This window comes from Agelaius phoeniceus, chromosome 5 (assembly GCF_051311805.1).
Source record: "Agelaius phoeniceus isolate bAgePho1 chromosome 5, bAgePho1.hap1, whole genome shotgun sequence".
Classification (NCBI taxonomy): domain Eukaryota; kingdom Metazoa; phylum Chordata; class Aves; order Passeriformes; family Icteridae; genus Agelaius; species Agelaius phoeniceus.
The window spans coordinates 14,454,468-14,524,502 of NC_135269.1; the positions used below are offsets into that span (position 1 = coordinate 14,454,468).

At 45.6% G+C, this 70,035-nt stretch overlaps 3 protein-coding genes across 3 annotated transcripts; 2 read left to right on the top strand and 1 right to left on the bottom strand.

Moving 5' to 3' along the window:
- Window positions 1–13,942: 13,942 nt before the first annotated feature.
- CCND2 (cyclin D2) lies at window positions 13,943–43,893 on the top strand. Its single transcript, XM_054631819.2, has 5 exons — window positions 13,943–14,419; window positions 15,874–16,089; window positions 18,579–18,738; window positions 29,721–29,851; window positions 39,544–43,893. Exons 1-5 carry the CDS (start codon window positions 14,225–14,227, stop codon window positions 39,697–39,699), a joined length of 858 nt encoding a protein of 285 aa, XP_054487794.1. The 5' UTR covers window positions 13,943–14,224; the 3' UTR covers window positions 39,700–43,893.
- Window positions 43,894–49,356: 5,463 nt separating this feature from the next.
- TIGAR (TP53 induced glycolysis regulatory phosphatase) lies at window positions 49,357–59,297 on the top strand. The gene is made up of 6 exons (XM_054631262.2): window positions 49,357–49,521; window positions 50,858–50,895; window positions 52,751–52,872; window positions 55,473–55,550; window positions 56,515–56,625; window positions 57,070–59,297. The coding sequence occupies exons 1-6, from the start codon at window positions 49,490–49,492 to the stop codon at window positions 57,526–57,528; spliced, it is 840 nt and encodes a 279-aa protein (XP_054487237.1). The 5' UTR covers window positions 49,357–49,489; the 3' UTR covers window positions 57,529–59,297.
- Window positions 59,298–64,878: 5,581 nt separating this feature from the next.
- On the bottom strand, window positions 64,879–68,447 carry FGF23 (fibroblast growth factor 23). The gene is made up of 3 exons (XM_054632360.2): window positions 68,219–68,447; window positions 65,888–65,991; window positions 64,879–65,316 (listed from the first exon to the last, which is right to left on the bottom strand). The coding sequence occupies exons 1-3, from the start codon at window positions 68,445–68,447 to the stop codon at window positions 64,879–64,881; spliced, it is 771 nt and encodes a 256-aa protein (XP_054488335.2).
- Window positions 68,448–70,035: the final 1,588 nt, after the last annotated feature.

A 70,035-nucleotide genomic window follows, 5' to 3' on the forward strand; every position in this document is an offset into this window, starting at 1 on the left:
TTGTCCAAATTGGCTTGAGAAAAAAACAAACCAAAACAACTAACATGTGGGCAGCAAACAGGCTGGAGGAACAGAAACAAAGGGAAATTACAAAAAACAATGAACCATATTGGAAAGGCTTTGTTCGTTCCATTCCTGAGGTGTGAAAATGATCAGTGTTAGTTCCGGTGCTATTAAATTGCATTCAAGAATGGATGAATGATCTGTGCATGAATGAAAGTTACAGCTGATAATAAATTTGGAATAAATACAAACACAAGTAGAATTAAAAAAAAAAAAAAAAAAGGGAAAAAAAGGCAGAGGTATTTGGGAGCTTCTGGCAGGACCTGGAAAATCTAGGAGAAGAATCAGGTGGGAATCTGGATTAGAGCAGAGAAACTGAGGAAGACAATGGTCTTGAAATGGTGAGTTAAAAGCAGACCTTATCCCAGGGTACAATTCAGAAAAATCCCTGAGCAGGTGCTTAACTTCAGGCAAGTAAATTGTTACTGAGTCACTGAGAATGAAACTAAACCCGTTAAAAGCTGGGCTGAACTGAGACCAGATTGCTCAGCACCTTGACTGAGCCCATCTATTCCCCACATCTCCCCACAACTTTCCCCCACCATGCATCCTTGATCTACTTTGGACTCGTGGATGTTCCAAGGGCTCTTAAGGAAACATATCCAGCAGCTGTCTGTGGATTTCACTCATACAAAAGTATTTTGGAAGCCCAAATTCAGCTCAGCTTCAAGCAGAAAGGAGACATAAAATTCCACACTTTTCCACAGACAAAAATTACATTAGCAAAGGTAAAGTTCTTCAGAACAGTCCTGAGTATTTAGTTTCTGCTCAGATTTTCTTTGACAGATGGGTCACACAAACTCAATATAAAGTCTCACTGAAAGAGTTTTTCAAAGAAAAAATGATAGAATTTTATTTTAAAAATGATACTGGGCCTTTTCTTGAGTTTTCCTATACAGGATCTCAGAGAAACTGAAACCACCTTACAAAAGAACTCAATATTTTAAAGGATTGCTATTTTCTAATTAAAACTGTCTGATCTGTCTTTCTCTCCTTGTATTCACTCTTTTATCTTTGTGATAAAAAATACTGATATGATATTACTGATATGATTGTCTGCATGCCTGGTACAAGAAAGTCTTATTTTTTATTCTTGTCAGCAATTCCTGTGCTACTTTATGTGACTTTAATGATCCTTGTGGGTCCTTTCTGGCTCAGAATATTCTGATACCCAATGCATACTATTCCTACTGCTGTCCAAGAGACTTGAAAACAGCCTTTCCCTTCCCATCTCATCAGAAACTTCCCCTCCAGCTCTGCTTGGCAGTGAAAACTCTTTATTCATCACCTTTTTCTGAATATTTCTGCTGGGTCAATTGTTTGGGAGAAAAAATAAACAAACAAAACACTACAAAACAACAAACATAACAAAACAAACAAACAAACAAATCAGAAACTTGGGAAGTTGTTGATGAAGAACCATTTTTAAGGAACAACAATGCAGTAAAACTCACTGTTAGGTCAGCAGGAGCTGATCATCTCAGCAAGGTCCTTGATCTATCCACTTTCCCATGACACAGTTCTCCCATGCCCTATTGGGTGGGTTTTCATGAAGGATTTTCTCATGGATTGCTGAAAAATCATCTGAGCTCTGATGGGTTGTTGGAAATAAATGGTGGATGAACCCCTTTGAGCTCAGTACCTTTGCTCAGTGGTCTGTGATTTGCAGAGAACTTGCCTTGGGGATGAGGGTGATCCTTTCTAATCCCATGCTAGTTTTCAAAGCAAAATGTTTGTTTCTATTATTTACAAAGTACTGTCTCCATTCATAAGTTTTTATAGATAGTAATAATTCCTCAGTGCAAAATATTACGCCACTGTGTGAGCAATCCCTCCAAGACATATTGTTTTCTTTAAGTCTTTAGATAAAAGCCTTTATAGCAGTTGGGTTGTCTCTGATACTGTGTTCCTTCACCTCAGCTCCTGGGTTTGCTCAGATTACTGCCAGATTTCTTAATTCCCCCTTGTGCCAGCAGAGATGGTGCAGTATCTCTGGGCCAGTACCACACTGCAGCCTGTCAAAATGTGATGGGAGATGGCCCTGAAGCCTCCCTGACTTAAACTGCAGCTGTCATTTTCCATCAGTCCCCACTGCTGGAGCTTAGCTCCTGCTGGCACAGCACCCTAGGCACAGTTTAAGCCCTGCTTTTCCCTGCAGGTCTCCACTTTTCACACAACTGACACATTTTACTCTCTCCCCCTTCTCCCCCTGCAAAATGCTTCCTCTTATTCCTCTGACTTTTCTTCTCTGGCCCTGCTCCTTCTGTGCCTGAAGTCCCATATGCTTCCTTCCCCTCATTCACACCCCATCCATGCTTCCACCACAATATTAAGCCATAATTAGTAGGAATAGAAAACAAAAAGCTTCTAAGGAAGCCTTTCCTCCATTCTCAGTGTCAGATAAAGCATATTTGCAATAAGGCTAGGGTAAGCAACATGTCCCCAGCATGAGACTCCACTCTTAGGATGACACTTCATCCACACTGCCTGGAGAGCTCTGTCCCCGAGGGACTGGAAACCACAGCCCAGGCTCCCATTGTGTGCCTGGCCACACAGGCAGCAGGACAATGAGGGGCAGCAGGTGGGGCTGCAGTGGAGGGCAGGGAGCCCAGGGAAAGGATGAGCTGGGACAATCCAGCATGCTGAGCAGCACTCACAGGACACCAGGGGCATTGCCACTGCCAAGTCTCTGGAGGGCCAGAGGGAGACAAGAGCAGCATGGAAAGGTTTGTGGGATGGTGAAGAGGCTCAGCACCTTTCTGTGCAAAGATCAGTACAGGGAAAAGTGCACATTTGTTGGGAAGTGCCAAAAGTGGACCAGTTGTATCCCAAATACCACTTACCCTTTCACATTTCCTTGGCCCACTCAGTTACAGGTGCTGAACTCACTGATGGGATGAAGACAGGGAATAACTTTTCCAGAGCAGAAACTGGCACTCTGGCTTTGTTGCAGTTCATACAAGAGATAACTCATCCAGACTACAGCATTTTTACCAGCTGCCCACAGGATAAACCTTCCACAAGCCTGACTCTCCTCTACCAGGCCATAGTGCCCAGAGGCCTGCCCCAACAGAGCAGTGTGTCTGGGCAGGCTGACATTTACCCAGGGCAGGCTGTGCTGTCTAAAGCTGCTAAAAATCATGTCATGCTTTCACTCTGCCCTTCTACCACCTGTAGGAGGAGAATGCCATGGAAGGCTTCACATATTTCACCACAGGTGTGTAACACTGGAGCTGCCCTAAGAGAAGTGGAGATGAGCCTGGGTCTCCTTGCTGGCACATGGACAGTGTTTCCTCAGGTGTCTGACTGTGCCCAAACACAAATCAGTGGCCCAAACTTTAACCTTGCAATCTCCCTTAGAACAAGAGAGAGATGAAGCAAAGTGGGAAAACAAATGGCCACAGCCAGTCCAGCCCAAGGATACACCTAACCCTGTATTTTGTCTTGCACTATTCTCAAATTTCCTTTATTGCTTTCTTTTTGTGTTCCAGTGAGAGGTCTGCGTTTGGTGCTTCCCTTCCCTCTCCCCATGTTCACCCCAGAGCCCACCCCTGGCAGTGTCCCAAGCAGCTGTGACACAGGGAGGCTGAGCAGAGCTGGCCATAACCCTTCTATCCTCCCTTGTCCATCTGTCTGTATTTGCCTCCCCCATCCTGAGCCCACACTCCACACACAAACATCCATGCTGGCAAAGCCCCTTGGCAGAGAGGGCAAAGGGTGGCCAGCTCTGTGCCAAAGCCATTGTTGAACACCCTGGCCTCTCATTTTCCTCCTCAAAACACCCTCCTGTAGTTTGCTTGGGGTGAGCTGGCCAGAGAATTCCCTGTGGTGCCCCTTCCCATTGCACCAGGATCTGTCTCTGTCCTTGTCCCACTGTGTGCAAGAGTGGACACTGGATGGTGGCAGCCAAATGGGTCAGTCACTGCTGATTTGAAAATATTTTTTTTTCATATAAGTGGAACAATTACTTCAAGAATGGAAAAAGAAGCTAAGGATACGGGAAAAACAAACAAATAAAGCTGCTGTCCCCAGGGTCCTCAGGCAGAACCCAAAGGAAATGTGAGAGAGCTGCAGGAATGGGACAAATGTACATCCAACTTCCCCACACACGCTCCCGCTCCCATCCCCTCGGGACACAATGGCAGCCACTGTGCCTGGCTGGGCCCAGCAGCTGAACAGCTGGCAAAGTGCACAGAGTCCAGCCTCAGAGCAGGGCTGAGATGGACATCCATCCAGAGAGGTGTATCTGCCTCCCTTGGAGGCACAGGGAAGCTCTGGGATTTGCACGTGCCCCATCTGGAACTCCTGGGAAAGCTCTGAACACAGGGGCTCCCCTCAGAGGGTCCAAGTCAAATGGAAATAGAAAGGCAAGCTTAGGCTGGGAGATAGCACTTCCCTTTCTGTCCCATGAAGGATGAGTCCGTTAGGGAACATCCTCTCTGGAGCCTGTAGGGAAAAGCTTGGAGGCTCCCAGATAAAACAGCTTGAGTTATGTCTTCCTTGGCTTTCAGTGAGGACAAGCACAAGGATTTCCATTGTCCGCACCGTTAGCAACATTGCATCGTCCAAAAGACCTTGTTCATTTATCAGCTTCCTTTAAAATCTTTTGTTCACAAGCTTGCTTGTGTGTGAACACAGAAAAAAAATCCAGCTCTATCTAGTATCAGCCTGCAGCTGTTCACTGACAGAAGGACTCAAAAGCTACAGATATGAACATGGGAAAATCCACCCAAAGCAGAAGGAAGACACAGTAAGCAACAGCTGCATGACAAGAATATGCTGTTTCTGTAGTGTGAGGGGGGGAAAAAAGCTACAGTTACAGTAAGCATAAGAAAGTTGTCTGCAAACATTATAATTACTATTCAGCTCAGAAGATAAACCAGATTACGTCTACTTCGAACTTTCTCTGGGTATCTGATGCTCTTCTGGACATATGCTCTGATTCCCAGCAGGGTTTGGAAATTTCAAGCCAACTTTGAACCATCTTTTAAGTGCTGAAGTCAGCAGATTTCAATCTGTCCCTGACTTTCATAGGAAAAAAGAAGAAAATTAAAAAAGAAACCCCCAAACCTCTGTCCCCAAAATCTGCTGAGTCCTCTCAAAACCCTATATATAATATTTTGATTATCCATAACAGGGTTGTGTGTGGGACATAGCAGATGGTTTTTATGCTGCTTTAAACCAAACAGATCCCAGGAACAGGAGTTTTCTAAGCGTGTTCTCAGGACATAGCTCCTCCCTGAGTCCTCCTTCCTGAGACCCCACAGCCAGAAACAGAGATTAGTACCAGCTCTCCAGGAGTTCCAACTTATATTTCTGTTTGCATCCCACCCTTGCAGGCCCTCTACTTTATAATCTACCACCTCAGGGATAAATAACGATTAAAATACATAGCAAAGCGATTGTGTAATGTTTGTAAAAATAATCACGCTTTACTTGAGATGTGCAAAAAAATCTATAGAGCCAAAGAATGCAACAGCCGAGCCTATTTGTACTTCCCTGCTTCTGGTTCTTCACTGTCCTTTGTCAGCCCTTTCCAAATCCTCTTAGGCCAGCCCTTTTTCACTTTCTCACCCTGAACAGGGTGTTGCAACATCAAATTTTAGCCTTTCTTCTGTAGCTCCCCTTCACAGGTACTTGACTCATTAAAAAGGGTTCTCCTCTACAGAGGTGTGTTCCCTTCTTGATTTTTTACCTTCACAAGCTTTCTTTGCAAATAGCTTCTTAGCCCTTCCTCTAAGGGAATTCTTGTCCCTCAGTTCCCAGAGAATCTGCATAACCTGACCTTCTCCAGGATGGAGCAATTCCTTTGTTATCTGAAGATAACATGCCAATTCAGGTGCCAACAGTCTCTAATAGTCCATCTATTCATAGACAGAGAAACCAGTTTCCCTCCCTTCTTTCCAGTGCAACATTTGTGAGATAGGGGCAGAAGAGAAGGTGGTGTTAGAACTCAAGTGTGAAAATGATCTGTAAAACGAACCTTCCTCTCTGGTGAGGGAGGTGTTTCTGGCCAGGAACTGCTGGGACACTGGAAAAGCAGTGCCACTCCATGATGTGCCACAGAGCTCATGTAAGAAGTTTCTCTGCAGCATAGAGCCTCAGATATTTGTAAAACAGAAATGGTGTTTTCCTGACCTGTGGGAAGCTTCCCTTCTGAGGATGGTGATTGGCAACAATGAGCCTTATTAATAAAAATCTGAAACCCCAAAACGAAACAGTTCATTTCTGGGCATGAGAACTCACTCAGGCAAAAGAGCTCCCAGGCCAGCCAGCAGACAGTACCTTGGGAAGAGCTACAGGACAGGATGAGGAGCTACCAACATCACTCCAGGAACCTGCTCCAAGAGGTTATTGCAATGTCAGGATGAGGTGAAAGCCCAGGGGAGAGTTTCAGCACACAGAGAAATAAGACAACAGCACAACAGTTTTGCTTGGGGCACCATGAGGGATGAAGAAGGACCAAGAACAGAGCCAAGGGAGGAGATGTTGCAGGAGATCTGGAGGTTTCAATGAAGGAGAGCAGTGTGGGACATGTTAGAGACTTTTTTAGTTACTAAGGCAGTTTAGTTCCAGTCAACAAAAGCCACAATACAGATCCTGTATGCTACACCCTGAGCTATGAATATGCAATTATGCCAGTGGCCAGCAAGCACCCACCACTGCTTCCTTCTGCTTTTCAGATATTCAGGAGACTTCAAGAGGATGAACAAGAATTACAGCCAGGCAAACTCTGACCAGGCACAAGGATTCTTAACAAAGAAACAGAAATTAAGTTCTTAAACTTTCTCAACAAAGGTTCTTAATGAGGTTCTTCCACCTGATGCTGGGGTAGCACTGAGGCATTACCCAGAGAGACTGGGGGATCCATCCTTGGGTGTTTTGGCTGCACAAGGCCCTGAGCAACCCAATCCAGCTTGGAAGGTGGCCTGCTGTGAGCAGTGGACTGGACTAGATGAATTCCAACCTAGCTCTTTATGGCAGCAATGCTTCCCTCAGACCTATGTCTATTTAGGTGCAGTAAAACATCAGGAAGGCAGCATAGGTTGTGCCTAGGAAGTTGTGTCTGCCTGTTAACTCCAGCTCCAGATTCAGGGAAAACAGCAGTGGAGCAAGAGGGGGTCTTAGCTGAGAATGAAAAGCCAAATGCTGCCAGGGTGAGGTAGCAGAGCTGCAGAGAGGGGAGGACATTTTCCTTGGACACCCCTGGGGAGATGCAGCCCTTGAGAAAGTGCTCACCATTGCCCAGCTGCTGCTGGAGTGATGGAGGAGCTTTGGGAGCTCTCCAGGGGCAGCAGCAGCAATGGATTTCACAGACACCTGTGAGAATATCTTTCCACTTCACCAGGAGGGCAGCTATCACTTCACCAGCCCTCTTGACTCTGCCCAAACGACCTTCTCACCCACGTCAGGAGCTGCGCCCAGACCAAACAAGAACCTCCTCAGACTTTGGATGGAACTCAGACAAAGCAGACATGACTTTCACCATGCCTAACAAGACCCCTCAGTCAGCCAAAACCTGACTGTGTGCAAATGCTGGGAGCTGAGGTCTGAAATGGCTGAGGGCTGAGCTTGGAACAAAGATGCTTGTCACCCTCCTCCACAGAGGGACGGTGCCTGAGCTCCTGGTTGCCCATTGCTCACTGAAATGCCCAGCAAAGCCTCACCGCGGGCAGCAGCGCTGAGCAGAAGGATTTGGGGAAGCCAGGGATGCTGAGGAGCTCATAGGTGACAGGGTTTTCTCACTGTCCACACTGTCTGAATTCTCAATAAAGCCATTTATTCAAAAGCCATGTGGCACCTGGCCAGTGACTGAGGGCTATGGCTGTAAGTGCCACTGTGAAAAAGGGCAAGACCTTTCAAAATGCTTCAATCTGACCACTATAAAATGCATAGTTTTGGGGCATACTGGTGCTGGAACATTCCCTAAAGAGAAGCAGAGAAAAAAGAAGCAAATGATAGCACTGTATTCAGGTGGTCATTAATATTATATGCAATGTAGTATTTTAGGCTATTAATATTTTAAAAGCAATTAATTTTCCCAGGTGTAGATGTAATCGACACAGAGCTGAGTAGAAAAATATCCTGATGTTTATCCATGGGAATAGCTTTTAATCCAGCAGTTTTGGAGGAGGAAATTACAAGTAAAATAGTTTACCTCAGCAGAGAGAATTTATTTACACCATTTTATTTTGTGATACAATTGTTTTGAGGGGTTTATGTGTTTGTCTCTTTGTCAGGCAATAAAAGTTTATTCTGTTTGTCTGATCATGTTAAGAAGGCAAAAATCAGCAGATCTATGAAGTATTTCATTGTCCTTGGAATGCAAAGAGGACATCCAAAATACTGGTTGAGAGCCTTATATTTCTTCATGGACAATTTTTGATACTTTCGCAGAGGTAACAAAATAAGCTGTTCTTCCTTTAAAAAATCCACCTTTTTTTCAGAATATGGATGTGCACTACACATCTGCACACAATGAGAGGTCCAGCTCATCTCCATCCCACAGTCATTCACAAGGCTTCCAAACCAAAATCCCACCCTGATGAAGGTCCATATAAAATATCTCACTCTTTAGCAGAAAATATCTGCCTCATATGTTTCAGCAAACTATTCAATGTGGGACCCTGTGTCGTGATAATTCTGTCACTGCAGATTAACAGAATCATTACACTTACCTTTCAAATACAGCTGCTCTCTTGGGAGTAAATACTGTGATTATATAGCAGTCCACTGTTAAAACAACTAAAATATGCCCTTTCCAATTCCCCATAAAAGGAGCAATTTTCTCTTAACACCTTGCTTTCCTATTCCTTGTTTTTATAGACCTGGGCATGCTACACATGTGTATGAAATATAAAATCTTTTCCTCAGTGTAGACAGAAAGCAAATAAAATGGAATTGAAGCTCCACATTTGTTTCAGTAAGAGCAGAACCACCTGAGAGACCACAGAGAACAGACTGAGCATTGCGAAGGAAGGAAGGAAGGAAGGAAGGAAGGAAGGAAGGAAGGAAGGAAGGAAGGAAGGAAGGAAGGAAGGAAGGAAGGAAGGAAGGAAGGAAGGAAGGAAGGAAGGAAGGAAGGAAGGAAGGAAGGAAGGAAGGAAGGAAGGAAGGAAGGAAGGAAGGAAGGAAGGAAGGAAGGAAGGAAGGAAGGAAGGAAGGAAGGAAGGAAGGAAGGAAGGAAGGAAGGAAGGAAGGAAGGAAGGAAGGAAGGAAGGAAGGAAGGAAGGAAGGAAGGAAGGAAGGAAGGAAGGAAGGAAGGAAGGAAGGAAGGTATGTCACAGCAAGATGCTCTAAAAATTGGAGATCAGCTGCAGGTTTGGGGACAGAAAGTCTTTTATTGATAAATCTCAACAGTCTAAAAAGAAAAAAAATCTTGCACATTTAATGTTGAAGCCATTCTTGAACTAAGGATTGATACAAACATGCCAGCAGGTAGGGAATGCAAGAGGTTAACAGCAAAGCCATTTTAAGCAGAAAAGGAAGCTGATTCATAGGCAGTGAGAAGAGAAAAAAAAAACGGGGGGGGTTGTCACCTTGAGATTCTATCATATTATTAATGATGAAATAGATATCAGTGGTTCATACCTGTAATTTACCAGCACCTTGCTTGCTCTTTCAAATATCTACACCAAAAGCAGGAAAACAAAAAACCCAAACCCAAGAAAAGAATCACAGCGTCTCTGTACAGTTCTGCATGCCAGGGTAAAAAATGTCACTTTCCACTGACTTCCTGGCACGTGGGAGGCACCTGTTCCCTGTTCCTTGTCCGAGTAAACGAGCGCAGCCTTATCACCCTGCCCCCCCTGGAGAGGAGTGCGGCGGCTGCAAAGGATAAGGCAGTAATGTCAGCCTGGGAATTCTTTGGGCTAAATGTGATGAATTTATCGAGTCTTCCAGCATAAAACATCAATCCCAGGTACATGGCCATCCTGGTAGGTTTTTTTTGGACTCCTTTCCCATCTCACCTAATAAAGGAATCTGACTGGAGTTGTGCACTCTTTGCACAAACACAGTTTCTAATTACTGCTCTGAAAAGTTTAAACTGGGGAATGAGAAAGGTTAAAGAAGAAACTTTGCACAAAACAGAAAGGAGCAATTAATTAAAAATATATAAACCAATCACACGGAATTAATTAGTTAATGCTGTTAACTGTTGAGCCTGCATAAAATCACCCTGTAAAGGTAAGAATAGTTTTATTACAAGGTATGTTTCACCTGCTCAATACTTATGTTGTCTAATACAGCTGTTAATCATAAAGTTGCCTCCACACAGTTATTTAGAGTTGAAAACTACCCTGTATAATTAAAAAACTCCTTGAAAATACATGGATGATACCCAGAAGATCCTTTTCCCAGTCTTTCATCAAAAACCAGAGGAAATAAAAGATAATTTTTATCATGTTTTTCCTGTTGAATGCACAGCCTGAAATGATGTGATTTACATTTGAATGGCTAAAACCCAGATAAATTAACAAAAAAGCCCAAACAAACCCAAACCACCAAACTAGACTCCTTCCAGTGACTGAAGTTGGAATAACTTTATTTCAAATCTATTGCGCATTTTATTATTCATGGTGTTTGTTTGCTTTTGGGGCTTTCCTCAGCTTGGACAGGGGAAACACGTTCATCTGTTTCTTTTTTGGCTTCCAGTCGGTTTCACTTTCAGATTCTCATGTTTCACACTCCAGCCTTCAGGTTTCAAGCACTGCAAAGGAATACTTATTCCATTTAAACAAACAAAAACCCCGCGGCCGCCGGGCGCACTCACGCCGTTGTCTACTGCTCTGCAAACCTGAGCCCATCCTGTCCCCTGAAGCATCTTCCTGATGGTTCTCTGAGGAAAATAAATTAAATAAATAGGAGTGATGACGAATTTAGGATTTATTTAAAAGCCCCAAGAGCTCTGCAGCGCTCTCCAACAGAGGCCAATAAAATATCATTACATATTATCGATTACACGATAATCGCGCGTCGGGTTGGTGATGAGGAGCCGCGACACCGGACTCGGTGCCCCGCACAAGTGTCCCAAGACGTAAATGATGCCGGCGGTGTTGCCACCCGGCGGCTGCGGTGGGGTTGGGAGCAGCACAGCCCCCTTCCCTCGGGGCTGCAGGGATGGGAAGGAGGAGCGGCTGTCCCGGGAGCGCGGCTCCCCCGCGGCTCCGCGGGAGCGCCCGCCCGGGGCCGGGCGCACATCCCGCGACGTTTGATTTAATCATTTATGCTTTTAAATGGGTGAGGCAGATCAGCAAAAGAAGGGGAGCGAGTGCGAAAAGGGTGGGTTTTGCTGTTGTACTGTTGCATTATTTTTTGTTATTATTTTTTTGCCCTTTTTTGGGGGGGGAGGTGTTGTTTTTTGGTGGTTTTGTTTTTGTTTTGGGGTTGGGGTTTTTTTTGTTTTGGTGGGTTTTTTTTTGGTTTTGGGTTTTTGGTTGTTTGTTTTTTTTGGTGTTTTTTTTTTCCGGAGGAAGGGTGGTATTTAACATATGGCACTCGGTAATCTCTACAAGGAGGCTGTTAAAACATCTGCTGCCTCCAAACGCATGCGGCAGCGCCCGTGGGCACGGGGACAAGGCGAAGGGGCAGCTCGGGCACGCTGGCTTCTGGCTTCCGCGGCCGCGGGTCCCTGGCTCTATGTCCCTGGTCCCCTGGCACCGTCCCTCCCTGCCGGCCGAGCTTCCCAGGGACAGTGTTTCCCGCTGGAAACGGGCACCGAGCGCATAAAAGCCGTCGCACCGGGAGAAAGTGTTTTGGTTGTTTTGGTAGGGTTTTTTCTTTTCTTTTCTTGTCTTTTTTTTTTTTTTTTTTTCACGACGTTGTTGCAGATCAGTGGCACCTCCGCGTGCAGAGCTGGCACGCTTCCATTTATTATTGATTTAGAGAGGTTTTTTTTTCCCCCTAACGGGACATCCCCACCACACGCCCAGCACCGTGGCCCGCCCGCGGTGCCCTCGGCCGCTCTCCCGGCTGCCGCCCCATCGCGGGGCGTGGGGGGCCCCGCATCCCTTCTCCGCCGTGCCCCAGACATCACCCCACTTCGGAAAGTCGCTGCCGGACAATCGGGACACCCGTTGGCCTCCCCCCCGAAACCCACATAAATCACAATCGCTGCATTGTCGGGCTACAAAGCCAGACGGGAGCGCTTATGAATTTAAGTTTGGAGAAGGAAAACGTGCACTGACACAACACGCTCCCTGTTCGCAGGAGCAGCCAGGAAGGGGAAATGAATGGTGGAAGTTAAAGAGCTTTTCATTGCGGAGCGCGCCGCAGCGGGTCCCGCTCGCCGCCCTCGCCGTGCGCCGGGGGCTGCCCCCTCCTCGCCGCCGCTCAAACGCGAGCTTTGCCTGGCACGGCTCTGCTCGGGTCCCGGTACCCCGCGGCTCGGCCGCCGGGGCCACACACGATGCCCGGCAGCTCCCCACGTCTCGGGAGGGAGAGACAATCTCTGCGCCCGGGGGCTGCGCGCTCCGCGGACGGGACGAGGGGTGCGCGGGGATGAGTCTGTGGGGAGATGCTGCTCTCGGCTGCCCCCGCTACAGGGGGATGGGGGCGGGCGACACTCCCGCGGGCTTTTGCAGCCCAAGTAACCCTTTGCTCCGACGGGTGGGTTCGCTGCGGGGCCGTGTCCCACCAGCTTTTGCCGGGGCAGCCTTGCCGCTGGACTCCGGCGAGAGTCGGCACAGCTGTTCCCACCCCTCCCATCCGCTCTCATGCAGAAGGGCGAGCGCTGGCGTGGGAGGGGGCGCCGGTGCCCACTCGCGGGCAACGACGGCCGCTCGCCCGCCTTGCCCCCGGTGCCGGCAGAGCCCGTGCGGCTGCCGGCTCCGGCGGTGCGCTCAGGTGAGAGGGCTCCTTCTCGCCCCATCCCTCCCGGATTGCTCTCGATGCCCGGGCATCATGCGCCCTTAAAATATAATCTGCCCGGTAACAATCAGCGCGCAGCGGCGAGAGCCCCAGAGCTATTGGCTATGCAAATAGCGGGAGGGGAAGCGGCGCCCCAAAGTCCCCGCTCGCACTTTTAAGGCGGTATTTCCGTGCCCGCCGCCCCCGGCCCACCCTCCGCGCCGGCCGCCGCCGGGGGGCTGAGGGGCGGCCGCTGCCGGGACCCCGCTCCCCGCGGGGCTGCGGCCGCTCCGCGCCCGCCCCGGTAGCGCCTTCCCCTTCGGGAGCCTCCGCTCTGCCGCAGCGGCAGAGACTTCGCAGAGTTGTCACATTTTGCAGGCGGGGAGCGACTACCGGCGAAGTGCGAGCCGGGTGGAAGTCACCCTGTGTGGGACATAACTCCTCTCACCTCCCCCCTCCTCCCCAGCCAACCTTTCTCCCTCCTCCCTCCCTCCCTCCTCCCTCCCTCCCTCCGCTGTGTTTCCTAGAAAGTTATATCAGTGTGGCCATGCAACGCTAAGACGGTTCGCCTGCTCGAACCACGAATGTGTGCCGGAGGAAGTAGCGTGGTGGTTGTCAGATTTCACCCCGAAGACGCCGCGGAACCCCCACCCCTCAAGGGCTTTTTGGGGGTGTGCTGTTAGCGGGGAGCTCTGTCCCCCTCCGGCTGCAGGCTTAAGGAGGTGCCGGAGCAGGGAGAGCGAGACATGGATCTGGCACCCTGCTATGCCAGGGCATTTCAAACTTCGCCCCCATCGTCTGGGTGGGTACCGAGGGGCGCCCACAGTTCCTTGCAATAAGCGGAGGGAAATTGATCGGGACGGGCTCCCTCAGAAGGCAATTGTGGAACGGGTTTAATTTGGTTGCTGGAAGGAAGCAAAAGAGAAGCTGTCATTTGTGTCTGTGTGTCCCTATACGAGGGCCTCCTGGTTCCTTGTTAGCTTATAGAGAGGGAAAAAAAAAAAAAAAGCGTTTGATGTTACGTCTGACCAGCTGCTGTTCTCCATAATAACGAGAGAGAACTGCCTGCCCTGGCGAGTTGCGTCACTTCGCTTCAACTTTAGGCTAGAAATCAAGAGAGGGAGAGACAAGTTTCAAGGGAGGCAGGAGCGAGCTGGAAAGCCCTGCCGTCTTCCTCCCACCCACCTACCCCTCCTCCTTTACCCCTCTCCTATCCCCACCCCCTTCCCCCCCTCCAAAAAAAAAAAAAAAAAAGAAAAAAAAAAGGAAAAAACCTTTCCCATCAGAGAAAGAGGGAGATCTCTTTGGAAACATGGAGCTGCTGTGCTGCGAGGTGGATCCCATGAGGAGAGCTCTGCCTGACCCGAACTTGCTCTACGATGACCGCGTTTTGCACAACTTACTAACCATAGAGGAAAGGTATCTGCCCCAATGCTCCTACTTCAAGTGCGTCCAGAAGGACATCCAGCCCTTCATGAGGAGGATGGTGGCCACTTGGATGCTGGAGGTTCGTACACCCCGGCCCCTCGGAGGGGGGGAGGCAGAGCGGCCGCGGGCAGCACCCCGGCCCCTCTCCCCCTGCAGCCCCCTCGCTCTTCTGATCACCGGGTGCCTTCTTCTTGTCGATCCCCTCTCCTCCTTGTCCCCCTCCGGAGCCCAGCCGGTGCGGAAAGGGGCGCGGGGGACACCGACAGCCCGCGGGGGAAGTCGCCCCTTCCGGGGGGCTCCGGCAGCGGGGTGCAGGAGGGGAGGAAGCGCGGCGTGGTGGTGGTGGGGGGGAGAGTTGGAAAAGTCATTTGCAATTAAAAGCAAAGAAAATCCGCCTCCGGGAGCGCTTGTGATTGAGGCATTCCCGGGAAAAAGGAGCAGCACGCGGGGCAGGGCGAGGGTCGGGGGGTGCCCCGTGTGCCACGCGTTCTGCCCGGCGAGGGTTCCGTGCCCACGTATGCAGTGGGGAGGACGTGCCTTCTTCTCGCCATGTTGCGCTGCATGCGGACTCTGCTCGCAGGCGCCGAGCGCGGCTGCCCCCGCTGCTTCCCGGGGGGCTCGGGGGTGCCCCCCGGCCCCGCGGAACGGGACCCCCGGCGTGTCGGGTCTGTGGGGCCGGAGCTGAACCCCCCGTTCGCCCCGAGGCTTCAGGCGCAGCGGCAGCGGGCCCGCAGCCCCGCAGACTAGCCTGCCTTGCGCTGGCCCCACCAGCCATCCTTTGCCCCTTCGGATCTCCTTTGGGGGGGACCTTTCCGGAGTTAAACTCCGTGGACTGGAAAGCCCAGACTCCCCGCTTGGTTTTCATGTGCGAATTGTGCTTTTTCTCCGCGGCTCCGATTTTTTGTAAATTTTTAAAAGAATTTTGCTCCTCGCTGCCTGCTAAAAGGATCCAGGCGGCTCGGGCTCTCTCCACCCCACCTCGCCCTCGCTATGTCTCCCGTCCTTCCCCCACAACGCGGGATTGGGGGCGCAGGGCTGGGGGACACCCGGCGGGGGAATTTTTACAATTGTCGGAAACGATAGGGGATCGTCCCGGGATGCCACCAGCCCCAAAACCGGGACCGCCGGGGAAGTTTTGATATTTTTTATCGATTTTTTGAAAATATGACGAAATAAAAAAGAAAAATTGGGTCGCAAAGGAAAAAAAAAAAAAAAGTCTGAGGCTGCTCTCTTGCTGCTGGATGGGGCTTTTCGGCTCTCCCACACAGTGTCTTGAATTCATTTCTTACTGAATGAACTAAAGGAATGTGAAAGCCGATTGACAGCCTTCCCAGCCTCTCCACAGATCTCCCCCTCCCCCAAAATTTAGCTCCCCGGGAAACAAAAATAGGAGCAAAAGCAAGGGAAGTAGTGGGGTCTGTTTGGTGGGTTCACTCATTTATTTATTTTTTCCTTCTTGTCTCTTTCTCGCTTCCCACCCCCGTTTCCCCCCGGACTGCCCCATCGTTCCCTCCCCACGCTCCTCACTTGCAGGTCTGCGAAGAGCAGAAGTGCGAAGAAGAAGTTTTCCCTCTGGCCATGAATTACTTGGACAGATTCTTAGCTGTGGTGCCCACTCGGAAGTGCCATCTGCAGCTGCTGGGGGCGGTGTGCATGTTCCTGGCCTCCAAGCTGAAAGAGACAATCCCCCTCACAGCCGAGAAGCTGTGCATATACACGGACAATTCCATCAAACCCCAAGAGCTGCTGGTAAGCAGCCCCATTCCTCCCTCCTCTCCGGCACAGCACCTTTCTCCCTCTGGCACAGCACTCAGCACTTCGCCACCCAGCCCCTGCCTTTTAGAAAAACCCACGCTTTTCCCGCCTGTCTGAACGGCCAGAAACTCTCGGGGGCCAACGCTGAGGGCGGGGGACACCTGCGGGGACATCCCTGTCCTCCGAAGCCTCCTGGCAGTGCCGTGGGGCGCTGCGGCCGCTACCGGGGGTTCTGGGGCTGGCGGTGCCGGGGCTGGGTCCGTCCCGGCCGTGTCCCGGCCGTGTCCCCGCCGTGTCCCCGCCGTGTCCCTGCCGTGTCCCCACGGGGGACCTCGCCGGGCGCACGTGCGCGGGAGGGCGGCGCGGCGGCGCCACCTGGCGGCAGACACGCGGCCGTGCGGGGCCGGGGCCGGGGGCCCCGGGATGCTCGAAGGGGGCCCGGGATGCTTGGCCGTGCCCAAGAGGCAGCGGCACCCCCTGATGCCCAGGGAGTTCCACCTGAACACGAGGAAGAACTTCTTCCCTGGGCAGTGACCGAGCCCTGAACAGATTGTCCCGAGAGGTGTGGAGTCTCCCTCACTGGGGATATTCCAGAATTGCCTGGACACAATCCTGTGTCCTGTGCTCTGGGATGGCCCTGCTGGAGCAGGGAGGTGAGACCAGGTGCCCCACTGTGGTCCCTTCCAGCCTGACCCATCCTGTGTGATGAGGCTCAGTTAAATCACCTCACGTCTGCTGCTTCTCTCAGTTCAGACACAGTGGAAGCAGAAGCAAATTGATAATTACTGAAGGAAATAAGTGACGTATACATCATGATGTGGAGCACTGGATGGGCACCAGGGCCCCTTGGTGACATGGATGCTAGGTCAGAGAAATGACCGTAGCCATCTGAGTTGTTGAAGAATTTTTCCTATGAATCACTGGGAATTCCCCCTAGGGAGGGGCTGGGGTTGATAGCTCGTGCTTCCACAGAGTTAAAGAGCCTTGCCCTCAAACCCTGCCTGGCTGTCAGGGCCACGAGGTGTCTGTCCCCTTGGTGGCACAGATGAGCAGGGGAAGTACTGCGGTCCCCACATGCGAATATCAAAGCAATTTCCCTACCTTCTTGTGCCACGTGGATTTAAGCATGTGTTTAAAAGTGCTTCCTTGTATTTGGTCCTCTGGGTTGACTGTTCTCTCTCAAAACCTGTCACATCAGTAATGCTGGGAAGAGCAGGCCTTGAGTTCACACAATCATCATTATGTTCCAACATTTTACAGGTTTTCTTGAGAAATTCAAAAATCCCGTCTGGTTTCTGCGGCCTTTTGCATATATGTGAGATTTCTCAGAGCATGGAGGGCTCTGTCATAATCGAGCAGGAATGTCCGTAGGAAAGTAACTTGCTGTTAAAGTGGGCATCTATTCAGGGAAAGGACTGCAGAAATGGCATTGTGGGGTCCATGTTTATGGTTTCTCAGCAACGCTGGTTGACGTCTCCGCGGCTGCAAAATTAAAGGACTTTTTTTTTTTCCTGACTTGCCAGCTCTGTCAGCTCAGCTGGGGCTCCCCACCACGCTGGGCTCCATCAGGCATCATCAGGACTCGGGAATCAGTGCATGGAATTTAGTTAATAGCTAATAGTTGACGGATGAGACAAATGTGAGCTGGAGGCCTGAGCTTTGCTCACTCTGTGGGGCACTGTGAGGTGTTCAGAACTCGGTTTAAATGTTGAAACATTTAAACATGCAGGTCATGCACCCCATGGCTGGATCTGGGTGCTGTTTGCACATGGAATCCCATTTCAGGGAATGGCCGGTAGTTACGTACACGCCCAAGCTTTCCTTTGATTGCAGTGGGAGTTTTGGGCGTGCAAGGAATCTGGGAATGGCTCCTACATGATTTACTGGCAGATAATTTACACAGGCTACTTCTTGGCTGTGTTGTGTGTGTTTCCTTTCTGCAGAGCCTCTCTTCGAGTAGTTTAAGCACCATCAGATTTATCTGCAGGACCTTTGGAGTACAGTTTTGGGAGGCAATGCCATCAAGCCAACTTCCCCAGTTTTGAGAAAAGGAATGTATATCTAGGTTATTTTTGTGCATGGCTGTCCCTAGGGCTTTAAATGGCTATAAAGTAAGGACTATAGCCATTTAAAAGAAGTTACTAGGAAAGGACCACAGTGACCTTGGCAATATCTAATTGCAGTCTAAACTTTCTGGGTGGGCATTCAGCACTGGATAAAAAAAAAAAAAAAACCCAAAAAAAAAAAGCCTTGGCAGGAGCTGCCAGGTCTCATTATTTTCAGTAGAGCCTGACATTTCTGGTGTTCAAAAAAAAAAAGAATATAAAGTCAACAACTTCAAAGCAGTAGAGGCATATGGAAAAAAGGGTTTGAGCAAAACAAATTTAGCAGTGATAAAGTTATAATAAGAAATAAGCAGAAGTTTTTCGCAGGCTTGCTTATGGCTTTTCTTCTCTTGTGCTCTCCCTGTCCACCCTCTGCAGGAATGGGAGCTGGTGGTGCTGGGGAAGTTGAAGTGGAACCTTGCAGCCGTCACCCCACACGATTTCATTGAACACATCCTAAGGAAGGTGCCTCTCCCTCAAGACAAGTTGCTTTTGATCCGGAAGCATGCACAAACCTTCATCGCCCTTTGTGCCACAGGTAGGCTCAGCTGCTCTGGCTGCTGCTGCTGCTGCTGCTCATAATGTGGTTGGAAGGGCAGATTTGTTCCTGGTGGTCCTTCATCCCTTCCATCCTTACATGATGTGGGAAGAGGAGCTAAATCCCATGGGATTGTTTGCAAAGGGTATTGTGAATCAGGCCCCAAAACTGTGCATTGGCAGAATTCTTGTAGTAGTGACCCATAGTGCAGCTGACATGTGTGGTGCTTTTGCAGTGAAGTCTTGTAAGGCTGGATTAGAGCATCCTGGGTTTTATCTTGCCCATTCACTGTTTCATTTAGAGGGCCACAGATCCTTTGTAAGGACAGCTTCAAATACAGAAGCTGTTATGGCACATTAGCCCAAAATGTCTTGAGCTAATGCATTGCATGAATGTGTTCATAAACTTTTCATTAACTGGACTCTGTCCAGATAAAAGGCAAAATTGTGTATTTTAGCATTTATGTGGTACTGCCACATCCCTGAAGCAAAGGGAATGACAATTTAAAAGGTAATTACATTTAAAAAAAATTTTGGATTCTTTCCTAGCTTTACCCCAAGAAAGCAGTGAAACGACCACGTTTTGTAGGGAACCATTGCACTCCCTTTTTGCCACGCAGCTGAGGAAGTTTCTGAATATTTCTGTGAGAATAATTGCCTCTGTGGAAGAGAGGCTTTTTAATTTTGACCTGTCTGCAACACACCGGGTTTTGTTTGTGTGTTACTTTGTTGTTTGGGTTTTTCTTCCCTCAGTTACTTTTACAGAATTAGTGTACTCTGAATTTTCGTCCGAAGGGTTAATGGTAAGACTACTTTTTAGAAGCTGGACCTGAACTAGATAAACAGCATGCAGTGTTTTCCAGAGTCATTATCAAGTAGTGGATGGCTCAGTGTTTGAATTCACCAGTTTGATGTACCTAGTCCTTTGCGATAGGAACTGTTCTGCCTGCGTGTTTGCAGAGGGAAAGGGAAGACGGGGTGCAACTTTTGGGTTTGAATGGTTGCTTTTTGTATATAAGGTGTAGTGACTGCTTTTACAATGTTGGCCAATTCTTCCTTCCTCAGTTGATCTGTTTTAGAGATTTGTATATGGTCTGTGTTAGGGTAATGGACTTTTTGGTTGCCATGATGCTCAGACCTTCCTTTCTTTTCCCACTGCTGCATGATCCTTTTCAGACCAAAGACCACAGGACTCAATAGAAATATTGCTCAAATTCTGCAGGATCACTCTTGGTGATTTCTTTGCCTTCTCCCCTTACTTAGGATGCATTCACTGTTCTGCCTTGTGTGATATGAAAAAGATGGTCTTTCCCATGGACATTTCCCTGGATCTTCACACCCTCAGCTATCAAACTCCAATACAGCTTTGTGTTGCCTTCCAAACCAGACAATCTTCCCACTCTTTTGTTGCTTTCACTTCCTCCAATAGTGTTTTGGTTTATGTGCTTTTTTATCCAGCACATCATTTTCTTGAGAGCCCTAGAATTTCATTATGATTTAACATCTCAAATTCTGGTCCATTAATCCTTTGCCCTTAAAGTTTTCCATATAACCAAACCGTTGCAAGACTGTGGTCCCTGAAAGAGTCTCCAAAGTCCATGGCTTCTTTCCACTCCATGAATTCTTTGATGGTTAGCTCCATGCTCTAGAAGTCCTTTTACTGAGATCCAGAGCAGTGCCCCCTCTCCAGCCTTCAGCCCAGTCATGCAGTTCCCTCGTGTGTGTCCCCCATGTGATCTGCCTCTCATGTTGTATGTCTCCAATGCATGAAATGAGGTCCTTTGTGTAGAGTTTAAAGAGACAACAAATAAAAGTTTCTTCCCTTGAAAGACAAAATTTTTGAGTACAGGGCTTCCCAAAAGTGAGGGCACTGTAGTGCTGGCTGGAGATTTCCTTTTCTTCTCATGCCATTGTCTACAGACCACTGTAGTTTTGAGGAGGACCCACAACACTTTCTCATTTTAAAAGCAGAGGTCTTACCCAAGCACTCAATACCACATTCCTACATTACCTGTGAACTGCTACCTCAATTTCCATTGTGGAAATGTTGTTCTTACTACAGCATTTCCCTTTCACTGCCACTCCTTGAAGAAAAGCCCCTTCTCATCAGACTTCCTTTCCAGATTCAGTTGTCATTTCCTTTCCTTGTTCTGTTTGTTGCAGAGCTCTCATCAGCCACTCTGTTTCTTCTTTCTTTTTTTCCCTCAGAGCTGCTGCTCTCTTCCAGCCCAGGCTAAGCCTGGTGTTTCATTTCCCCATTTGCCTTCTTTCAGCAGTAGGACCTCCTCTGACATGTGGCTCCCCCTTCCCTTGCTCCCCATGTGTGTTTTTAGGCTGGGTTTGACTCTTTACTGTTGCCGAAGCTGACCTGGCTGCCTGGCTAATAGCTCTGGTCTGGAGCACAGCAGTGAATCTATTTCCTGATTCATCTCAGCACAGCTTTCTCTGCTTTACTTTAAAGTATCATACAAAATCTGGCATATTTTGAACTTTTCTCCCCCAGCCTTAGATCTTCTTCAGCAACTGCTCCATTTAATTCCCCAGCAAAAACATTTTACCAGAAGTTTCCAGGTGTTCCCTGCCTGTACAGAGCTAGTTTTGATCTCAGTCCTGCAGCACTTAGTGTCAGCAAATGAAGAGGGAAGCAGCCATGAACAGTTACTGGATGTGTAGGATCACAGTGATACTCATCACTGTTCTCCTTTCCATCTGAATGTTCCTCAAAAGGAGGTGATATTCCGTTCTTCTGCGTATTCCTTTCAGTAATGTTTGGCACTCTCTCTGTTTCTCTGCCTTTATTTTGAGCCCAATTCCTGAACCAAGCTGCGTGGATATAAACCCACGGCCTCTCCTCAGTCCTTGCAGTGATTAATGATTCACATGAGCATGACTGGAACTGGAATGTTTCCCTCTTTGCCCTTGGTCCCATCAGAGCATACGGCTGCTGAGCAGGACAGAAGCTTGTGTGTCCTCCTGAATAAGGTTTTCTCTTTCATTGCTCTGCACTCACAAAGGTTTCAGGAGTCTCTTCCTCCATTAGGAGGGCATGGAAGTGGCATTTTCCTCCAGCTGCCTTGTTCACTGTGCAGTAAGAGTGCATAGATGGACACTATACACTGGCATGGCCTGATCTGTCACCATGTCATTGTTTTCTCATCCCACTGGTGGCTCCCTGTGCAAGCAAAATTTCCTTCAGAACGTTTCTGGATTTTCAAGGCACCAAGAGAATGCATTTGGGGCCTCTAAGTGGTTCTTATGGCTTCTCTCTTATGAGGGGAGATGGAGGGAGCTGGGCTTGGTTAGTCTGGAGAAGAGAAGGCTGAGAGGGGATCGCATTCATGTGTATAAATATCTCAAAGAAGTTGTCAGAGGATGGTGCCAGGATCTTTTTCAGCGACAGGATAAGGAGCAGGGCCCATAAACTGAAACCCAAGTTCCACCTCAGCGTGAGGAAGAATTTCTGTACATTGAGGGTGGCAGCTGCCCAGGGCGGGCCTGGAGCCTCCCTCTCTGGAGAGATTCCAAACCCACCTGGGCGCGCTCCTGTGTCACCTGCTCCACGGGACCCTGCCTTGGCAGGGGTGTGGACTGGGTGATCTCCAGAGGTCCCTTCCAGCCCTAATGATTCTGGGATTTTTCAACATGGGATGTTCCTGTTCAGCTGTGAGCCCAATGGAGATCATCCTTGTTTTGCTCGCTGGGATTGTGTTGCTTTTCCACCCTGCCCACACCTCCATCTCTTCACTGCTCTGCATCCTTTGTTCCTCTGTCTCTTTGCACAGTGCTGCACAGCTTGGAAATGTTCTCTCAGGGGTTGGCCAGTCGCCTGTGCTGAGCTCCAAGCCAGGGAATCACTGCTGGAAGGAGTGGGAGAGGGCAGTGGTTACAGAGGTGTGTGCAGAGCCTGCCACGCTGCTGCTGGAAAGAGAATTGGGCATTATTTCCTTACACTTGGGTGTGCTCATCATTTCTTCTCTTGCATCCTGTTCAGAGTCTCAGATGCACAACTGCTTCCTTGTGTTGCATACTCCTCTCAGAGCCTGTACATGCCACAGTTTTGGTACAGGATACCCCTTTTTATGTGAGAGCCTGTAAGGGAATGTTTTTTGAGGGAGGGCGGCCTGTGCATGACAGGCTTTCAGAAAGAGGAGCTGTAATGGAGACACTCATCTCTGTGAGGAGTTTCGCAGGATTTTACTTGAGTGGCAACCAAAACTTGGAAGAAGAAGCCTTTGCAGACTTGTAGAGATAGAAGGCAGCTTGTGTAAAACCCTGGACTCAGTCCTTTGCAAGGTCATTTCTATGCCTCAGCTGAGTCCTTTGGCAGGTGGGATGTGCCCATGGTGGATCCAGCATCTCAGGCCTCGGGCTTGTGTCAGCACAGAGGCTGAGAAAGAGCGGCAAAATGTCAGCTTTAAGTCAGTTTCATACAGTCTGCCAAACCTCTGCCCCCTGTTTCTGGGACATTAATCATCTACACTTGAAAGCTGAGAAGGCTTTTTTTAACTTCTGGGCCAAATCCTGCATCCTTCTTCAGACAGAAGTTCTGTGGAAGTCAATGGGAGTGTTGTCTGAGCGAAGACTGCTAGATGAGGTCTGCAAGCCTGGTAGAGGTCTACGGGGTGACCACACAGAATGAGGCCTGTTTGCTCCTCAGCATTCCTGCTGGGCAATTCTACTCTGCATCCCCTTTTCATCCAGTGTAAGTTACTGGAGCCTGAAAAGTGTGATACAAGTTCTATTTGGGACCTGTTCTTTGCAGAGGGGAAGAATGAAGCCTGTGGAGGCTTCATTATGTAAATGTCTTAAGAAATAAAAATACATGTTGCAAAGTGGCAGTGCTTGCAGGATATTCCTGCGTAGCAGAAGAAAGAATAATTTGCGCTAATTTATTGCTAGAGAAAAGAAGAAGCTCTTGCTTGTTCCAGCTCATATCAGTATACTGAACTTTCCAGCCAATGGAGCCACAAGAACCAAGGAAGTGCCATCAGCAAGTAGTCAGGGCCTCGGGAATATTTCATGACCAGTCAAGCATGGCAAGAGGAGGTGGAAAGAAATAAAGAGAGCATGTGCTGATACAAGCTGGCATCACCCTGCAGCTGCCAGAGGAGCTGCCCTCCTTTCTACCAGCTGCAGGTCTGATGTTTTGGTGGTTCAAGCACTAACATCATCCTAATCCTTGGTTAGGAAGGTGCAAATAAAAACCAGTGCAAACAGTTGTTCAGAAATAGTATCTACCATCAACTAATGAGCATATTGTTTTGAGTGCTCCTCTACTTTGCATAGGTTGTTCAGTGTATTTCCCTGTCTTTACCTCTCTTGGATGGTTGTGATGAAGCATTAACATTTAGGATACTTCAGACCCATTTGTATAAAGGCCAAATGCTGTTTGCTTTATGAGAGGAACAGAATTAGATGTCTGCCCTCCCACCAACTCAAAGGATGGAAGCACTTCTGCATCCTGGTTTACTTGAAAGTTTTGTGTTTGCTTTGAAGGGCTGAAGTCATCTGGTTTTGCCTTTAAAAGTAAAAATAGTTAACATGAGGAAAATTTGCAGTGTCTTGGAGAAATGTAAGAGGAAGAGAAAAAAAATGGTCACTGCAGATACAACCAAATGTATTAGGAGAAAAAATAGTACCACACTGACCCTGGAATTGCATTTGGATCAAAGCAGACAAGAATTAAATTCACTACTTCCATTGTTTATCTTAGACTTTTCTATTAAACTTAGATGGTTAAATATAGATCCCTGCTTGTCTTCATAGTACAGGCATTGGCTGGGTGAAGTCTGAGGTTGGCTGTGACCATTATCTACACAATTTTAATGTATCAATACCTGCTTTTCTGATGGAGGTAACATACCTTTTTTCCCTCCCTTTTTTCCCCCACCATGGGAAGAATTACCTTCCTTATGACAGCAGTTTCCAACTCTGTAAATAAATATCTATCAAAATACAGAGATGAAAACTGCCTGCTGAAAACAAGCCCAACCAGCAGCCAGATCAGTAAAATGGGTCGTTTTAAGTAGGTAGAGTTCCCCCACCTGACTTTGACACACTGAGCATGTTCAGCCTGCGTATTTGTCAGTGCTCTTCTCCTTCCGACGGTTTTATTTGTTGGCTGCAAGTTAAGGCTTCCCCTTGCAGGACCTCTCTGGGTTCCTTCCTCCAGTTCCCTTCTGCTTTGGACTGACTGTCAGCCTTGCATTTTCCTGGCTTGAAGGCAGTGAAGACCACTGGATTGGGAGAGAGCCAGCAAAACAGCTCAGCCGCGGTGCTCACAGCCCTGGAACCTCAGCGTGGATTACGTGTGCTCCACTGGCAGAAAAACCTCCTCGTTCCTGGCTGTGTCAGCTCCAGGCTGAAAGTGGGGGGCAGCTTCAGGGTACCCTGAATTTGCTTGATGACTCTGGCTGGCTGGTCCACAGGTGGCTGTGTTTCAAACGGTGCTGTTTCTTGCATTGCCCTTTTTTTATTTCCAGCGCTGAAGTCAGTGGGGTTGTGCAGGGCTGGTCACTTGTTTTTGAGGTCGTTTGGGAAATAGGTGATATTAAAATGGGGATGGGATGGTTTGTTGTGTATATTGCCTGGGAATAGAAAGTAAAACAAGTTTTGCTTTCTAACAACCCAGTGTCTTCCCTTGAAGTGTTCATGTGCTCAGATTCTCATGGACACGCGCTGTGGCACTGCTTCTCTAACTTATAATGAGACTCCTTTGTACTTTTCCCATGGAATGGCATAATCACAGAATCAATTAGGTTGGAAAAGACCTCTGAGATCATCGAGCCCAACTATAAACCTATAAATCACAACAGAGTTAGAGTCAGAGCCATGCTTTAGATGCAGGCTCTGGGTGTGTGTTAGTCAAGTTTGCACACAGAAGGATTTAGCCCATAGCCTTGCTTCAGATGGCCAGGGAGAAGTGCTATTTATAAAATTCCATGTGTCCAGTAAGAAGTGCTTTTTATAAAATTTCCCCTGTAGTTCAGGTTTCATCATCTCCTACAAGAATTTGCAGTAAATGCATATGTTTCAGCTCACATTTTTAGGTTCTCTCTCGGTGCGCCCCACTTTTTTTTTTTTTTAATTTTTCTTTAATCTCAGGGCAAAGTTTTGACCTAATTTGGAGGGAGGACAGTTTTACCTGGGTGAAAACTGAGTGAGGATGGCGAGGCTTGTCTTGTCATGGTAGAAGCAGAGATAGAGGTTTATAATTGAAAATAACATGTAAAAAGCTTGTTTTGAATTTCTCAATGGAATCTAAGAGACTGGGGGGGCGGTTCTGCATCCCCTCAGATACGGTACTTAATATTTATGCTTTCATTGCACCTTGACAAACATTTCACGTAGTTATTGCTTTGCTTGAATATGGAAATATGTTAATTATGGCCTTTATTGCGCTGCCTGCTCTTTTCCTCAGCCTTTTCTATTCAACCCTCTAGGTGGCCCAGCACAATGTGGCTTCTTTTCTTTCAATGAGCTCTTTCCACACTAATAGGGTCCAGGGTGATGTGGAGAACCATGTGCACAAAATTGGTGCACCACCCCCCATTCCTTTGTGGGCATGTCAGGTTAAATTCATATCAGCAGGAGGGTCACTGCCATGATTTTCAATAGCTCGAGATGAGGTGATGACTTCAGACAATGGTGCCACACTCTCCAGTTGGAGACACTTGCCTCACCAGTTGCAGTAGTTAATTAATATGCTAAAAATAGAAGCCAGTGATACAAATCGCTGCCTGTTGTACAACAAAGACTGGGCATGTGTAGCTTTGATAGCCAAGTTTATGGTGCTTGTTATGGAGGGAAGTTAGTTTAGAGCTAGAGGCAATGTAAGACTTTCTGGATGCTGAGCTTTAGTCACTCTGGGCCTCTGGCCATTCGCTCGCTGTCTCATTTGCATTATGAATGACATTAAGGGAGCTAACAAGGTTATTGGGCATAGAAATGTTCGCATGTGACCCCACGTGGAAGCAGACCTACAGCAGTGCTAGTTGGCAGGGACACTGTGCCTCTTTATTCAGCTTCCTAGGAAGACAGTTTCTGAGAGTGGATCTAAAATCAGCCACGAGAACACCGGCGTTCGGATAACGTGGAGGTCATGATGCGAGGCAAGGAATTTCAGAGGGCAGGTGGAGCTGTGTCCTTTGCTCAGCCCATTCTGCCTGGACATGGCACCTCCTTGCACCATCTTTTTACTACATCCTGCCTGAAACTCTGGACAAGGAGGGGAAAATTAAGGAAAATCAACTGCTCTGTAGTTCCTATGCATAAGTGATAGACTGTTTGGCATGTCCAAGATCAAACATGGAAGTTGCTTCCCAACTTAGGGGTGTGGTTATTCCTTACGTGTGTTTGTATAAATCCATAGTTTTGATCATAGAACTATTAAGCTTGGAAAAGACCTCTAAGACCATGGACTCCAACCCTAACCCAGAACTGCCGTGTTCACGACTAAACCATGACTCCAAGTGCCACATCTGCATGTTTTTTGAACATTTGCAGGGATGGTGACTCCACCGCTTCCTTGGGCAGCTGGTTCAATGCCTGATCACCCTGAAGAGATTTTTCCTAATATCCAATCTAAACCTCTCCTGGCACAACTTGAGGCTGCTTCATCTTGTCCTGTCCCTTGTTCCCAGGGAGCAGAGCCTGACCCCCAGCTGGCTGCACCCTCCTGTCAGGGAGGTGTGGAGAGCAGTAGAGCTCCCCTGAGCCTCCTTTTCCTCCAGGTTAAACACCCCCAGCTCCCTCAGCTGCTCCTCATCAGACTTGTGCTCCAGCCCCTTGCCCAGCTTCGTTCCCCCCTCTGGACACGCTCTGGCCCCTCAGTGTCCATCTTGCAGTGCCAGGCCCAGAACTGGACACAGCCCTTGGGGTGAGGCCTCCCTAGTGCCCACAGCAGGGGGACAGTCACTGGCCTGCTCCTGCTGGCCACACCATTGCTGGCCCAGCCCAGCAGCCATTGGCCTTCTCGCCCACCTGGGCATGCACTGTGGGCCAGCAGGCCCAGGCCCTTCCTTCCCTGCTGGGCTCTTCCCAGCCACTCTTCCCAGCCTGGAGCTGCTGGCGCTTCCTGTGACCCAGGGGCAGTACCTGGCACTTGGCCTTGTTGAACCTCATCTCTCTGGCCTGGACTCATCAATCCAGCCTGTCCAGATCCCTCTGCAGAGCTTTTCTGTCCTTAAGGAAATCAACAGTCCTGCCCAACTTGGTGTCACCTGAGAACTGACTGAGGGTGCACTCGATCCCCTCATCCAGGTCATTTATCAAAGAGAACTGGCCCCAACCCTGAGCCCTGGGGGACACTACTGGTGACTGGCAGAAAGTGCAATCTTGGAAGTGTAATCCCCATTCCTTTGCCATGTGCTGAGATCAGCATACTCAGGGCTGTGTCCTGCACTGAGAATTTGGGAGTCAAGGTTCTCCTGTTGTCTCACTTGTTAGTGTGGGGCACTATAATTTAATTTCCAAGAGTCAGCTTTTCTATGTACAGTGGGTTCTTACTATTACAATACTGCATAAATTATTATTTTTATAATAATGGCATTCCATATTCCTTACTTCAGCCAGTGGGAATTTGCTCTTCAAAAGTGTCTGTCAGAGTGTGATGTCTGGTAGGAAGCAGCATACAGTGTTGGGCTTGCAGGTGGGAACCTCCTGGTGGCTTTGTGAGACAGAGAAATCCATGTCAGGGTTTCAACTCCTCCTTTTGTCTCCCCACTTCTAACACCCCCGTTCTGGTCCATCTGGGGGAATGTTATGTCCCAAGTGCCATTCTTACTGGACTGCTTCAATCCCAGGGATGTATTCCAGCCTGGAGAAGAACATGCTGTCTCCACAGCTATTGAAGTATGTGCCAGCTCTGAGTTTGGGAGGCTGAGAACAGCTCTCCATGTGTCTAAAACCTCAGTGGTTACACAGACATCAGCAGGGTTACAGAATTTGTGAACAGAGGGGATTTAGGATCTGCAGCAGGACAGTTTTCTGTAATCTGTTTCTATTGATGGAATGTATTCCTTGTAATTTATTTCTTTTTATGTATTACGTTGGTTTACTCTCCCTTCTGCTCCAGTTCCCCCAGCTGAAAACTGGTAGAGAAAGGTTTGCTAATACTGAAAATTGGTAGAGAAAGGTTTGTCAATGAGTTATTGTTAAACCAAAGAACTTGCAAATCAAGTTTTATTTTAGGAATATATCAAGATGTGGGAGAGCTGGTATTTAGCAAGATAAACTAGTGCTGATAAACCAATGTCTGTGGCAGTATCATAAACCATAAAATTGTCTTATAAAGATCACAGGATTTTATTTTAATTTCTCTTCTGATTTAACAGATGTGTGAGAGGAAGTTCTGAAGTGTATTTTCAGCTTGTTTATTAAAAAATAGTAGTAATGACAAATGCAATCTTTGTTCTTTGATTTCATAGCTATGGGCTGAAAGTGTTCTCACTTCCTAATTGCTAAGGTAGTAAAGATGAACCGTTAATTAAAATCTCTTTCTCGGACAGGTCTTTAAATGCTGGAATTAATTAACTCTTTAAAAATTTACGTGACTGAAAATCTCATTTTGGTCCTTTGTGATACCTTATTCCAGTTAGTTTTCTAGTTATACAGAGAGATCTAATGTGACCAAGACCCAAATTTCTGACATAAATTACAGAAAGCCTCCTTCTTCTCTTTCCTTTTCTTTAAAACTAAGGAAAGACTATTAAAAATTGTCCAGGTTTACTTTATGCATCAGTGAGAATAAAAGACTGAACCGCATTTCCATTTTAATTTGCAGGTCTGTTCCCCCTCCTTTGACTGCTTGTGATGAGCAGTGTGACTAATGAGCTCCATGGGACCAAAAAGAGTGGCACTTTTCCCTTTCTTCTACTTCCCCGGGTTTTATTCTTGGGTGTGGTTTTTTTATGTTGCTTGCCTCTGATGTTTTGCAGCTTTTCTGGTCTGGGCTTGGACTAATTCCCAGATCTGTTCTTGCAGATTTTAACTTTGCCATGTACCCACCATCAATGATAGCAACTGGAAGTGTGGGAGCAGCCATCTGTGGCCTTCAGCTCGATGATGGGGACAGCCTCACGGACCTCCTGGCCAAGATCACAAACACAGATGTGGTGAGTGTTCCACATTCCTCTTCTTCTTTCACTTCCCAGGGTGTACTGGAGAACTGGGCCTGATCCTGAAGACTGAGTGGAGCAAAGGAGGGGGTTGCTTCTGCAGGGAGTTAAGAGTCTCCAAAGCTCATTGATTTCCTGGAATTCAGTTTTTATTCAGGCTTTGCCTGCCCAGGCTGATGGTCCAGCAGGCTGAGCCTCCTCAGGAGCCCTGGGTGATGGGGTGAGCAGGCAGCATTCCCTGGGGCATAAAGCAAACCAGGAGGTGTTGTGCTGCTGTTGGTCCTGTGCCTGCAACCTTGAAACGGCTCTTCTGGCCCTTCTTCAGGTATCACCTAAAAATTCTTGGCTTGGAAGAAGTGAATAATGAGCTAATTTCAAAGCAGGAGGTGAGACAGGCACAATTCAAGCTGTCCTTAACATGTGCTAATTTATTGTTTTTAATTCACAGAGTAAATATGTGACATTATTACATCTGTGATAGCACTGTTAAATGAAGATTTGAGTTTGTGATTTGGTTAAAAAGGAGTCATTAGTCCAGGTTACCTAAAAGGGGAGAATTTTGATATTTCTTTTTTTTTCTTACAACCATATTGATCCTAATTTTCAAATGCAATTCTGGGGTTTCCCATTTAATTTAATTTGAATTGGATTTGCACAGAAAAGGGAATATTGCCAATTCAGTGTTTGAAGTCTAAACCATAGAATCACAGAATGGCCTGGGTTGGAAGGGACCTTAAAGATCATCTCATTCTCTCATTCAAACCTCCCTGCTATGGGCAGGGACACCTCCCACTACCCCAGGTTGCTCAGAGCCCCATCCAACCTGATCTTGGACACTTTCTGGGATCCAGGGGCAGCCACAGCTTCTCTGGGCACCCTGTGCCAGGGCCTCAGCACTCTCACAGGAAATAATTTCTTTCTCATATCCAACCTAAACCTGCTCTCTGTCAGTGTAAAACCATTCCCCTTGTCCTGTCACTCCAGGCCCTTGTCAAGAGTCTCTCTCCATCTTTCCTGTGGGCTCCCTTCAGGCACTGCAAGGCCACAATGAGGTCACCCCAGAGCCTTCTCTTCTCCAGGCTGAACAATCCCAATTCCCTCAGCCTTTCCTCCCAGCAGAGCTGCTCCATCCCTCTGATCCCCTTTGTCCCTCTGAGAGGAGGGACACCTGTGCCTGAGGGAGTTGTGTGTAAGCCCTATAAGGCCCTTTTGCTGTATCTTGCAATTTGGAAAGATTTTATCTACTGTGTTTTTCTATCCCGATTGTTTAAGTCTGAAAGAAAAGACCTACAAAAAATGTTAGTAGTTCTTAAGTGGTTAGAAGATGGGATTTTAATTTTGCAATGAAAATGCCTTCACACCTTTTCTTTTTTAACATTTAGCTGGATTTTTTTGTCAAAAGTGTGCTTTTGCCATCCTGGTGAAAATCTTCCCAGATCTGACTGTGCCTACGTTCCTTCAGAAGAAAAAATTAATACTCCCCCAAATAACAAAGAACTCGTAACATTTTACTGTTCCCATCTTCTCTTCAAGTCTGTCAGCATTGGGTAGAGACCAGCTTCCTTCTGTTTGCTCCTGGTCTCAGCCCAAGCAGCACAAACTAAAGAGAAGGGTCTCACGCATCCCCCAAATCAGAACAAACTCGTGACAAAATGAGCTTCTGGATTATTTAATTGCTAAAAAATACAAGCTTTTGCAGAAATTAGAGGAGCTGTTATTTTTTTGAAGGTGTTTTCCTTTGTGAGGCAGAGGCACTCTTAATTCCCTGCAAGCTTTGAAGCCTCAGCCTAACCTAAGGTTGCCAAAATATTTGAGTTTGGGCAAAATAGTGTATTTTTCATTAGCCTGCTGTTTCAATTTGGGAGAAATATTTTGCTAGGTATTTTGTCTGTGAGTTTTGCATTGAAAAAATACAAAAGGGGCCAGGACTGGAAAATTTCCTCCCACATGATAAAGCTTGAGAGAGAGAAAAGCAACTGAAAATGGGGTGTCAGAGAAGCATGGGGCAGGCTTAGCAATAGGTAGTAATACCAGCCTCATGTGTAAAATGTATTGTTGGAAAAAAACTACTGTCTGGATTGTGTAAGAGTTGGCCCAAGGCTGTGTCAATAAAGAGTAAAGACTATTGTAATACATTTTACACTGGGACTTAATTAAAGTTGAATGAAGAGCTTCAGTTCTCTCACTTCCGAATTTCTGGTGCCTGAGAGCTGTTCCTGCAATGGCACAATTAATTCATTGTCACTGTGTGAATGATTTTGTTTTCCAGTGGGGGCTTAGGGAAGAAGGAGAAATGAGAGTTCCTGGTCTTTAGGACCATCATGCGGGAGGAAAGTGGGGAAGTCACAGAAATGAACAGTTCTGCAGAGGAAAACCTTCTGGCCCCCTGTGTCTCATGGTAGCCCACAGGAACCATCAGGCAGCTGGGGAAGAGTCCTTCCCAGCCAGAGGGTGCCAGGGCTTCTGCTTCATTTTTGTATTGGAGCGTGTGATTGCTTAGCATGGAAACAGATGATAGGACTTTCCCACTGGCTTTTCAAAAAATGTCACTGTCTGAGGTGAAGCATGAAAAATCTCAGCTTCAAAGCTGCAAGCAGATGAAAAGGAAGAATGGTAATGAAACCCTGATGCAACTTAAGTGCAGTGAGCTTTTCTGAACTTTCACTGTTTTATAGTGATAATTTAAGGGTGCAGTTTATTTGCTGGGAAATAGCAGCATTAACCAGGAGGCTGAAATCAGTGGTGTTATTTTAGCTTTACATTAGGTAACTGAGTCTGGAGTTTGGCATGTACAACTAAAATGAATGTTTTTAATGGATGTTTCATTAAGAATTATACTAAAAATAGGTTATTAATAAGCAGCATGTAATTTAGAGCTGTTGGGTAAGCAGACAGCCAGCACGAGTGTTTCTTTCAAAAACACATTGGTGTTGGATATCCTTGCATGAATCCAGAGCAGTGCTCTAGACTTGAGATGGGGCTTAAGGCATCCTGGACTGTTATTTTAGGTATAACAGTTATTTCTGGTAAATAGCTGCCCTGGGCTCTTTGGTGAGGGTTGAATCACAGGCTGGAGAAAGTGTGACAGCAGGGCCAGGCAAACCCTGGTTTCATTACTCCTTCCACCGACTGGAATAAAGAGCAGGGAGCTGCTCTTGGAGAAGCTCAGCAGCCTGAAGGGTAGTGAAAGTAGCTCTGGGTGGTGCATCTGAGCTGCCTTCTCTGATTGCTACTGTCCCTCAGAGCCACTAAAAGCTAATCCCACACAAGTGAGGGAGAGGTTTCTCCCCTCTTCTCTCTTCTTGTGAGGCTCCACCTGAAATATTGCATGCAGTCCTGGTGCCCCCAACATATGGAACTGTTGGAGCAAGTTCAGAGCAGGCCACAGAATTGATAAAAGGAACTGGAGCAGCTCCCCTGTGGAGACAGGATGGGAGAGTTTGGGCTGTTCAGCTTGGAAAAGAGAAAGTTGTGTGGAGACCTCAGAGCACCTTCCAGCATCTGAATGGGCTACAGGAAAGCTGGAGAGGGACTTCTCATCAGGAACTGCACTAACAGGACAAGGGGGAATGGATTCCCTACAGAAAGGGAGTAGGTTTAGATAGGATATTAGGAAGGAATTAGAATTAGAATTAGAATTAGAAAATTAGAATAAGAATTAGAGAGGGTGTTGAGGCCCTGGCACAGGTTTCCCAGAGAAACTGTGTCCTATGCATCCTTGGAAGTGTTCAAAGCTAGGTTGGATGAGACTCTGAGCAACCTGGTCTAGAGCAAGGTTGCCCCTGCCCATGGCAGGGGGCTGGAACAAGATCAGCTTTGAGGTCTCTTTGAACCCAAACTGTTCTGTGCTTCTGACTCTAGCTTCACACAGCTCTGAAGGATGGGGATTGCATGTTCCAGTCTGTTGTCCTGCCAGGAGCTGGGAACATTTCCTTTGTGGTTGCTTGCAGAGGAGAGGCTGGTGAGCAAAGAGTTAACAGACTTACTAGCAGGAAGCCTCAGCGCTCCCTGTACATCTCTTGGTGGGTCATTGCAAAGGAAAAATAAACAACTCAGGAAGTCAGGAATTCCCATAGCATCCCAGACCAGCACTCCAGTGTGAGCAGTATCCTGTCCCTGGTGGAGCCAGATGCTTTGGAGGAGGATACGAGCATCCCTGCTGTGCACAATTACGGGATGTGAGGAAGGATAGCTGAATGGGTAGGGCGCATTTCAAGACCTTGCAATTAGTATTGTGCTTTGCTTGAGACCTTTCTTGGGTAAATCTATTCCCTCACCTCCTGGAAGAGCAGCCATCCAGGTTGCATCTGGATGACACACGGAGTTGGACTCTCCAGCATCAGCAGCCAGGGAGAGGTTTTCAGGCAGAGCCAATGCCTGTATGTGGGCAGAAGTCATCTCTAAAAGTCTGTTCCCAGATGGTAACTGGTGTATATTGAGTGGTTTGGAAAATCTAAAGCATATTTAAGGGCCTGAAGTAGAAAAAAAGCAAGGAACCAAGCATTTTTTAAAGGCTTGTCAAAGCAGCTGGCCGTGAGCCCTTAAAAATGTGGAGTGGGGCTGGTTTGAAGACTGGATCCATAATAAATGGTATTTAAAATATCTCCACTTACACGTGCCGCATATGTCAGTGCCGGGATTTTTTTTTTTATTCCCAAGATCAGAGACATCCCCTCATAAAGATCTGCAGATTTCTGCACAGAAACGGAAGTGAAGAACCACCATGCTCCAGAATTCAGAGCTGCAGTAAAAAAATCATGGAAATCTATCTTGAATGGATCTCATTTGAACGTTGTCCCTAGAGCACATACACCATTTATCCTCTCTTTTGTAGTGTCTAGGGCCTGTGGTTTTGGAAGCAAGAAACAGGACTCGCTGTATCTTATCCTGCCTTATTTGTTGCAGACCGCATTTTGTATGCAAGGAAACAACAGGCGAAATAGCCTCCCAGAGAAAGGAAGAATGAGATAGTTTCCTAAGTTGTCTTTGCCTGAGTTGGCAGCTGCTCCGTTTCATTCAGCTTTTTGTTCCCCAGTGAGTGCTGTGCGTGTGTAGCAACAATGGGGTGATGCAGTGACACCGCGGGCTCATGGCGGAGTTCCGTCGGGTCCCTTGGCAGCCGCGGCCGAGGGGAGCCAGGCCCCCGAGGAACAGCTCCCATGGATCAGCCACTCCGGCAGGGAATCAATCCTTGCTCGGCTCCTGCAGCTCTCTGTAATGCAGGCAGGTCCTCCCAGCTTTTTGAAAATCCCCTTTTTCACTAAACACTCAGAGTGTTTGTTACAACAGCATAAATCCCACACCTTTCCACCTTTTCATGTCTTCAAAGTATTACATGGTAGAGATTGCCAGGAACCCCAAGTCACACTGAGCAAGGAGTGTCATGGCATCTGCCCCGGCATCACCCTGCTGGTAAAGCCTAATGTTGTCTTTACTCTCTCTTTTCCCAGTTCTGAAAACATTGTTCTCTCCTGTTTGCAATGAGAAATACCCACAGCAGCAACAGGAAACCAGCAAACTGAGTGGTGAAGCAAACAGTGGAACTGAATCTAGAAAGGACATTGTTGAAACTGCTGAAAAGACCAAAAAATTGCAGAGAAAAATGCCCTATATTTTAGATTCTTAATGTTAGCCACCTTATTTATTGCATTATTGCAATAATGTGGCAACAATAAGTGGAGAAGCTCTGGCATGAATTAGTTTTTTGTGGGTTTTTTTTGGTTTGTTTTGTTTTTTGAATGAGATGTCCTTGTTAGTCCGCTTGAGGTGTCCTTTGGAACAGGAAAATACTATTTTCTTTACTTCCAGTTGGAAAAAGAAACATAGACACTTACCTGTAATTGATCTCTTTGTTACAGTAGCAAAAACATACATTCAGGAGGGAAAATAGTTCTGTTTTTCAACTGCATCCATTAGATGTGAGATCACTGGAAATACAGTAAATGGATAAGATATTCTCACATCAGCTTTCCAGGCTCTTGCTTTGGATAAGGTCAGTGAGGTAAAGGCCAGTGCTCAGCACACAAAGGCCCCACTTTGGGAAGGAATCCCTGTTTATGTCAACAATGAAGCATGTGCTTTGGAGAGGTCTGAATTGGGGCTTAAATGTGAACCAGTGGAGGAATCCAGCCAGCTTTTGTGTGTAGGAGTACAGATGACATGTTCCACACTGGAATTTATGTAAATCCAGCTCTTTAATGCATGTCTGATTGCTGCTTTCTTAGATTATCCAAGCAATGTGTACATGACAAATGAACAGTACTGTCATTTTGGGTATCTCCACCATCCTTTCCATTTATCAAACCAGATCCTGCGCCTAAAAATATCCTTTTCTGATTTTCTTTTTGCAGTTAGTTTTAAGAGAGAAGAAGAGATTGGGGGCCTTAACACTTAATTGTGAAGTAATTAATATGTATTTGGAAAACTAACCTCCCTTCAACACAAAAATGCCAGAAGGCTTTTTCAGTATTCCCAGCTTTGGGATTTTGGGCAGTGCCAAGCAAGAGCCTGTTGGTTGAGTTGAGTTGAGTTGAGTTGGGTTGAGTGAGAAGCCTTCCCTCATAGCTTGCCAATGAACCATAAATGCCAGTTTAAAACTGGAAGCTGGGGGCCAGTATAGGACATACATGTACCACAGAAGTGTTGAAAAGTTCAAGACAGTGTATTATGTGTAATATTCTGCAGAATCTTCCCTAGGGCTTGTGCTTTCTTTCAAGATTGTCATGAATGGAAATTGAAATCTTTAATGAATATTGACTTGAATAACTAGCTCATGCCATAGAGCTGCTCATTCCTCCTTCCAGTTATTTTCACTGCCACCATTTCCATCACAGCCATGAGGCTGCCCCTCACCAGACACAGGAGAGCTTTTCTCCTTCAAATACTTTTCAAATGTGCTAGTAAAATCACCTAGGGATGAAAGAGTTTCAGAATGAAAAAAAAAAGAAACCCCAAAGTTAATTGCATTTTTAGTTCTGTACATGCTGAAGTATAAATAAAACTATGGAATGGAAAGTACCAGAACTATTTTAATCATTAAAACTACTAGACCATATAGAAGAATGGGGAAGTTAATCCATGTGACACACACTTTACAAAAAACAACTTTGTTGTTTTTATAAAAACAACAAAGGCAAACCCTGCAGTATTCTGAAGGAATGGCCTCGTCCTTGTATTGCAAAATCTGGGGTCATTCTGCAGTGCATTATAGTGTTCTTTCAAGGAAGATTTGTTGAAAATAATGTAATTCATGAGTTTTTTTCTTTGATATGTTCTTAAAACTTAATTATCTGTTGTCAGAGCCGTCTAGAACTTGCAAAATGAAAATCCACCAGTAAAAATATGCACACATGCAGCAAATCCCCATGAAACTTGGAGGGGTTAAAAATACTGTGTCATGGGAAGGCCAGGCTGTTTGTCCTGATGGGTTTTTAGTAGGGTTTTTTTGTATTGTGTCCCTTAACATTGGATTGACAGAAAGTTCCAGCAATGCCATCATCTGTACAATAAAGCCACTTACTTGCCTAATCATGCTGTGACAGCTGGGCTGATAAGATACTCTAAATTAGGGTTTTTTTTCCTTTCACCTGAGAGATTTAACATCCAAGGAGCTTTAGTATGCAAATAACAATGCTTTTTTTGAAAATTGTATCATGCTGAATGCAGTGCGCTGGTCATTTTTACTGTAGGTTTCTTTGTTTTAAAGAATTCTGTGGTTTTAAGCTCAATATGTGAAGACCAGAGAAATAATACACAGTGGCCTGTGGATTCCCATATGAAATAAAATCCATGTCACAATTCCAGTCAAGGCCACTTTTATAGATTTTGTGTACAAAATGAAGACACCAGAAATGACCCATTTCTCTATAGGGTTACCTGGAGATTTCAGCCTCTTCATACCTGAAATGAATCATCACACTACCCATCAGAAATTTGTACAGTGATGGTGTAAATGACCATACATGAGGGTGTTTAGGAACAGACAAAGCTGACTCCAAATGCTCGAGCCACATGTTCCGCATGTCACCACCCTTCCTTCCCCAAGCCTGCCTGCAAGGAAATTGCCTCATTAAGCTTTTCAGACTGAAGCTGCTTAAAAAAAATCTGGCTTGTTTTCAGAAGGACACAGTACTTTGAAACTGCTTTAAAAGAAGAGGTTCTTATACCCCAAAAAAGCACATTACGAGTGTTGTCTGTTACAAGAGTCTCCAAACTGGTGCCCCCACACTTGAAAATGCCTTGACCCACACAGTGATTTGTTGTCATTGCCCTCTTACACACAGGTGAATGCTTACAATGGACCTAAAGCCCTCCCTAGCTGATAATGGGGGATTTTCTTTATCTGAGGACAGGATTTTGCAGCCAGCAGCTGCTGGCTGGTAGCCAAGAAAAATGGGTGTTCATTACCCACCGGAGCTAATTGCGCCCATCACAAACGTCAAGCGTGGCCAGCGGAACAGATCCTCTTCACTGGATGTGTTTTTCCCAGTCCAGCTGGGATGACAAATCAGTCCTCCACATATGAATATTTCAAACTCTCCCCAATAACTAGGTACTGTGTAGAAAAAGGGGTGTGTTGGTCAGGGCCCAGCTCCTCCGTGTTGCAGTCACATCCCGTAGTGGGTTGACAAGTGCCTGTGGAGCCCTGTGGAGGTCAGTGCCCCTTTCTGTTCTTCAGCTACCCTGCCTGGCAGTGGGAATGGTGATGCTCAGTCTCACCACCCCAGCCAGATGCTCTGGGGGCTCTGGTTAAAGCACTGTGCTGTGAAAATCCTCCTATCAAACCCTGTGATGCTCTATTCCCTGAAGACTTCTGGAGACACCCAGCTCTTAGGCAGGCTGAGGCCACAGGAAGTTTACAGTATTAGTGCCTTTTCCAGAAGGACTCCTCAGGGCTGCCTTTAGAAAATGCCATTTCTTGAAGTACCACGTGTCCCCCTGCACAGTGTCGGACTGATACTCCCAGTGCCAGCACACTGAATGTGGTTGGCATTGTGTTCATGCAGTCACAGCTTGAGTTTTATTTTTAAGTTTCTCCTATAACTCAGGGTTTGTCAAGGTTTTCTCACAATTTTCTTTCTGGTTAAATGACCACATTATGTGGTCTTCCAGTGTATTATCAAGAGTGTGGAACATCCTGTAAGTATTTTAATAGTTTTCTTCATCGCTGTGTCTGGTTTAAATGGGGGGAATCCTTCACATTTATTTCTGTATTTATACTTCATGTTTATTGTGGGACTCCTGATGGACAGGCTCCCATATTTATGTTGCTCTACTATACCCTGCTGTTTCCCTGAATGTTCTGTAGTTTTTAATGCAGTGGTCTCTGAGAACTGGTTTTATGTTCAGAAAATTATGGGACATGGCACTCAGTGCTCTGGTTGTCAAGGTGGTATTTGCTCCAAGGTTGGACTAGATGATCTCAGAGGTCTTTTCCAACCTAAATGATTCTACAATCAAAGACTAGTAAAATATTAAGATTTAGAGCCTAATAAATACAGCATGAACAGTGTTTGACCCAGGGAGTTTGTACAGAGTGATTACCTCTCAGAATTCAAGATTGATTCGTGTCAGAGCAGTTTTTTCTTGGAAACACCTGACTGATGCTCTTCCAACTTCTGCTAGCTCAGTAAGGAAAAAATAACCACCTTTGTCTTTACTAATAGAATAATTTGCTTTCTTTTCTCTAGGACTGCCTTAAAGCTTGTCAGGAACAGATCGAGGCGGTGCTTGTGAACAGCCTGCAGCAAGTCCGGCAGCAGCAGCAGCAGAGCAACCCCTCCAAGACAGTGGATGAACTGGACCAGGCCAGCACTCCCACAGATGTGAGAGACATCAACCTGTGAGGACATCGGCACACCAAGTCACGCTTGCTCCCCCAGACCCTTTATTTTTGTTATTATTTTTAGAGTGAAATTTTTTTAATCTGCTCCCACATAGAACATATTTAAAGCTCTTTTAGGTATAAAGAAAAACAAAAAAAAAGTACAAAAACTGAATAATGAAAAAAAAAAAAAAGCGTTTGGTGCCTGTGATGTTCTACAGAAGGGAATCCCACGATATATTTGGTAATTGCTATTTGATTATGTATCAGTGATATTAAATGCTTATAAAAGCATACAAAGTAGCTAGATCAATGTAAGCCTGCATTTGTGGGAACAAAGTAGAGTATACTTGTCTGTGTATTATGAACTAGTGCATACACCCCTTTTTTAGATTTAAGAAAGGAATCGTGTGTGCGATTTTATGGCTTGACTAGATTGCAAAGCAATAGAATAAGGGGTTTAGGGCAAAGTGGGAAAAGATCCCTGAAGCAATTGAACCATTTTGAATGCAGAAGAGATTTGCTGATCTGTCACCTCTGTTATTAGTCAGAAGTGTTTGTTGGATCTCTGTATGTTAGTTTTGTTTACTCTTGCTGTCTGTGGTAGCTGCTACCTAAGAAAGAAGATGCTTTATTTTACCAGCCAGAAGAGCAGGTGTCTTTTGGGCTTTTTTTTTAGTTGATTTATTTTTCTTTTTTTTTTTTTTTTCCCAACTTCCCCTCTGCCCCTCTTGACTTTTTATCTACTTTTCCTTCCGAAATGGTTCATTCTAAACACAGCAGCATCTTTGGCATGAGGGCAATTCCTTTTACCCAGCTGTGGGCCGAGCCAAAGTTCCCAAGTGTTCACAGTCAGTGGGGGGAATGCACGCATTAATCCCAACCTGTTGGCTGGGCAGGCAACCTCCAATCTTTGGATTGCAAGATGTGGTGGATCATCTAGGAAAAGCATTATATTCCTTTACAGTGCTAATGCTTCACGTCCATGTTAACGTCTGGCAGCTTCTTAGCTTTGCCACAAAGGCATTTAAATGATGCTCTGTCCATCTTCCCTCGTAATAGCCCCTCACTGTGTTAAAGAAGATGAGGTTTGGTTTGCTCCCTCGTCTCTCTTTCCCCCCCACTCCCCCCGCACACTTTTTCAGCATTTCATTAATTTTATTGATCCACAGTGAGCGTTTTTGTAAACCATTTCATTCGAAAAGCACTTTGAAAATTGTTCCTAAGGGATTAAATGAGATGGTTTATGACAATTTTGCCGAGGAAAGAAAAACAAAAAAAAAAAAAAGAAAAAAAAAAAAGAGGAAAAAAAAAAAAAAAAAGAAGTCACAAAAGCAAGGCTTTGTATAGCTTTTTATAGTCAATATTTTCCAGTATCTGGTGTACTCGGTTAGCTGTGGTGTTGCTGGAAATACCAACACCCGCTTCAGATGACATTCCTGTCATGACATTCCGGATAAAAGCCTGACCATCTGTATTGTTCAGTGTCACAGAAGGATCTTAATACCACCTGCATGTTTATCTATGGACAAGGAAAGAAAATGGCTGGTGCAACAGCCATGGTGGTAAACATCGAGGTGCGTGACTTGGAGTTTTATTACAAAGGTGTATTCAGTGTACTTGAATTTATTTTCCTGCTCCACCTGTAACGAAGAGGCATTTAGATAGCAAAGGAGTTGGAGCAACTTTTGGTTTTTTTGGTTCTATTTTTTTGGTTTTGTTTTGGTTTTTTTTTTTTTTTTTTGCACAATTGTATTAACAGTTTGCAGATATCCAATATGAAGCTGTTGGTTGAAACGTTAATGTTCGCATTTTTAACACAAAAATCCAGAAAGAACATGCTACTTCGAAGAATATTATATGTATGGACTCAGCCTATTTGGCTAGATGAGGGTAGAAAATGGAGTAAGGTTCTAAGGTTTTGTTGTTTTTTTGGTTTTGGGGGGTTTTTGGTTTTGGTTTGTTTTTTTTTTTTGCGCTGCTAAGAAGCTATGATTTGTTTCATTCTTATTCACATTAACAGTACTTAGCTGTATTGTTTCACTGAGTGTGCTGCTATTTTATAAACATTTTTATAATATATTATTTTACTGCTTAAATTTCAAATCCTGAAGTAGATGGTTAAGTGGAGATATGATGAGTTCTTTGATTTACTGGAAATGCCCTGTACAGGTTTTTTTTTCCCTAATAGCGTGTTCATGATTATTTTTTTTATTTTATTTTTTCCTTCTTTCTTCTTCCTTTTTTTTTAATCTCCTTCCTTCCTGATCACATCCTGCAAAGATGGTATACTTACCTCAGGTTTGCTGGACAAGAAATGGTTCCCATTTTCACAATACCTCACACAGTGACAGTTTGGTTGCCCCGGGGCCCGCCCGGGAGAGGTTGCAAGCAGCCGAGGCGGGGCACTGGCTCCTTTTTGGTCTCTGGTATCCTTTTCATAGTGGAAAAAATGCATTGACTCTCCACTGGTGAGCAGGTCTGTTCTCCCCAAAGCTGCTGCTGGGCACAGCCTTGGCCTCACCTCCCGCCTCGACATTCTGCGTTGGGAGCACCCGGAATTCTGCGGCGGTGTCTCTGTCCTGGAGGAAAAAAGTAGCTGATGTTGTTGGAAGCAAGACTGCGGAGTCACACGCAGATCAGATCAGATCAGATCAGGTCAGATCGTTCCTTGGCAGCCCTGCCCCGTGGCTTCACAGGGAGCTGTGCCAGAGGGTCCTGATGGTGGGGTGACCTCTCTGAGCGCTGGCACCGTGTCCCTCATGTTGGCGTGATTTGCTCCATGCCATAGGCCAGGGTGTAGGCAGGATCTGTGTTTAGGGTGCCTGCCCCTGCTCTTCATCCAGCCTCCTGCACACCCCACTCCCACAGCAGCCATGGAACACAGGGATGATCCCTGCTGTGGAACACAGGGATGATCCCTGCTGTGGATCACAGGGCTGATCCCTGCTGTGGATCACAGGGGTGATTCCTGCCGTGGAACATAGGGGTGATTCCTGCTGTGGAACACAGGGATGATCCCTGCTGTGGATCACAGGGCTGATCCCACAGTGTCACCCCTCTGCAGGACTGTAAGAACAGGGGCTGAGGGCCACCTCCATGGTCAGCTGCTCTACAGCAGGATGGGGGAGAGCTGTGCTGGAAGGGGCAGCACCATTCAGCATTCCCAGTCTCCACGGGGTCTTGGTGGGTCTGTGTGTGTCCCCACCAGGGTGAGGAGTGTCCTTGGCTGCAGTGACATGCTCAGCAAGTGCCAACCCTCTGGTTACACCGTACTGTATGTTTGAAAGCTGCAAACCCTACAACTTGAGTGCTTTCACAGTAGCTTTCAGAATAAAATGACTGCCTAGTACTCTCTTTTAACAGATGTAAAAGGAAGTGTGTTGTTACTGCAAATGAGGTGTGAGATTTTCCCCCCCTAAACTGCAGAAATTGTAAACCTCCCAATTGATTGATTAAAAAAGAATAGAAGATGTGTTGCTGATTCTGCCTTCCCAAGTGCCAAAGGATTGGTACAGTTGCTAAAAGCATTTCTCTCTCAGCTTCCTATTGATGGTACTTTGATGGTCTTCTCCTCCTTCCTCTTACTGTAGTGTAGGAGCACCTCATAATGTATTTATTTGTATTTCCAACATGCTTGTGAAAGAGAAAAATACCAATTAATCCCATGTCCAACTAATTCAATGTCTATGATTTATGCTTGAGTAATTGGACAGCTCTTAATTACTCAGCAAACTACCTGGCCACTGGATTTTTTCCACTATGTTTATTACCATGTTCTCATGTACCTCAGAAATCACTCTTGGTTGCACAGTTTCTGTTCTCAAACTTTTTTGGGTTTTGTTTTAGTTTTTTTTGGTTTTTTTTTTTTTTTTTTTTTTTTTGCTTTATTGAGTGTGATGCCATATCAAGTCAACGTTATTCTCTCACAAATGTGCTCTTTAAGAGGTGTGGATGTTTATGTGGTCAGGGGATGCTAGAAAGTGTGGTAGTAGACATCAGTGTAAACAAAAGTATTTAGAAAGTACATGAGGTTGTTTTTGATGGATAAGACTCTGATACGGTGTAGTCTTGATTGCCTTTTAAAAGGTCTTCGTTCAGTGTTGTCATTTTTATTAATAACCTATTGTTTTGACTAGTTTAAAGATGGTTCTAAGAAAAGTGTTTTGGCGGGATTAGGTATGCTGTATGGACAATAAACTCACCTTGACCTAAATTTACTTGCCTTGCTTTTATTCCTTTAGTGAATTTGGTTTTGTCACTCATTCCATTGTGGTGTTTCCTTGGTGGGATGTAACTCTAAAGCCTCTGATCTGGATAGATGGTGCTAGCAGACATAAAATGAAGGCTGCAGTCACAGAACGAGCCTGCCTCTAAAATGTAGCTGCCTTCCCACCGGATAGGCAAATTCTGGACATAACCCCCTGAGATTCAAGGAGAACAAAGTCCTAAAAATTGGTAAATTGCAGGATCAAAATATTTTGTGGGAATCAAACTGAGCTGGTGAAAAGCCACATGGAGTGCACATTTTTGCAGTGAATTGAAATACGATTTAAATCTTCACTCAATTGTTTGTTGCACTGGAATGCTACTGAAAAAATCAGATTGTTTTTCTTTCGGTAAACCTGGGGAAACCGTGAGTAAAAGGAGTGGGATTTGTGGTGAGGCCAGTGGGAAGAAATGACTCCATTGTCCAGAGTCTGCTTCCTCGGTCTGTGGCCAGGGGGGCAGGATGCTCAACCTCTCCCCTCTCCCACATCTGCTTGTGGATGCCTGCTGTGAAGTTACCAAACTTCTGTGGGATGTGTTTGGCCTGACCTCTCCTCCACTGCCATCCAGTAGCAGTTTTCTCCTGAATTTCCAGCCCTTTTTCACCCCTGGGGACAGCAAAAAGACCCTGAAGAATGAAGTAGAGGCATTTGGGCAGACATACTGGGGGAAACATCATCATAAAGTGAATTATACTGCCAAATCCAAAGATAAATGAAAGGCGAAGTCTCCAAATGACAAACTTCAAGATAAAATGAACAGGGAGAAGGAAAAAACCCTCAAAAAAACCAAATGTTGCAAAAATGAAGAAACACACAAAAAATACACAGAAACAAATAGAAAAATAATGGATGGAAATATGAAATAATTATGAATTATGGAATGAATATGAATGCATTAAAAATTAATAGGAAATAGGGATTAAATCAGGAGGCTGAGAGTCAGGAGATAGAGATCTTTCTAGCCATACTCACACAATCTTGGGACCTGTGGTTTCAGGGAAAGTCTCTGAAGACTTCCCTGCCAAATGCCTTGTGAGCCTCACATTTCCCAGCTTATCTACACTAAGAAGTAGAGTTTTTAAAACATCACAAGTCTAGGGTTTTCTCTGACCACTGAACAACATGACCAGCAATTTCTGGTATTTACTAGGCTCAACTTGGAGCCTGTGAAGGACTGGAACTGTGCAGTGACCAAGCACTGAACAGATTGCCCAGAGAGGATGTGGAGTCTCCCTCACTGGGGATATTCCAGAGCTGTCTGGACACAATCCTGTGCTCTGGGATGGCCCTGCTGGAGCAGGGAGACTGTACCAGATGCTCCACTGTGGTCCTTTCCAACCTGACCCATCCTGTGCTTCCGTGATTGTGGTTCTATTTAAAAGGGTTCTCAAAGGTGATTTGCATTCCAGCTGGGCTGCTGATGTTCCTCTGATGCAGCCAGGAGACAACACTGAAACTTGTGGGACTCTCAGGCCAGGGAGAACATCAGGTCAGTGCTCTGCTGGGCTCCAGGGGCACTGTGAGGAAGGGCATCCCTCAGCAGCAGTGGCATTCAATCAAGACCTGTTAGGATAACAAATAAAGGTGAGTAAAGCTGAGGTATTTACACTGAGGTAAGAAAAAACACTGAGTTTTGCTGCAACCTGCTAGAGAGAGAGAGAAAGGAGCTGATGCAAAGAAGAAAACAAGTAAAAAGGGAAATGTCTATGTCCTTAAATGCCTGTCATTCTGTTGAAATGATGTGGTGCTAGCTTGGTCTTGCCATTGAGTTTTCTCTAAAAATAAACTGGGTTGTTATTTGAGCTCTTCCAAAATGCAACATGCAGAAACTGCAAGAAGAATTAGGCCAGAGCAGTGAGGGAGAGAGGGAAAGGTCAGCAGACTGGCTGTATTTGGCTCCTCAGGTTACTCAGGAACCCTTCTTAGAGCAAAAGCTCTGGTTCATCTGACAGAGGACTCGCAAGCATCCCTGAAGAGCAGTCGATTGACCTTTCTGATGAGGATTTTCACAACTTGAGCAAAGGTGTGAGCGGGACATAACCAGCTGGAGGATGAGGGATGGAGTCAGCATTTTCATCCAGCACACTCAAACAAAAATTTATCTCAATTTTTCCAGTTTCCTCACGTTGTCTCTGAGGGGAGAACTCATCACACTCTGCAGCCTCCTCATGAGGGGAAGAGGAGGGGCAGGCCTTGCTCTCTGCTCTGTGTGACCAGGAACAGGACCTGAGGGCTGGAGCTGTGTCAGGGCAGGGTCAGGGTGGGTATAAGGGAAAGGTTCTTTCCCTCAGACGGTGCTGGGGCACTGAACAGGCTCCCCAGGAATGGTCACGGCCCCAAGGCTGCCAGAGCTCCAGGAGGGTTTGCACAGAGCTCTCAGGGATGCACAGGGTGGGGTTGTTGGGGTGTCTGTGCAGGGCTGAGTTGGACTGGATGATCCTTGTGAGTCCCTTCCAAGTCAGGATATTCTATGATTCCATGACTGTAAATTCAACTTGCTTGCTTCTCAGAGAAACTTTTTATTCTGGTTACTTTGGATCTGCTTCTTAGACACAACCAAGTACTGATCTTTCTGGTGTGCGCTGACAGCACCATGGCCAAGGATGGGATCCGCGATCGCGGGCGCGGCGAGGCCCGTGCAAGGGGAAGGGCCGCGGCGGGCGCTGCAGAGCGCGGGAGGAGCCGCCAGGGGGCGCCCGCGCACCGCGCACGGCCCTCAGGGCCCCGGGACAATCCCGGGAATCCCGCGCCGGGAAAGGAACGTCCCGAGGCTGCCACGGCTCCACCACACAGCCCGCAGCCACAGCCCCGGCAGAAAGGAAGGTGTTCGGCCCAGGGGCTGCCCCTGCTCCCTGCTCGCAGCCCGTATACCGCACTGAGAACCAGCTTAAAAACAATTGAAAACATTCCCGAAGTCACTCTGCCACGAATGAAATTCTAGGAACTGTGTTCTCCAGCAGAGCCAATTTGAGGCCTGTCCGCAGCACAATCTCTGGGTAGGATTTGCAAGGGTTATGCCTGTCTTCAGGCCAGCACATCCTTCAGAGGAGCATTACGCAGGCAGAGAAGTGCAATGGCACAGAACTGAAGAAATTCAGCAAAGGTTTCTGCTGGGTGAATTTGTAAGTGCAAGGAGAAGATCAGATCCCAAATGACAACTGAAAAGGGAAACCTAATGTAGGAGCTAAGCCACGAGGCTCTAAGGTACAGGCTTTCCAAGCTGTTTTCTCGCAAAGCCGAAGTGGCTTGTGTGTCACCTAAAGTGGGTGACTTCAGACAAAGTCTGTCACAAATTTTGCCTGAAGGGCTGTCACTTTTGCAAAAGGACCTGTACTTTTAATGTGCACTTAGAAGTGTACTTTCATACTTTCAGTATGCACTTAGAAGAGATCTTAACAGTGTAGGCTCATGTTTGATCCTCTAAACCACGTGTGAGACACAGCTGGAGTTTTACCACCGCAGCAAAACAATTGTTTTTAATGGTGATACAATAGAAACAGGTCGGAGCTGATTCAGTTTGCACTGGCTCATTTACAGGCAAGACTGTCACTTGTGTCGTCCCTTGAAAATGTCAGTTCCAAAATCTATGGAGGAGAGGCACTGCAGAAATTGAGGTTAATGCCACGCTGCAAAAGGAAGATAAAAAGGAAACTAAACAGATACAACTCTTGCAGTAAATATGTAAATTTTGCACCTGCTTTAAACAACTATTGAAACAAATTATGTTTCAGTCTCCATTTAGAATGTATTTGGTGTTAAAGCACAAACCACTTTCAAACTGAGGTCAGACCTCTGGGCAACCTAGAAGAATTTCTTGGATTTTTAGATAGCATTTATTCGATCCAGTTGAGAAATCCTGAAGGAAATACATTCAGCTGACCAACTAATATTTTGGTTAATCACACTGTATGTAAGCCATAAAACTTCAGCTTTCTGAGGGACAAAGGATGAGTTCCAGTCACTTCTTGTATTACTTTGTCCATTTTACCAGCAGGAATTTCTAGGCTGCCTAGAGAAGCCGTGGCTGCCCCTGGGTCCCTGGAAGTGCCCAATGCCAGGTTGGACAGGGCTTGGAGCAACCTGGGACAGTGGAAGATGTCCCTGCCCATGGCAGGGGGTTGGAACTGGATAATCTTTAAGGTCCCTTCCAAGCCAGGCCATTCTGTGATTCTATGGGTTCTGCAGGACAAGACCAGTGTGGTCCCAGCTGGATGTGGGTGCTGACATCTCACACTGCTCTGCCTTGGAAATTGCTGCTTTAAACTATTCCTTGGAACCAGGTCTCCTTTGCTGATGGTTACTCCAGGGTGTGATTTGGCTGCCCAGGCTTCTAACTGACTTGTGAGTAATGCCTTTTATCCATCTATATATAAATATCAATGTATTGATACCACTCTGAGCAAAGTGCTGCTGCCAATCAGTGTTAACTGAGCTGATGTAACCAGAGTGAACATCACCAAGCATTCTGTGTTCTGCAAAGGGGCAAACTGGGTCGATCCCCTGGTGCCGGTGTGGAGGAACACAGGCGGTGCAGGGAGCGCGGGGTGCAGCTGCAGTGGAGCTGCAGGCTGAGCTCCGGAGCAGCCCAGCTGAGACAAGAGGCTGGGAAATGCCAGCCCCTCGCCCAGCACAGCGCCCTGTGGCACCGGGCAGGGGATGGACTCTCAGAGACACGGCAGGAGATGAAAACCCAGACTTTCCTACCCTTAATCTGTGAGGCTGTAAAAGCGCAGGGGTTCCCTTGTGCTGCGTCCCTCCTGCAAGGCCACCAGCTCGGGCTGTTGTTTTGTCATTTAGTAATTGCACCGCGACTGAAGGATGTCACGGAACTGGACATCTGAGACTCTCGTAAGGGAAACCTGGAATGGAGCCAGTAAGGAAACCCGGTCCGAATGGGAGTGCGGGGGATGCAGCTGGGAAGGGGCTTCAGTCCCAGCTCAGGCGCTGCGAGTGTCACTCCAAGCGGCTCCGGGATGCCTAGACCAGGAAGCTTCCTTAACACCAGCGTCATGAGACGATGCGAAACCCGGAATTTTAAGGAGAAAACCTCCTGATTGCAATTGCAGAGTGAGAATGCGGAACCATTTAGGGTGCAGCAGTCCAGGTGTAAACCTCGCCCTGCCACGCCCGCCACTGACCCTGTCCGCAGGCGCCACATCCAGGGGCGCTCAAACGCCACCGGGGCGGTGGCTGCCCCGCAGCCTGTCTGATGCTGCTTATCCCTCTGGGAGAAGGCTTTCTTCCCGACTCCCAACCCGAGCCTCCCGTGAGGCCGTTCCCTCTCGTCCCGTCGCTTGTAGCGTGGGAGCAGTGCCAGCCGGCCCCGACCATCACGGATCCATAAACCCTTCCCGGATCCTCCTTTTCTGCCGGGAGCCGCCTCCGGTGACGTCAGAGCGGCACGCGGGGCGGGGGCATGATGTCACGGCGCGGCGCGCGGCGCCGCAGTGCGGGCGGTGGGACGTGCGCTCACCTGGGCTCCACCTGCGCACATCTGGGCACATCTGTGCTCACCTGGGCTCCCCTGCGCTGCCGGGCGCCATGGTTCGGTTCGGGCTGACGGTCGTGCGGCAGTGAGTACCGCCCGCGCACCCCCGGCGCTGGCCGTGCCCCGGCGGCCGCGTCCCCTCCTCGGTCACGGGCAGCGGGAGGGGGGAGCTGAGCAAAAGCTCTCAGGCGGAGCAAGGGTGGTGTGAACCTTTTTCCCGTGAAACGTTAGAGTGGTTGTGACTCGGGTGGAGTTCCTAAGGTGACTTTTTCTCCCGGTCTGTTGGCAGAGGTTTGTACCTGACTGAACCAAGTAGCTCCAGCTCCCTGCAGCTGTCAGGAGAAAACTCTTTAATTTGTAGGAAGGCTGAGCTTTTTTTCTCCTTTACTATAAGCCCCGGAGGCAGCAGGGCAGGGGGGATTCTGCCCCTCTGCCCCTCTCTGCTGAGCCCCCCCTGCAGGGCTGCATCCAGCCCTGGGCCCAGCACAGGAAGCACAGGGAGCACAAGGAGCCAGGCCAGAGCAGGGACACCAAGGGGATCAGAGGGCTGGAGCAGCTCTGCTGGGAGGAAAGGCTGAGGGAATTGGGATTGTTCAGCCTGGAGAAGAGAAGGCTTTGGGGTGACCTCAAAGATGGAGAGAGACACGTGACGAGGGGCCCGGAGTGACAGGACAAGGGGCAATGGCTTCACACTGACAGAGGGAGGCTTAGATTGGCTGTCAGGTAGAAAAAGTTCCCTGTGAGGGTGTTGAGGCCCTGGCACAGGGTGCCCAGAGAAGCTGTGGCTGCCCCATCCCTGGCAGTGTCCAAGGCCAGCCTGGCTGGGGCTCTGAGCAACCTGGGATAGTGGCAGGTGTCCCTGCCCATGGTAGGGGGCTGGAACTGGATGATCTTTAACGTGTTTTCCAACCCAGTTCATTCCATGAGTCTATGATCTCTTCTGCTTTGGCTTCCTAGGCTCTCTTTCTTCCAGGTGTGCAGCTCTGCTGCTACCCTTGATAATCTCTGGAACTGCTTCCCTCCAAAGTTCAGAGAACCAGCTGCAGCACATGCTTGTCAAAAGAAGGCTCCAGAGTCTTCCTGCAGCTTTGTTCTCTCCAGCATGGAGGTGTATTTGTTAGCGATAAATTGTGCTGCATTTCTGATAAATTTAAGAAATCACTTCTCTTCCTTTTATTCCAGATGGCTTTGTCTCATTAAAAGCTGAGAGCATGATTGGAATTGATTTGAAAAATTTTTTTATTGTTATAAAATCTTCATGTGCATTGTTTTGAAAATGGTTTGTGCTGCATTGTGGCTCATTTTTTTTACATTCAGGTGCTGCTGTTTCTTGTTGGTATTTAATACAACAATGTTTTTGAAAATCCACTTAAATTATGAAAAGTTAATTTTTTGTTGTTGTTGTTTACATTCTCTTTCAGTGGAGAAACCAGATACAACAAAGACAAGATACTGCAAGGTTAGTAAGAGTTATTCTGTTACCTGGTTAGAGATGGAGAATCATGGTGGAATCCTGTCACCAACTGCTCAAATATCATTAATCATATCAAAAATACTGTAAACCTTTAGAGACTTTATGTGTAAGCCAGGACATGGCTTTCATAATATTACAGAAGATTTTAAGTCACCCTCCACAGAATATCAACAGGTGCTGATGCACATTGTGTTTTAACAGGAGTATTAGAAGAGTTCCTTTTTCTACACAGAGAAAAAATATGTTGCATGTTGCATGTGATCAAATAAAATGGTAGCAGCACCTTTTACTAAGGACTCCATAGCACTGTGTTAAATCCCAGTAATAGGAAGTTTGGGAAAAGGGCTTCTGGGAAAAGGAGCTGCAGAAGGATGGGTAAAGATCCTCATGTGAAGGGAGCTGTTCCCTCAAGAAAGGAATATGTTACTTGCAGTAAAAACCTGCAGTAGGGCAAGGGAGAATAAAATGTAAAGGTTGTTTAAATGCTTGAATTGTTCAATCCCAGCTCTTTCTAGGAAGGCAGTCTTGATTAGACACATTTAAAACTGGATTTCACCTTTGTGGCTGCTGGCTTGTACACCCAGAACTGAGCACACTGAGCTGCCTGGATGTCTGCTGTAGGAAAATCATGGTTGGGGTTGTACTCTGAATAAATGAGCTTTCTAAATACTTCATGTTGTGAAGGAGAATTGTGCTTCCAGATTTTCCTCCCTCTGGCATTGCCATTTACAATTCTTGCAACATGGATTTGTGCTCATAATAAAATGAGTAAAGAATATTCCCCTGCTTTACTTGCTTAAAAATGTTGATGATGTCTTTTGATTTCCTAGCTCCTTGGGTCAGATGATGTGTATAGGGCTCCTCTCCAGTGTGGAGAGAACATAGCTTCTGTTTTTGAGCAAGCCTCTTCTGAATAGAGAGGTGTAAGCCTTCAGCAGCACACTGGGGTCAGACGTCTCACATGTCTGAATTACAGATGAGGTGCTCAGAACTCAGGTTCTGGACTTCTGGTGTCCTGTTTTTTGCTGTTGGATTGTGCATTTTTTGGGTGAAAGTAGTTTGTTTTCTTTGTTCTGAATCTGATGGGAATTTCACTCTGTCTGCTCTGGATTCCTGCAGACCTAGAATGGGTAAAAGGTGTGGATGTAGCAATCTGTTACACGTTTGTCCCTCCACCACAGTTCTGGGTTCTCCTGCAGACTCTGAGCTGTGGCAGGAGCACAGCTGTCCAACGCAGGCTGGATTTCCAAAGTGCTGCTTCTCTCAGCACTCTCCTAGAGCTCTGTGACCAGTTATTCTCACAGACTTCCTGGCTGGAAACAATTTTTGGGAGGTTTGCTGCTTTGCAGCTGGGTTTGCTCCAGCTTGTGTGAGCATTACTGTCAGCATGTGAGATGGAGAGAAAGAGACCACAATGGATTGTGTTTGCATCTCATTCTCTCAGCAGTATTGTGGTCTTATTTTCATTTAACAAATCTGTTTATGGAGTTTCAGCTGTGAGATACCTCTTGCAGGAACTAGTGACCCTTCTAAAAATGGTCACATATATTAAATGTAGGTCTCTGTCTTATGTTTAAATTTGTCAAAGGTATAGATTAATGTAATTATCATTGATAATGATCCTTCTGTCTTCCTAGACTTTACTCTTTTTTATCATTAAATATGTGTGACTGAATTTAGGGAACACCAGAAGAGCAGTGACTTTTCCTAATGATTGGCTTTGCTAAAGAAGAAATATTTTCTTATGACTGAGCAGTTTCTTTATTGCTGACATGCCTAGTCAGCTGCTAAATAGTCTAAAATTTGCATGTTTTAATGCTGTGGGGTTTTTGTTTTGTAGGTCAAGGAGTGGATGAGCCACTCTCTGCAACTGGTTTCAGGCAAGCAGATGCTGCTGGTTTATTTCTCAGTAATGTGAAGTTTACCCACGTCTTTTCAAGTGACCTCCTTCGAGCAAAGCAGGTAAGTGCTTCTTGAGGCAACAGCTGGCTCCCAAGTCTAGTGTTTTTTTGCTGTTGGTGATGCAAAAATATTGCAGTGACAGAGCTAAAAGCTGCCTCTGGATCCCTGGAAGTGTCCAAGGCCAGGTTGGGTGGGGCTCTGAGCAGCCTGGGATAGTGGAAGGTGTTCCTGCCTGTCGCTGGGGGTTGGAACTGGGTGATCTGAAAGGTCCCTTCCAACACAAACCAGTCCATGGTTCCATGATTTGCTGTTATTTTATATGGACATTGTGCTTGCTAAAGGAGTAATGGGGACTTGGTGGTCCCCATCATCACAGACAGAACTGAGTTTTTCTCTAAGAAGCAAACCAGACTGGCTGTGACATTGTTGTGGTGTCCCAGGCACTGTGGCTGTGTGCTGTGTTCTTTTGAGGAGTGCAGACCAATGCAGGCAAGGTCGAGTTTTGCTGTGAAATCAGTACAAGGATCATTAAATGGGCAGAGATGTTGGATTTTGTCAGGCATCTTACACCTCTTGCCTTGATGCAGTAAATATACAATACAGATTAAATAAAGAGGAAAAGTTACTACATGGGATTATATGTGACCTTGTGTGTGAATTATGAAATACTCAAAATTAGGGAACCAAAACTTTTAAAGTTAGAGGTTGGCTGTTATAGGAAGGTCATGTCTCCTGTGGAGGCCCTATCTTTAATTCTCTCTTCTGTTACTGATTCTGTGTTTTCAAGAGACCTGTAGGGGGTTGAAACTCCTAAGCCATTCTTGTTTGCTTGCTTTTTGCTGTGTTGTCCTGCTAGAAGTCGGTGAAGCTGTGTTGTAAACCAGATCAACCAAATGTAGTATAAATCTCCTTTTTTTCCCCTCAAAACATACACCATCAACATTGCTCATCAATTTTGCAGCACAATTCCAGAAACTCCTGTAGCAGCACAACTTAAGCAGAAAACAAGAGACAAGGAGGGGAGAGTGCAATAGTTGGATATTTTAAATATGCAGAATAGCTGCCTGAGTCACTTCCTTTATGTATGTGAATGGCAGTGATGATATTTTAAAACATTAAGAGTGCTTTCTAACTTTCATAAAGCTGTGCTGTGTGCCTGCTTTATGGGAATTGGTTTGGGATATTTTTTCTTTTATTAGAGACAGCCTTTTCCAAGAAGAGCCCTTTCAGAATTGCACTCTCCTAATGTGAAAGACCTGAATTTTCTTTTGCATACAGGAAATGTATTTTGCCATTTGTTTGACAAGCTGTCCAGATGTTGGAAAAGCTTTCCCTAAGATGTGTAAAGCTGAGGTTTCCATGTGGTCCATGTGCAGCTTCCTTGGCAGCTGCAATTCTGTGAAGGGCCTGTTACTACACTGTCACTTCACAGCTCGAGTATGGGAGGAATGTACAAGTTCTGTTGCAAAAGAGGAAATTCCTGCATATAATCATACAAATAACTGTGCTATGCATATGCACAAGGAAGTGGATTCAACCCTTTCTTTATTTCTGCCTTATTCTTTGAAAGAAGGTTAAAGTTCCAAGACCAAGTTTGTCCTAAGCAATATGTTAAATGTGCCAGTAGTACAACAAGGCTGCTTATTTGTGCCAGAATCCAAGGAGCATTTTCAAAATGAGTTCTTTAAATGTCAGATTGATTGGGTGTGGATGTTTGCACAGCTCAAACTGCCTGTGAAGCCAGTGCAGCCTTCCCACTTGGGTGCATGTAAGAACCAGGAGCAGCAGTCCTCTGGTTCCCAAGAAAGACAAGGAGAGGACCCAGTGGAGGCCACAGAGATGATGAGGGGTCTGGAGCATCTCTTTTATGAGGGGAGACTGAGGGAGCTGGGCCTGGTTAGTCTGGAGAAGATGGGATCTCATTAATGCATAGAAATATCTCCAAGGAGTGTCAGAGGATGGTGCCAGGCTCTTTCCAGTGGTGTCCAATGACAGGATGAGGAGCAATGGACACAAACCAAAACACAAAAAGTTCCACCTTCCAACATGAGGAAGAATTTCTGTAAATCGAGGGTGGCAGAGCCCTGGAACAGCCTGCCCAGGGAGGGCCTGGAGTCTCCCGCTTTGGAGACATTCCAATCCCACCTGGACATGCTCCTGTGTCACCTGCTCCAGGTGACCCTGCCTGGGCAGGGTGATCTCCAGAGGTCCCTTCCAGCCCTAAGGACTGGCTGTGGCAGCCAGACAGTGTCAGATGTTTTTTCAGTTGGATTAACTGAGCAGTTTCAGGGAACACAGCTGTGAGTCTGGCCCATGTAGTCCGTGTAAAGAATGTCCACATGACTGCTCTGTGTTGTATTCAACAGAAGATGTGGCTCTTATCCCAGTAAACCCTGCTGGCCACCTCTCATGGGTGCTGTTTCTTCAGCTGTTCTGGACTTTGAATTGGGAAGGAACTGCCAGAAGATTGCAGCTTTTCTATTTTTATGGCCTGGCCTGGGCCATCTATCCAATTCTGCCAGACTGGTAGCTGAAAAAACTTTCTGTTTTGTTGATTTGGGTTGTTGGATGCTGCTGATGGGATTCACCTTGGCTGTGGTGGTGTAAGGTGGTGTGTCTATGTTCTGTCCAGTTGATGTGACTGTATATTCACTTTTTAGACTGCTGCTGCCATTCTAGGGAAAAACAGGTTTTGCAAAGATTTGGAAATCAAGTACGATGCAAGACTGCGAGAGAGAGTAAGTGCCAAAAGAATTTGTTATCAAATATTGAACTATTTGAAAATGTAGTTTCTTGCTGATGGGTATCTTGGCTTATTGAATGGTAGATTTAGCAGTGGAGAGCACTATTTGATGTGTTTTTAATCACTGGAAACTGAACAATTCACATCAGGGACAATAAATTGTTTGCAGAAGGGTGAAGCAGAGCCAAAACTAAATGATGAATGTTGTAACTATGATGCTTTAATGGTTTCAATAAGATAAGGTTTAGTGTTTAAGGAGCAGAAAGTGATTGTAGCATTTCCTGTTTGAATTTTTTTTCTCTGAGACATTCCAGTTCTTCACTTGAAATCAGCAAGGCCTTATTATTTACTTTTAATTGTGAGGGTACTTGTGTGGGTTTGTTTCCTTTTTTTAATGTCTTTTTCAAAAATTCTGAATTGAAGATGGATCCATCCTCTGTTGTGAAGACTTCACAGGTCTTCAGAGAAAATACTGGTTTCTAACATGTGAAAAATAATTCTCTGTAGCCTTTTTGCAAGCAAAAGGAAAATGGAGTTTATCCTCATGTGCAGGGCTTCGTACAGAAGCATTTGCACTGTGACCTCAGTCACAAAGACACTTGAATTTTGTATGCTGGGGATGAGTGTCAGTGGAAGAAAAAAATCTCCACACAAAGATCAGGCTGAGGGTCATGTTTTGAATGTCCATGCTTTAAATGAGATGCTGCTCTTGGTGTATTTGTCTACTGAGCATATATATCTATATCTATATATTTATATATATATATATTTGCTGTTTAAATGGGTACCTATAAAGATATTTCCTCACCCAAATTTGGGATAAAATGTAAAAGGTAGCTATGCCTTGGGAATCCAAGAAAACAAAGCTGAAGCTTCACAAAGGGAAGAGCTGTTTGCAGCCTCTGGAAGGGGTACAGGAGACCTGACACATCCTGCCAAACCCCGTTTTTCCCTTACAGAAATACGGTGTTGCAGAAGGAAGGCCTTTGGCTGACCTCAAGGCTATGGCAAAGGATGCTGGAGAGCAATGTCCTTCATTCACACCTTCTGGAGGAGAAACACTGGATGAAGTATGGTATTTATTTATTTATTTATTTATTTATCTATTTATGCCCTGCTTTCTAGGCTTTTTTAGCAGTGCAATTGCAGCTATTGGGAGCTTCCCACTGAGAGCTCAGCCCAACCAGAGATATCATCTAAGCTAAAAAATACTGCTTGGTCTGATAACAGTGGCTACCATGTGGGGAATCTCTTTATAACTAAAATACTGATTTTGAAACTGACTCCTCATGAAGCTCTGGCTCACAGGAGGATGATAGCAATTGTTCTCTGGAGGGCAGAGGAGTTTGCACAGCAGTCAGTAACTTACACTGGCTTCTGAGCCTTGTCTGGGAGAAATCTTTGTCTTGTAGCTGAAGTAGTTTTGTGTCTGATTTCTGAAAGGCCAAATCTGTGCTTGCTTCACAACAATCTCTTCGTTCTTCACAACATTCCCTTCCGGCCTTTCCCTGCAGGTGAGAGAGCGTGCGAGGGATTTTTTTGAATTCCTCTGCCAGCTGGCTGTTGAGTTGGAGCAGAAGGAGCAAGGCAAGCCCAGTGCCCCAGGCAGGAGCTCAGGAACATCTGGAGAACAGTTTGTTTTCCCTTGGACAAACCACTGCAGTGAGGCGGAGCCCAGCTCTGCGGGCAACGGATCTTCCACGGTATTAGATGCCAATATTTTGGTGGTGAGTCATGGAGCCTACATGAGGAACTGGATTGGCTATATGGTTTCAGATCTCAACTGTACCTTACCAGCAAATTTAACCAAGTCCCAGCTGTCTTCTGTCAGTCCCAATACCGGAGTCAGTCATTTCATTATAAAACTTGAAAACGGGAATTTGTTGAAGCCCAATATCACGTGTGTCTGTCTTAACCAAGACTCTCACTTAGTGGATGTGGGAGCTGAATGTGTAGCTTCAAAAGTGTTTTAAGAGTCTCTGTGGGGGGAAAGTGGGATTAGATCACAATTTTGCTAAACTAGGGAAAAGTATCTGTAGTAATTACTGGGATTGACTGGAATTGCTGACATTAAACTGCAAAAAGGGAGACATGCAACTGCTTGTCATCCTAAAAACTACAATTTGCATGGTCCTAGTGCCCAGAATAAGTTGGCAGTAGCAAAATAAAACAAATATTCTCTGTTCTCAGAAGCATAATATTTGCAGTCACTTGCATATCTGCTCCTACCGCACATATTTCAAACAACTCCTTTGCATTACTCCATAATTATTTTGGTTACCTCCAAGTGAAAGGGTTGGGGAGAAGAGAGGAGTGGTACCTCAAAGCTGAGCTATACTGTATTCTTGTTTTATTACAAAATGCTATATTGTAATATGAAACGTACATGTTGTCTTAAAATAAATTTTTGAATGCAATAGTAGAACCCAGGAAGGAGCATTGCCCAGTGGGACAGACTTGGTGCAGAGCCAAGGGATGTGACTCTGACACTGAATATCTGTGAGACTCTGGGCAAGTCTCCTTTCCGTTTGTAATGTGGGAATGATGATAAACCTACCTCGCCAGGAGTATTTTCCTAAGAAATTGTTCAGGTTGTCGAGATCTCTGTTGAAGAGCACTGTACACAAACACAGAGTATTTATTTTTAGCTGTGATCAGGATGAGGAACCTTGTGTGCACATAGTAGTGGTCTCTTTTCTGGAAAAGGGACTTTCTCTCTGGGGTGAGTTGTATTTGACTGGAATCCTTCTGTTAGCTGCAGTCATGCACTTGATCTATGAATATTTTTGCCTAGAATGAGGCAAGTTTGATTGTTTGGTGACTGTTGGTGTGAATACTGCATTCTTTCCCCACTGGGGTGTTTGTGGTATTACAGTGTGAGCTTATCTGGTTTATGTTATTTATAAGATTCACGTATTTTTTCTTCATTTGCATATTTTTGGCCTGTTAAAAAAAAAATTAAAGACTCTTGAATAGAACTCCCATTTCATCTGTATTTCTTTTGAGGTAAAAATCTTTCTTAATATTGCCCTGTGAAGCTTTGCTCAGATCACATAACTTTTTTTCCTTCGTGGCTAAAATGGGAATATGACTTCTGCATGGATGCCTCAAGCTCTTTGTGAAATGCATCTTCCTGGAAGGCTTCTCAGTACTAAATTGATGGTCACAGCCAACGAAGATAGCAAAGCTTTAATTATGATTTCTAACAGAGTTAATGGTAGGAGTATGGGGCAGGAGTTCATTCTGAATTTGCCTGTCCCTGGTAGTGCCAGTTTATTTCAGGCATGCCACTTACACAGCACAGAATTCTCCTGTCAGTGCTTTAAACTGCTGAAACTCCCCTGGAACTGCCACATCCTGAATTTTGCCAGTCATTCCATCAATTCTTTTTGGAACCAATCATCTATTCTTAATAGAGTTGAAAATATGAGAGGATGAGTGGAGATGTGACACATTTTTCTCCCTAAGTTTGTCATTTCATCAAATATTTCAAAACACACTCGTGATTGGGGTGCTTCTCACTTTAAAAGGTTTCTTTATCTTTCTTGCCTGCTCTCAAGCAGGTAATTAATATTTCGTTCTTGTTGATGATCCCATAACTTAGGAGAACATCTACTTTGTTAAGTGCTTTGCTGCTGCTTGGGTCACACTATTCCCAGAGGGATTTTTGACTCTTCCTCTATAATAAGCTTTACCTTCTTTTTTTGTATTTATAGGTCATTAAAATTTAAATCCAGCCTAAGGAACCTGTGTGATTGTTTTCTCTAACTTGCTGTTACCAAATTCTTTCCTCTGGCAAGTAGATGGTACTGTGGTGTCTAACAAGGAAAAATACCAAAGGGTGAAACCACTCAGGTTTTCTGAACAGCTCCTGTCTTAATGAAGTCACATTTTTCAGTGAAAATGCATCAGAATCTCTGCAATCAGACTTTGTAAAACACACTAAAATGCTGCAAACACATCTGCCAGTGGCAAAGGGAGTACAAGCAATCAAGAGTGTTAACAGTTGCCCAGATGTGCTTTTCCCCTCAGTATCTGCTGTTGACTTTACTGGAGACAGGATGCCAGCCTAGGAAGCCTTATAGCCTGCCTTAAAATAGTTGTATCTGTTATTTCTCCTTTGTTATGTCACATGTCAGGTTCTCTCTGCATTAAAAAGTCACTCGTTTTGGAAGCTTCTGAAGCTAATTCTAAAAGCTGTTTTCTTTAGGTCTGTGTATAGTACTGCTCTTTTTAAGTTTTTACATCAACACTGAGACTAAATCTTTTTTTTGGTCAAGTGACTCTTGTGCATGTGTACAGTAAATCTGTACAGTTTATTGGGATCATGGGAAAGGAGAGCTGCAGCAATAGATGGGTCTGTTAGGAATAGTAACAGAACATCAATATTTGAGGGACTACTCAGTAGTGGCAATGGATGCTGGCTCCATCTCCTCACAGGTCTGCCTCTCCTTGAGCAGCTATCAGGCAGAGGGCTCTGGTAGTACCACAGTTTCCTTCCTCTAAAGCAAAGATACTTTCTCTATTCCCACAGTTCTCTGTTGAAGACTGTTGTGCAGACATAGTCCTGCCTTTGCAAAAGGAGGAGGTTTATTCCTTTTAAAAAAAATTTAGAACATAATTTAAATAGATGCATTCTATACCCAAGCTTTTGGCTGCCTCAGATCCACAACCCATATGCCTAGACTTAAAATATATCAGATTTCACCCAGATGTCTCCTGCTTTTGAGGGCTTTGGCCATGAGTTGGAGGTTTTTGGATCTTGGAAATCCCAGGCAAATGGCAGCTGCGTGGCACAAATGAACTTCACAGTGATCTGTGAGCTGCTTCTCTGGTATCCACGGATATGGCAGAGCCACTGTGGGGCATCTGTGTGTGTGTGGTGACTCCAGTGCCATTCAGGAGGGTCTCATGTGACAGACAGCTCTGCTGTCACCTGCAAACAGCTCTGGGGTTCCTGGGGTGCAGGGACCTCGTGTGGCAGTGCATCACTTACCCGAGTGCCAGAGCCTGGCAGGGGGGCTCTGAGGGCACTGAGCATAAGGCACAGGAGAATGCTGGGATAAAACGCAGGAATCTTGAGCAGGCTGGTACTGGTCACCAAAGGAATGCTCCAGGCAGAACTCTTTCCTTCTGGTGCCCAGTTGGGTCATCCAGCCAGAGCTGAATGGGAGCAGGGTGGTACAGCACACTTGACTGTAATAAGTCCTGAATGTGTTTTGGAACAGCTGGCCACTGAAAAGTGAATTTACTGAATTTAAAAGCTGAGGTGAAAAAAGGAGGTTTGATTTCAGAGAGCAGGAATCACAAAATTAGTTTTAGAATTGTGAAATATCCTGAGTTGGAAGGCACCCACAAGAATCACTGAGTCCAGCTCCTGGCCCTACATGGGACAGTCCCAAGAATCACACAAATTCTAGTTCTCCAAAGAAATTTAAATAATGGTTAATGCAACAAATTTTGAAGGAGAAAGTAATTACAGACATGAGAGGTAAATGAAACCTGGAATCTAATTAAGTGAGTTTTTACCATAAGTAGTTCACACCCTACTAAATGTGTAGTTCTTTGATGAAGTAACTAATGTATAGGCAAGGGACAAATTAAATATGATCTAGGTGAATCTTAATTGAAGGCTTAATGCCACAATGGAAACCATCAGCTCAGCTGGTAAAGATAAATGTTGCTCAGGAGAAAAAACATGGTGAAGAAGGTATGCAAGGAATTAGTGGGCATAGAAGTAGTAATGTCCAAGGTCAAGCACTGAGCTGGAGTAAAGCTGCTATTTAGGGCCCTTAGGGGGCAATTTTTTTTGTAATTACTTTGAATAAAAACACAGGAATATGAAATATTAGTGAGAAGGCATCATCAATAACTATGTGGGGCAGAATAGCATGCAGAGGAGGAAATTATGAACTTCCAATCTTAAAACTGCTTGAGTCTTCACAGAATGGCTCAGGCTGGACCCTGAGAGTGGCTCATGTGGTGCCACCTCCCTGCTCCAGCAGGGCCATCCCAGAGCACAGGGCACAGGATTGTGTCCAGATGGTTCTGGAATATCCCCAGTGAGGAGACTCCACACCCTCTCTGTTCAATCTGTTCAGGGCTCAGTCACTGCCCAGGACCAAAGTTCTGCCTCCTGCTCAGGTGGAACCTCCTGGGCTCAGTCCCTGCCCGTTCCTCTGGTGCCATTGCTGGGCCCCTGGAGCAGAGCCTGGGCCCTGCTCGGAGCCCTCCCTGCAGAGGCTTTTAATTTGTCAAATATCTTTTAGCCCAAGATCTTTGAGCCAGGATCACAAATAATTCCCAGCAGGACTGAACTGACAGACCTGTGGTTTCCCATTGCTTGTACAAGACATTTCCCAATTGAAGTTAAAATCCCTTCATGGTCAGTCTAGACCTACTAAGACACTGTTTTTCTCATCATCTTTCACAGAACTTTTATATTTGGGGTGCATGAAACATTTAGGAAGCTGAAACCTGTGAAGCTGGAAGTCACAGGGGACAGCAGCACACAAAAATTTTCAGACACTGCTGCTACCATTTATTTGTTCACTCAAGTACTTTTGGAAGGAGGAGCTTGAACAGACAATGCAGAATCCACCATTTGGAGATAATGGAAAAGTTTATTGGTACTTTTTAGAAAGGAAATAGTCTCTATAATACATTATTATAAATACTTATAAATATTCTGCAGGATTTAAGACCCACTCAAATAAATAAATAAATACTGTGACATAAATAAGTCATGTTTTCTTATTAGCTGGTGATTGCCAGCATCTCCATTGAAGAATAAATTCTTTTAAGTTTTGATGCAGTTGCCTATAGTTACATTTATGGTTTTTTGATGGAAAATCCACCCTGTATTCAGTCTTAGCTTACTTTCCCTCTGGCTACTGATAGAGTGAGCAAGCCTTCTTACTCTGTTCTAGTGTAGGAATTTAGAGATGATCTATAGATTTAACCCCACCAATATTTCCCATCAAAATTTAATGTGGACAGAGCTTTTAATGGTTCCAGTTGTTGTAGGCGAGTTGCCTCAGTCCTAGAGAGGAGCTTCCAACAATTAATGCAAAATGCAAACTTTGCTGGTATACTTGAAGTCCAGAGCTCTCAAGGAGCAAAAGCCAAGAATAATGGTATAGGAATCAAGTAAAAAGATCAAAATAGAACATAAATAAAATCCCACCTCTCCACTGTATAGACAGCAAGTTAAAAAGCCTTGCTGTATTTTGAATAAGCAAGAAAAAGCACAACTGTCTGCCTGCCTGCCTGCAATTCCCTTAATTCCTTAGAATCACTCTTTTCCTTTAGAAATTAATTCAAAACCACAGTAAGTTTAGAAAAACAAATTCCAGGAGATGCAACTCTTGGACTAATCCTGATCATTTGGTTTTCCTGTGCTCTTAAGTATTTATACTAATTAGGAATCTCTCCATCTAGGAAAACTATTCTAAGAGCAGAATCAGGGGACCTATGACTTTTCCAACATAATGAGTTGGATGTGGTAGATAAAGAGATATTGTGTACATATACAAATATGGGGGGAAAAAGAGATTATTTTAAAAGCTGTCAGCAGTCCTGCTGCTGTGCTAAATCCAAAAAAAATTAAATCAAGAAGCCCAGGGGGTTCTTATTTTGATTTTGTTTCACTGATGTAACTCCAGTGGCTTCAGTGAACTACTTCATGAGAAAGAAAAAAAAGAACAGCATCCAACCTAATTTTTTTTGTATGTTGCTATGAGCACACTGAGGAGCAGTGTATCACTTCAAATTGTTCTCAGGCTGATAAATACTTTAAATAAACAGAGCAGAAGAATCTGTGTTTTGACATGCAAAAAATCCCTGCAAAATAAAACCCTCAAATCTCTGCCACACTGGGTTTTGTGCTGCTCATCAGTGCCTTGCACCTGACTTCTGCAGAGTTCATCAAGAATAGCTTTTTCAAAGTGAACTTACCCAAAGCATAAACCAAACTAGGGAGAAGGTTTTGTCACCATTAGAGATCTCCTGATTAATAGTAATTCCACTCCTACAAGTATAAAGCATCTGATACCTGCTCAGAACTGAATACAAACATGGATGCTAACTGGAGGTTCCTTCTCTAAATACAAACCTAATTTTCACTCATTAGATGAGAATCTTCATTATAGTCTAAATATTAATCCTTTGATCCTTATAAAACATTTTTATAGATGTAGATTTCAATATTATGCAAAACAAACTGTCCTGTTTAACACACTACTGATTATTATTAATCCTGGTACTTCTGTCTTAGTTAGAAATATGCACTAATGATCTTTATTTCCATATTGGGATTCTGGAATTTAGTAAATGTAGAACTGTGATAGAGAACCACTTGGGAGAGAGTGAGACTTTCCTCTTTTTTTCAAAACCTCAGTTTAGGTTCAGTCAGAAATTGCTCTTTTTCCACAGAACCCTGTTGTCCCATCAGTTCCTCCAGTTTGCCATGTTTGCTGCTCTTATAACAGCAGAATGCCTTTTTTTGACTCATATGGGTGAAAAGAGAATGAAGCTCCAACTTAAAAGCTAAAAACAATGAATCACAGGTTGAAAGGGACCTTAAGGCTCATCCACTCCACTCCCCTGCCATGGGCAGGGACACCTGCTACTATCCAGGTTGCTCAGAGCCCCATCCAGCCTGACCTTGGACACTGGCAGGGATCCAGGGGCAGCCACAGCTGCTCTGGGCACCCTGTGCCAGGGCCTCACCACCCTCACAGGGAACAATTTCTTCCTCATATCCAATCTAAACCTACTCCTGTCAGTGTGAAGCCATTCCCCCTTGTCCTGTCCCTGCAATTTCTGATGAAGAGCCCCTCTCCAGCTTCCTTGTAGCCCCTTCAGACATTGGATACATGACATGACAATTTTTAAATAATAAAATAACACACCACCTGGCAGTTTGTCTGCTGTGCTTGGGCAGGATGGTGCTAGTAAGAGATTCCCTGTTTCTGCTGGAATCTTGGATGCTCCAGGTCTCTACATCAGTAACATAATATCTGTTTCCCATTTCGTACAAGAGATTCCTTTCTTTTGTTTGTTTGTTTTGATGCAAATTTAAGGTGATTCAGACCCCAAAAGATTTGGTTTGTGTCATTGTTTTATAAAATGGATCTTCTTTCCAGTAGAGCCCAAACTGGAAAAGTCTGACTTGTACTTACAGACAGCAGTTTACTGACAAAACAAGATTTGAAGCTAAGGAACTTTTCCCAATGTCTCCCAGGTTTCTAAGAGCCACTTTGGCATTCAGGCTGAGTGTGACAGACAGTTCCTTTTGCCCCTGGTGAGCGCAGGGGCCGTGGTTATCTCGTGATGTAGAAGCGGGGGCTTGGGAACCTCCTGGCCTCCATCATCGCGTGGGGATCATCGGGGTTCACCACGTCGTTCTGGTTGATCCTCATGGGCTCCCTGGGCATGTGGGGGAAGTCTGCTGGCTGCTGCTGCAGGGAGCCAAACACTGGGGTCTTCCTCTGCGGGACCAGGATCTGGTGAGGATCTACGGGATCAACGTCTGCGCTCCTGGTGTGTCTGTGGGGCTCGGGGGTGTTGAATCGGAACAGAGGGATCTCATTCTTCCTGGACAAAAACTGGGAGTATGGTGGTGGATTCATACCAGGGGAGAAGGCTTGTTTAATTCTGCCTAAGCTCACCAAGAAGTGGTGTTTGGGGGATTGGTACACATCGTACCCGTTTTCCAGTGTCCTGTGGTTGAACACGCAGTCGTCTTGGCTGAAGTAATGCTGAGGGGAAGAAATAGGACACTTGTGAGCAGAGGAGTCTGGTGAATTGCAAACACTGATTAAAGAGGGAAAGAAGGGTGAGATCTTGCAGCAGGTGTTTTTCTAATCTCCCAGGTCTGTGTCTGACCCAAATGCAGATCAGAGTTGCATGTCCGTGCTTTCAGCAAAGGAATTTTAATGAAAAACCCTGTTTTCTTCCAGAGGGTCCCCACCCATGGCTCTGTGCCACAGATTGGTCCCTCACTGGATCTAATTTCTGTAATATGGGAAAGTAGGGGTTTTGTTGTTGGTGATGGTGGTTTTTTGTTTGTTTGGTTGGTTGGTTTTGTGGTTTTGTTTTTTGGGGTATTTTTGGCCTCATTTCCCCAGGAGGGATCTTAGATGATTTTTGTCAGCTCTACAACTTAATACAATCAAAGGAGAGAGCAAAGTTTGACCTAAGTGTCAGATCTTCTCTAACACTTCCCCCTCCACCTGCAGCTACCCAGGCTTGCCCTGGCTGGGGAAATGGGCACCACAGCAGCAGAATGCACTGGCCATTCAGCCTCAAGGCTTAGGAAAGGTCACTCACCGAGCCAAATATGTTTCCTTTCGTGTCCATACACAGGTAGCGTCCACTCTTCACACCTGTGATTATGACTGAGCCAGCACCCTCAGACTTGATCATTAGGGCACCTGTTCAGAACAACAAAAAGATCAAATCCATTTCAACAATGCATTTACAGATCCACAGATGCTCTGGCTGGAAGTGACCTCTGGGAGTTCAAACCAACCTCCCACATGACCTGGGACTGTTGCCCACCCTAAATCAGGTTTGCTGTGGCTTTGGAAAACTCCCAGGATGGAGGGCACCTCTCTGGGTGTCCTGTTCCAATGTGGCACTAACCTCCCAAAGACAACTTTTTTTCCCCTCTGAAGTCTCAAATTGTGGTCTGAGGATATTGCCTTCAGTTCTGCCATTGCCCACATCCAGGGAGAGTTTGTACTACTCATCTTTGTGACTGCCCCGTGGTATTTTTTCAGTGGTGCCCAGCAGTGGCACCAGTGGAATGGGCAGAAACAGATACTCAGGTGGTAGTTCCACCTGGGCAGGAGGCAGAACTTCTGTCCTGTGCATTGACTGAGCACTGAACAGATTGTCCAGAGAGGGTGTGGAGTCTCCTCACTGGGGATATTCCAGAACCATCTGGACACAATTCTGTGCCCTGTGCTCTGGGATGGCCCTGCTGGAGCAGGGAGGTGGAACCAGGTAACCCCCTGTGGTGCCTTCCAACCTCAACCACTCTGTGATTTTGTCTTTACATTGCCCTTAACATCCTTTTTACTGGACTAAAACCACAACAGATCATGATCAAGGCACCCTGAAAACCCTGTGCCAGACCAACTCCATCTTCTACTCATCCAACATGACCTGGGGTTGCTGTAGTGCTCCAAGAGCAATGTCACTGGTACCAGGTAAGTGGGAATAACAACTTTCCTTGATCTGCTCCTTGCATCTGACTCAGTGCCTGTTGCCTTGTCCCACCCAGGAGATCTTTGCACATCAAGGCCGTGCCACCACTTCCCTGATGCAGAACTTGGCACTTCCCATTGTCTGGTGGCATCAAATCAGTCACCCTCCCTCTCAATATCCCTTCTGATGTCTGATTTCGATCTTCCCTGCTCCACCATTCCAAATCCTGCTATGCTTGTTTCATGGCATATATGGGAAAATGTCATGTTTTGCTGTATGTTGTTCTCTAAAATCCCACACTTGGTTCTTGACCAACATACCTAAAATGAGTTTCATAAAATCTTTTAATATGTAGCAAGAATAACAAGACAGTGCCAGCATTTCTGTGAGTGTTGATTATCAATTCCTTAAAAAAATAGCAGAATGTGATCCTTTTTCCTCATTAATTAAATTATAACTTTAAATACCATCCTTATTTACTTATGTAAAAGCTTCATTACCTAGACGTAGATTTTTAACTGAGTGTATAAAATAGATGTAATAATAATAATAGTAATAATAATATTAACAACCTGATTTTATGATGCATAGCTTCTTGTGATTTGAATGCTGCTAAGAGAGAAGTATTTTTGAAATGCTGTAAAAGAACCCGAAGTCTTAAACGCCTCCCACATTTGTCTACTAACTAAAGAGTTTGGGCCAAGTATTTAGCAAAGAAAGAAGAATAAACTATTCTGTGTTGAAATAGAATAATAAAATATATAATTAAATAAACTCTGAAGACACAATTTGAGAACCTTTTAGTTATACTAGGTTATAGTTTCTTCTCATGAAAGAACCTCATGAAAGAACCTTCTTCTCGTGAACCCCAAAGGCTCAACACTTCTTTTATGCCAGTCTGGTCTTCCATAATTTCCCCCTGTTTCACTGATCTTTGCATGCCCATCTTCTGTGCACATTAAAACTTAACTTTTAGTAGTTCTCAGCCCTCCACCCCAAAATACAGATTTTATGGATGCCATCAGTTTTCCAGCATTGCTCTGGAGAGTTCCCTCAGTGCAGTTCCTTTGGTAAGCACCATCAGTGGGAAGCAGCTATTTACGGGATATCATTACCAACCTCTAATAGCAGCTTCCTCCAGAAACTGGGGGTAAAATCATGAAGTGAAGGATAATTCAGGTGGTTTTTCCTTGCAGGGTATTACAGGAACCATAGGACTTTAGTTGTCCTAGTCAAGGAATGAGATTCCCTATCCACTAGATTTCTTTGGAGTGATTTTATTTGTTAAACAAAAGGAGAAGTATGATGATGTGTATTTTCCATTCCATGGCTGTGCTCCTCTGCCTGCCTGCCTAATGAGTAGAGGGGATTTTCTATAGGTGGTGAGGAAGTAAAACAATCTCCTTGTCCCTCCCCTGCTCCCATGGAGGTCTGTAGGAAGGCACTTACTGTAGATGGTTTGGTGAGGAGCGCCGTCGATGTAGCCATCAGCGTTGATTTGGAGGTGGAAGCTGCTCCTCTCGGTATCGGTGTAGAGGTGCATCAGGCGGTCTCCATTGCCCCAGCTGGGACTCAGCAGTGGAGAGGAGTTGGGAAAGGCAAGGGAAGCCTTCAGGCTGCAGAGTAAGAGGAGCAGGGAGCTGCAGGGAATGCCCTGGGGAATGGCTCGCCACTCCATGGTGGGTCAGCGTCTGCTCCTCACCTCCCCTCGTGCCTGGAGTGTGAATCCTCAGACAGGATCCCTTCTTCTCTGCAGAGGCTTATAAAGGGCAGCAACATGACATCACACAGGAAAACCTTCTCCACATCCTTGATTTTTGGCAAAGCAACATTTTAAGTGTCCCGAAACCTCAAGGGAAGGATCTCTGGCTAAGGTGTGTGGGGGAAAAATGTAAGGTTTCTAAAGACAGCTCACGAAAGCTAATCATATGTTCAAATGTTATCTACAACCCTGTGACATCTGAAAGCTTCCCACGCCTCTACTGTTGGATCCAGGAAGGGCAATCCACTGCACTTGAACTGAAGGGAATGACCCTTTGGACCTGAATTATCTTTCTTTTTTGCCAGATGTGTTTATTCAGACTCCCACCTCCCCTCACCGTTTCCAAGCTGCATTCTGATTTAGTGGAAACATCAAATACAGCTAAAATTTTGTTGCAAATGTACCAAATGTTAGTATTAAGTTGTCCTGAGCCTGATTCCCCCTTCATTATGGTCTAAGTTCCACACCAAGCCTGTTGGGGTGCTATTTGTGTGACTCCATTCAAGTGAAGGGAACTTGATATGAGCAGAGCCTACTTCAAATAAACTGTCCCTTTTCTTTCTCCTCTTTCCTTCTGAGTCACACAAATAATCTAAAGTTGGTCAAAACCAGCTGAAAATAATGTGTACAACACTTAAAAGCTGGATGCTTGCTCCTGCATTGCACATCTGGCTGGCAGTTTGTAAAAAATGTTCCAAGATACAAGACCTGCTTCTCAGGTGTCCTGCCAGTGTTGTGGGTCTTTACAAACAAATTTTCTGATATCAAAAAAGATGGTTCCATTTATTACACGAAAATGCTGCACTAATGGGACACTGTATATGGGTGAATCAATGATAGGAGTGACAGGTTCCAAAACTCGACTGTGTTAAGGTTCCTTTCAAAATTTAATATAAACTTGACAAAAGTACCAAACAATAAATGAATATTTCCTTAATGAAACCTGAGGATTTTAACTGTAGCAGTGTTAGGTTCAGTTTCAGTCTCTAGCTGGAGACAGCATGAAAAGTTCTTAGTTTCATTAACAAGCTCTGGAGCTGTACCATCAGCATATAATGGATTGATAACATTAATGGATTGGTACAGCTGTAACCCACTGCAAAAGTGGATCTGATTTTGGTTTTTTTATTGTTTAAAATGAGTAAAACTCTGCCAAATTCTGCTGCCACACCTGTGTAAATCCAGATACTTGCGTCAGAGTATATTCACCTGTGTAAATGACAGCACTTTTTAGCCAACCTGTATAAGGGTCAGATCTTAAACTGAGCAGGCTGACAAAGCTGGCTGCACTGAAAGACAGTCCAGGCCTCAGATGTTTTACTGGTTACAACATCTGAAATGCTTTAAATGAAAAGGTAGCTAGAAGGAAAGGAGAGTTAATTTTTCTTATATTTTTTAAAAAATATCTCTATTTACTGTTGAAATTATCCACTCATATTTTTCACTGTGATCTTAGAACAAATGTTTGGGTTTTTTGGTTGGTTGGTTAGTTGGTTGTTCTGGT

What these genes read in the sequence shown, in the direction of transcription:
- CCND2 (XM_054631819.2), top strand. Translation starts at nt 14,225, where the DNA reads ATGGAGCTGCTGTGCTGCGAGGTGGATCCCATGAGGAGAGCTCTGCCT. An exon ending in TGGCCACTTGGATGCTGGAG is followed by an intron (nt 14,420 to 15,873) that starts GTTCGTACACCC and finishes CCTCACTTGCAG; the next exon opens with GTCTGCGAAGAGCAGAAGTG. An exon ending in CATCGCCCTTTGTGCCACAG is followed by an intron (nt 18,739 to 29,720) that starts GTAGGCTCAGCT and finishes CTGTTCTTGCAG; the next exon opens with ATTTTAACTTTGCCATGTAC.
- TIGAR (XM_054631262.2), top strand. Translation starts at nt 49,490, where the DNA reads ATGGTTCGGTTCGGGCTGACGGTCGTGCGGCA. An exon ending in ACCTCCTTCGAGCAAAGCAG is followed by an intron (nt 52,873 to 55,472) that starts GTAAGTGCTTCT and finishes TTCACTTTTTAG; the next exon opens with ACTGCTGCTGCCATTCTAGG. An exon ending in ATGCAAGACTGCGAGAGAGA is followed by an intron (nt 55,551 to 56,514) that starts GTAAGTGCCAAA and finishes TTTCCCTTACAG; the next exon opens with AAATACGGTGTTGCAGAAGG.
- FGF23 (XM_054632360.2), bottom strand. Translation starts at nt 68,447, where the DNA reads ATGGAGTGGCGAGCCATTCCCCAGGGCATTCCCTGCAGCTCCCTGCTC. An exon ending in TCCTCACCAAACCATCTACA is followed by an intron (nt 65,992 to 68,218) that starts GTAAGTGCCTTC and finishes TGTTCTGAACAG; the next exon opens with GTGCCCTAATGATCAAGTCT. An exon ending in AAGGAAACATATTTGGCTCG is followed by an intron (nt 65,317 to 65,887) that starts GTGAGTGACCTT and finishes TCTTCCCCTCAG; the next exon opens with CATTACTTCAGCCAAGACGA.